At 42.6% G+C, this 57160-nt stretch overlaps 3 protein-coding genes across 3 annotated transcripts; all 3 read right to left on the reverse strand.

Annotated features, from left to right (window-relative positions):
- Nucleotides 1-12253: 12253 nt before the first annotated feature.
- On the reverse strand, nucleotides 12254-18148 carry LOC308287416 (cytochrome c oxidase subunit 6C-1). Its single transcript, XM_080728575.1, has 4 exons — nucleotides 18091-18148; nucleotides 15184-15300; nucleotides 14210-14342; nucleotides 12254-12375 (listed from the first exon to the last, which is right to left on the reverse strand). Exons 2-3 carry the CDS (start codon nucleotides 15292-15294, stop codon nucleotides 14217-14219), a joined length of 237 nt encoding a protein of 78 aa, XP_080584701.1. The 5' UTR covers nucleotides 15295-15300; nucleotides 18091-18148; the 3' UTR covers nucleotides 12254-12375; nucleotides 14210-14216.
- Nucleotides 18149-19580: 1432 nt separating this feature from the next.
- Nucleotides 19581-31514, reverse strand: LOC308286404 (cytochrome P450 2J6-like). The gene is made up of 9 exons (XM_080727401.1): nucleotides 31237-31514; nucleotides 29305-29470; nucleotides 27956-28105; nucleotides 27527-27687; nucleotides 25323-25499; nucleotides 25017-25158; nucleotides 23233-23420; nucleotides 21320-21461; nucleotides 19581-20070 (listed from the first exon to the last, which is right to left on the reverse strand). Exons 1-9 carry the CDS (start codon nucleotides 31450-31452, stop codon nucleotides 19886-19888), a joined length of 1527 nt encoding a protein of 508 aa, XP_080583527.1. The 5' UTR covers nucleotides 31453-31514; the 3' UTR covers nucleotides 19581-19885.
- Nucleotides 31515-33007: 1493 nt separating this feature from the next.
- LOC308287304 (cytochrome P450 2J6-like) lies at nucleotides 33008-52988 on the reverse strand (the record flags this gene model as incomplete). Its single annotated transcript, XM_080728426.1, has 9 exons — nucleotides 52771-52988; nucleotides 47396-47561; nucleotides 44854-45003; nucleotides 43997-44157; nucleotides 42938-43114; nucleotides 35515-35656; nucleotides 34602-34789; nucleotides 33736-33877; nucleotides 33008-33192 (listed from the first exon to the last, which is right to left on the reverse strand). The coding sequence occupies exons 1-9, from the start codon at nucleotides 52984-52986 to the stop codon at nucleotides 33008-33010; spliced, it is 1527 nt and encodes a 508-aa protein (XP_080584552.1). The 5' UTR covers nucleotides 52987-52988.
- Between the last annotated feature and the right edge of the window lie 4172 nt (nucleotides 52989-57160).

Here is a 57160-nt window from a genome sequence, read left to right on the forward strand (position 1 = left end):
TCTATCCACGTCTACCCCACTATCCACGTCAAAGATAAATGCACAAAAAAGGAGTCACATCATCCGTTCATTAGCTCAGTCAGTAGAGCATGGATGCAACAAACCCATGGCTTGGGTTCGATTCCCCTGAGAGGAATAATATTCGAGGCGACAGATATCGGCGCATGCGTACTTCAAAGTGCACGGAGAACAGGATACCTTGGATGCTCCTCCGTGGCTACCCCGTGGATACTCTCTGCATTCAAACGTCTGAGAAATGGTGAAAAAGTTCGATTGAATGCGAAGAGAGCAGTCGAAGCTGGTGGGATATCGCTGAAGACTTTCCTGTGTGTGCTTGTTAGACCTAGATAATTATCTTTGTCGTGTGGACCTAGATATTTTTCTATGTGGATATCTGAAAAAACGGGATATATGAAATATCCAGCTCTGTGTGGACCTAGATATTTTTCTATGTGGATATCTGAAAAACCAGGATATCTGAAATATCCAGCTCTGTGTAGCCATGGCCTAAAAGTGCACATCAGGGCAGGCCTCCTCTGAGAGAGTAGACAGAAGTGGTATCATCTTATCAACATTAGTGAGAGACAATGTTTCACAAACTACAAATAAATGGCTTAAACCTGTATGATGAATCATTAAACCAAATCCTTTACTATTAAATTGTTATTACATTTGGGAACATACTAGGCATTTATACTAGTTAAATACAGTTCAACAACAAAACCTGCCAACCAGATGCAGTCTCATTCATCATCACAATATCATTGTAATAAATCCATGGTTTTACTCCACTCACTACAGTACAGGCGAAGTGTTTGGATACAGCTGAGAAACGGGTAACACTTCCATAGTAATGCGAGCTCCACCAATCAGACGTCACTGCTGCACATTAGGATTGAAAACCCCTGGTCTAAGGCACATAAAACAGTTAAAATGCCAAGCAATTTATTCAAAGCATTATCTGACACCTTCTCTATGTACACTAAATGACCTGTGTGTTTTCCAAGTCAGAACCCTAGCATCCTTATTCTCGGGCACATCATACTCGGACGACATTCAACAGAAATGTATCATTATTTGTCGAGAATAGCTCACAATGTTGTGGGCTTGTAGATTAGCTATCTTCACTATTTGACCAACGTACAACAAAGCAGGGTTTAAGTGGTTAGAAAGTTGATCTGTCATAATAAAGACAACAATAAAAAGAACCAACAAGATGTTTTCTTGGCTTTTACTCTGAACAAGATAACACACTGCCTCTCCTGTTTGCAAGTGCCCTCTGACTGCTGTGACACGGAAAACACAAATGGAAATGGGGCACAAAAAGTTACACAAATATATTATAATTATTATAACAAAGATTGAAAAGGAAATGCACAGAATTTTGAGTTTTAGGGAAGTTTGGAAAATGCACTTGAACAACATAAATGCATACAAAACAGTTGCAGTTTATCTCTGTGTCTGACTGAACTCAAACTGTCCAAGTGGAAGTTTCATTTGTGACAAATGTCATGACGTTCCTGAGGTTGGTACGAATTAACAGATGGACAAACATACAAACAGATCCATCTGCACTGTCATCTACGATTACAGTGAATGAGAAAACATTCACACACTCAGATTACGTCTTTGAACAAAGCATTTCATCTTAATAATAATGGGTCCCTCCTTAACACTGATCACTATGAAATGACCCAATTTCTGTCTACTCACTGTGGACTATGGACAGTTCAAAAGCCTGCTTAACATCATCAATCCAATAGAAATGACAGCCTCTCCAAATATCAGCCACTGTTCTTCCATCAAAAACAAGAATACATTTGAAAACGTGTTTGAATCTGTCCAGAACCCTCCTCTTAGATTACGTGTATTGTTTTATTATGTGCATGATAAATGATTAAACCAATGTTTTGCTAGTAACAGAGGGTTTGAAACTTGTGTGCGTCATCAGGTGTTGCTTCAGAGCACACATGCCACTAAAGACTTTATCACATGCAGTGCAACTAAAGAGTTTTCCACCTGTATCTTTCTCCCCAACATGTGTTGTTGTTTAAGATTACTTTTCTTTAAGTCACTTGCATGAGTCATCATGCGAAGTTTCAGATTACCCATGTAACCAAAGCCTCTACCACACTCTGTGCACCTCCTCATGGATGGAGTTTGCTTTGATGATTTCAGGTCCTGGAACGGCTTTGAGTTCAGTTTGTTTGAAGCAGACTGGCCTTCCCTGGTCTCCTCCCAGTCATCACTGTCATCAGTGATGTCAGATTCAGAACAGTGTGAAGAGAAAGAGCTGGTCACTAGTTGGTTGTGATGATGCTCCACATTCCTCTACATCAGCTTGTTTTCCATGTGTTCAGTTGAGGTGCTGGCTACAGGCTCCGTGTCTCTGTTTTCATTGCCATCATCTTCACGTTGCACTGCTAGTGATATCAACGTTGACCCAGCAGCCTCCTGCTGTTCCTCTTTAAAGTTTTTTGAACCTGTATGAGTACTCATGTGTTGCTTCCGAGAACCCATTACATATATATATGGTAATACATTACCACAGTCAGAAAAGTCAGTGAGTCGTTCTCTATGAGAGCTCAAGTGTTCTTTCAGGCGGCTCCTGTCATCAAACACTTGTCCACATAGGTAGCAGCTGAATGGTTTTTCTCCCGTATGAAACCTCATGTGTGATTTCAGCTCAGGTACGTAATCAAAGAGTTCTCCACAGTCTGTGCACCCGATGGGGTTTTTAGCTGCATGACAAACCAGGTGAGATTTCAGGTGACTCCTGTAACGGAAGAATGTTCGGCACTCGGTACAGGCGAATGGTTTGTTACCTGTATGAACTGCACTCGTCGAGGTTTTTGAACCCGTGTGAGTGTTCATGTGTTGCTTCAGACCACGCCTTCCAAAAAAGGCTCTGCCACACTCGGCGCACGTGGAGCGGTTGTAGCCCGCGTGAGCCCTCATGTGCGTTTTCAAGTTACCCATGAAAACAAATTCTTTACCACACTCTGTACAGATAAAGCATTTCGCACCCGTATGAGAGCTCATGTGTTCTTTCAGGAGGCTCCTGTCATCAAAGAATCTGCTACACTTGTAGCAGGCGAAGGGTTTGTGACCTGTATGGACCCTCATGTGTGATTTCAGACAAGGTATGTGACCATGGGGTTTGCCACATTCTGTACACCTGTGTGAAGGACGGTGTGAAGAGAGGAGCTGGTCACTAGAAGGGGCGGCCATAGCTGAATGGTTAGGGAGCCTGCCTGGGGAACCAGTTCCCCTGGTTGTCCCTGGTTCGATTCCCGGCCAGGATAGCAATGTCGATGTGTGTCCCTGAGCAAGACTCTTAACCCCTAATTGCTCACCCGTTCCTTGTGGGCTGCGAAGCTGCTGGGTTGGGCTGCAAATACTGAATTTCCCTCGCGGGAGGAGTAGGTAACTATTATTATTATTATTATTAGTTGGTTGTGATGATGGCACAATGTATTCTATATAGGCTTGTGTTTCCATATGTTCAGTTGAGGTGCTGGCTAGAGGCTCTGTGTCTCTGTTTTCATTGTCATCATCTTCACTTTTCACTGCTGGTAATGTCAACATTGACCCAGCAGGCTCCTCTGGACTATGAATTAATTCCTCCTGCTGTTCCTCTTTAATCTGTAGAGGTTTTGGTTTCACCTGGACCAGACTGGAGCACCTTTCTTGCTGTTCCTCTTTAATCTGTAGAGGTTCTGGTTTCTCCTGGACCAGACTGGGACTCATCTCTTGCTGTTCCTCTTTAATCTGTAGAGGTTCTGGTTTCTCCTGGACCAGACTGGGACTCATCTCTTGCTGTTCCTCTTTAATCTGTAGAGGTTCTGGTTTCACCAGGACCAGACTGGAGCTCCTCTCTTGCTGTTCAGGGGAAACCTCCTCTTTACACACAGGAAGGAGTGAGAGACCTAGGAGGAGAGGGGAGGTAACTTCAGCAAAGAGTAACTCAATGTGTTTCATCAGATTGATTCCCCTACATATTGGTTTGTTGGTAAGGTTTTATATAGTCGACTTTTACACATTCACACTTGTAGCCCGCTTATAAAAAAAAAGGCATGTGGACAAAGTATGAAATGTGTTGTGTAACCGCGCTGACTGGTTTTGTTTAGCTCCTCCTGCTTGCCTTGTGCATGAAAGCTAGCTTGAAAATGGCAGTATTGCGTGGGAGGATTTTGTCAAGATTAACCATAAAATAGGGGTGCAGGAAAAAATTGATTAGAACTCGAATAGTGTTTCTAACATGGTAAGATTCAGAATCGATTCTCATTTTCAAAAAATGGTTTTTTTTTTTTTTTTTTTACAATAATTTATTAGATATTATGTTGTGTTTGTACAAGTTAAAAGAATGTGTGCAAGCATGAATAAATCAGACATGTTGTCTTGGATTTACCTTTGTTTGTTTACATTATTGCAATAAGTTGATAAAACCTTTACAATTATATAAGCTACGTAAATTTACTCTGCTTTCATGCCAGCAGACTGGAGTAGATCCTGATGTCCTTATCCTATGAATTGAATAGAGAATCGTTTTGAATCGAGAATTGTTTTTAAATCGGAAAATAATCGTTTCTGAATTCGAATCGTTTGGATTTGAAAGAATCGGAAAAAAATCGTGAATCGTGACCCCAAGAACCGATCCTGAATCGAATTGTGGGATACGCAAAGATTCGCAGCCCTACCATAAAACACAACACAAAGTATGCATATCACTCGTCGTCAACATCAGTGATGTCAAATCACATTCATGTGAGAGACCCAGTCCAAAAGCAGATTTCACAGTGAAATGAAACCTTGCCGTTGTGATGAACGGATACAAAAGATCACTGACTTGACAGCCAGGTGAAAGCCAAAGATATTATGCCAAGGTGCTATTAGTGTTGTGGAGGGTAAAGGCTTCTGTGAGTTGATGGCATTTGGATGTACTGTGTGTGTGTCTCACTCACAGCCTGCCTCTGTCTCAGTGTTCTTGTCCTCCAGGGTGAAGATGGGAGCCATGCAGCCATCAGTCCTCCAGGGGGCAGCAGAGCTCAGGGAGGAATGCATGTGGCACTGAGGGGACATGCTGTGACTGGACACACAGCCATCACTGTTGGACATCTGACTGACACACACACACACACACACACACACACACACACACACACACACACACACACACACACACACACACACACACACACACACACACACACACACACACACACTATGATACACTGTAATATACAGGGGTCTTCAACAGGGGGTCCGGGACCCCTAGGGGGTCCTCAGAGTTACTTCATGGGGTCCTCCAAATCTTCCAATCCTTTTAATATTAACAACTTGAACCCTAATGTCCATATTCTGAGAACTGTAGCCAAAAATAGCAGATATGCAAGCTTCGCGAGGCGTTGCTAGCTTGTAGATCGGCTATTTTTGGCAAAGAGGTTTTGTGTAGAGGGGAAAAAGAGTAGACTAAGTACAGAGTAAAAGGTCAAGTTTATTAGATAATGACGGCTCAAGTGGTTAAATATCTGAAAACACTAATTGACATGAATCCAAAATACACTGATGATCGTGCTGTCAAACGATGCAACGATATGGAATCTATGAACAGGTTGTGGGGGTCCCTGCTTTATCTCTCTCCCAAGGGGTCCTTGGCCTGAAAACGTTGAAGACCCCTGCTGTAATAGATTATAATAGTGGTTATAACACAATATAATCTATCATCATGTATTACAACTATATCCTGGTGGTCTAAATGAAATGTCAGTTAGTGATCAGTCATTATGAAGTGTTTGGCCCTGTTTAAGAGGATCGCTCCGCTGGTCAATAGAAAAACACTAAAGACTCTCGGAGGTGCACTTAGTCTGCCCTCATTGATATGGAATCCTCGTTTGTTATCAAGATTTGAGATGCGCCAAATCCCCAAAAGTTAAAGCTCCAATCAGCCCAGAACAAAATGATTAGGGTCCTGCTTGGTCTTTCTTCACAGGCCCACCTCACTGCTAATCACCACAAATGTGTGGGGTGGCTCACAGTAGCTGACAGAGTACAGCATCTTGCAATGGGCCTCAGGTGTACAAGATACACTACACCACCAAGATACCCATGTACCTGACAAACTACTATAAAAATGTCAAGGATGTCCACAACTACAACACCAGAGGCAGCTCCACTAATCACGTTCAGCCTTCTTTGGCTCTAAAAAAGGCTCAAATTCGTTCTCATGCTATACCACCAACATGACGGCAGTGACATCAAAGAAACAGAGGAATTCAAATACCTTGGATCATACGTAGACAGTGGCAAAAAGGACTTCCTGACAAGGAAAGGACAGGTCTGGAGTGCTTGCAATAAACTACATCATATGGCAGTCAGACATCTCAAGAGCTACCAAGATCAACCTGTTCAAAGCCTGTGTGGAAAGTATCCTGCTGTATTCACATGGACAATGAATAAGGAGTTTCGGGATCGTCTTGACGGAACATTGTCTTGACTGAATGAACTTGGTGTGGCAACAGAGACCATTGGAAGCAGCTTGTGTAGCAGATATCGAGGGCACTCGAATGATGATGATGATGTGGAACGCACTCCCGCAAGCCCTAAAGGAGACTAAATCCCTAACCTCCTTCAAAATCCGTCTGAAAAGTCACCTACAACTACAAGCGGCTGCTACTCAAAACTGGTGTGAGCATACTCACCTCCCCTTTTCCACTGTAACTATCTGCTTCTTCGGTTTATTTTTATTTTTCCTTTATTCTTTTTAGCTGCTTTTATAATTCATGTTATGATCCTATGCAAAGTACTGTGTTCTATCCGTCTGTCTTTCAATGTTATATGAGAAACATAAAGTGGTTCCTGTTTAAATAAGCCGTAAAGCTTACTAGGGTCTCCTTTTAGTTGACCAGGCTTGTACCAGTGATTCGTACTGTCATGAAACTGTACTTTTTCCTATTGCAAACTGCTAATAAACTTAAGGCTAAATAAATAAATATTCTTAAATAAAGGCTATTTAAGAATATGTTGACACAAAGCGACATCGCTCAGTTTACACAATGCTATAACCCACTCCCAACTACATTGTCCCCATTTTCAAATGTTTTTATTACATTTACACTTGCTTTGTCAATGTAAATGTATGGGTTCTCATGCCAATAAAGCACCTTTAAATGTAATGGAATTTTCAATTTGCCATCCTCCATCAGCTACTATTGTAAATCAGAACTTCAGAGTCTGTTACTGATCACAAACAGCAATCCAACCCCCCCCCCCCCCTCCTCTCTCTCGTGCGCGCGCGCGTGTGCACACACACACACACACACACACACACACGGTTTATGAGGTGACATTCATAATCATAATACATGGAGATAATACAAATAGGGTTTAAAATAAAAGCCTTACCTTGGACGCTCTGTTTGTACACAGCAAGCCTTGGTCAAACTGTTTATCTACTTTGTCTTGATGATGATTGTGAGTCTCGACCAGTAGTAACTAAACAATAAAACAATACCTGATGATAGCAACGGAAAAGGACGAGACAGAGACTACAAATCAACAAAAACAATCACGCTATGGTCGCAACACGCTTGTTTTTTAGTTTGAGAGACAAACAAATTCGCGTTCCCACACGAACATTTAGGAGAGTGCACAGATGTCCGTGCGCCCCATTTAATATGTCCGTGTGGGAACGCGGACATGAATTCATGTGCTTGGAGTTCCGCACACAAACAAGTCTGTGTTTTTGTTTTTGTTTTTATTTATTTCCTTTTTTAAGGCCTGCTGGAGTGAATGCCCTGTCCTTAAAAAAAAAGAAACGCACCAAAAGAGACCTAAACTATCAGCTGCTCGAATGCAGACCACAAATTATGGGAGCTTCTTGTTAAGAAATAAATAATAGATAAGTTAACACAACATTGGTCTTTCTACTGGTTTGGTTTTGATGAAAAGAGACCATTATGGAAACAGAAGCTTGTTTTCTTCATAGATTCATCTCTGGAGTGAATTGCATGAATTCCTGAACCTTCGTGTTATTTGTTATAGTTCCTTCTTGTTATTTGTTATAGTTTTACATTTACATTACTGTTAACATTTGGTTGAAACCATGCATTGGGGCTATATGTGTTTTAGGGTTAATTTAATACACTCACAAGGATTATATATTTACAGTAATGCATCCATGGTTTCACTCTACCCTGAACAGATTTTTTAATACGTGAGAAGGCTGTGTTTTTTCGATAACTATTTTTTGGAGGCCATTCCGACATTGACTTCTAATTGTCTGAGGGGCAGCACTTCCATAGAGGTTAGGGTTAGGTATAGTGTGTGCCAGCGGCTACGTCATTGTAGTCCTTAGCGGCCATTTCTTGGGACAAAACACAGGTGTTTCAATTGTTTGATTGCATAGAACTAACGCTATAGTCTAATCAGAACACCTGTGTAAGGCTGTGTTGTCCCAAGAAATGTCCGCTCTTAGAACTACATTTGGCACACCCTATAGGGTTAGTGTCGGAATTGGGAGGATGTAGGAATGGCAGCATGTCGGAATGGGGGATGCACCCCTTTTTAAAAACATTTTTAAATAATTATTTGGGAAAATGGAAAAGAATGTATACAATAAAGAATTCTTAAAAATAAATGAAAAGGGTTATGGAAGAAATACGACCTGTTAGGAGGGTAGTATGAGTCTCGAAAAATAATGAGTGTTTTTAATGAATCTATCATAGTTAAAATGGAGTTTGAAGTTACAATGGGTGTGTATGGGGAGGGGCCCTGGAGATGGGGTCCAGTGGTACATCAAATATCTAAATACTGAATGAAGCAAATTAAAAACTGTTCAGGGTGTTCATAAAAGCAGTTCCCACAGCCCTCCTCTGAGACACTGAGACAGAAGTGGTATCATCTTATCAACATTTGTGAAGATATGCAATGTTTCACAAACTGTACAAATATGGGCCTGAATGATGAATCATTAAATCAAAGTTTTTTTTACGAAAAGAAAGTAGGCTATTACATTTGGGAACATACAACATTTATAATAGTGAAATACATTTCAACAGCAAAAATACATCCAAATGAAAAGTAAAGGAGAACTAAGTACTGCAGTGAGGTTGTATGCCTCTGCCAACCAGTTGCAGTTTCATTCTAGCCAACAATCCACCCATATTAAAACAACTTGTATACTGCAGTTAGTTGGCTGCATTAGTATATAGTCTGGCTACTTTGACCAGGCTAGTTTCATTCATTCATTTCATTTCTTTTTGGTGTGTGTGTGTGTGTGTGTGTGTGTGTGTGTGTGTGTGTGTGTGTGTGTGTGTGTGTCCGTGTGTCCTCTCCTTCTGTGTGTACAGCTAATCTCCGGCGCCGTTGCCATGATGGCAGCGAAACTGGGCACGTACACTCCCTGGGTGCCAGAGCCAAACCTCTGCCCCATATTTTTCACATCGGCCTGTTATAGCGCCACCAGGAGGCGAATTTGTGCAAAACATATTTTTGGATAGTACCACCACTACACATATTGTCCAAGAATCACGCAAATCGATACACAGTATGATGTATCTCTGATTGTCATTAAACAAAATGAGTATTTACGATTTTTCATATTCCATCCCGATTGGCTAAGATTGCCTTCCAAAGTTTGCAGAACTGCACAGTTTTGAACAAAATGCCTCAAACCCTGAACACAGTGTGCGATTTCCGTAAGATTTTGCACGCATATTCCCACTAGGCCGAACAAATGCCACTTAAAATTGGTAAAATCAGCCTCATGGTGGCGCTACACCAGCCTGATATGTGTTTTTTTCTATAACTCACTGTAAAACATTTTATGCATTGCACACTCCCTACAGGATAAAGATAAACCTTTGCCCTGCATTTCTCAAATTTGCATTATATAGTGCCACCAGGAGACTGACTTTAGGTAAACCCATTTTTTTATGACTCCTTCAGATTTTATCCAAATTTCACACAACTTGCTACACATGATCTCTATAGTCATGTGATCAAGACGGATATCTTTGCTTTTTCATATTCCATCCTGATTGGCTAAGATTGCCTTCCAAAGTTGAAGGATTGGTCCGTTTTGAACAAAATGCCTCAAATCATAAAGAACAAATGCCAGTGCCACCCTTTTCACATTGGCCTGTTATAGCGCCACCAGTAGGTCAACTTTTGCAAAACACATTTTTGGAACAAAATGGCTACCTGGTGGAGTGGAGACCTGTGCTCGGAAGAGCACTGCTTCTAGTTTATTTTATTTTTAAATGGCAGAAATGGCACATCTGAAGATCAGCTATTCTCAAATAGTCGTTGTAGGCCTATATAGGGTTAAAGGTGTTAAACTGATTTTGATGCTATAGATCAGTGATTCTCAACCGGTGGTCTGGGGACCACCAATGGTCCTTGAGGGGGTTCCAGGTGGTCCCCAGCTAAATGATGCAGAATCGGTAACCAAATGGACCCTTATAGATATATAGAACCCATTTACCAGAAGTTTACACAATTGGAGATTGTAGAATAATTGTTAATTTGATCAATGTTTTGCACCTTCATCCTATCCAACGACAACAAAACATTCTAAGTTTTGGGTCTGGGACCTCAAATGCAGAATAAATAATAGTCTATGAAAAAGGTTGAAAACCATTGCTTTATGTATACTAGCCCTTACCCGTTCAAAGATATGAGCTCCAAAATGATGTGCAGTTATGTGTGGGTTATGGGATGTGCACTGTGCACACAGTATATGAGGGATGGAAAGTAACTTTAACTGGTGCTTGCATGATTTAGGAGCATCAATGTAAGAAACCCGTTTCCTTTAATGGCTACAGAGATACTGTCCCCCCCCCCCCCCCCAGCCCGCCCGCCCACCCGCCTGCACACACACCCGCCCGCCTGCCTGCACACACACACACACACACTCCCCCCGTGTGTGTGTGTGTGTGTGTTTGTGTGTGATTGTGCATGGCCTGAACAACAGCGCCCCTCCCTTAACATGTGTGGTCACAAAAGGTACTGTAGGCTAAATAGATATAGATACACCATAAAAATGCAAATATACAGCATACGATTTGCGAAAGTGACAAACGGGCTTCACAGTTATGTCAGGTGTGTTCATATGCTTATGGTGATGCGATTTCAGATCAATTGCTCCAGCCACTGATGAGAAACGCGGTTTCAGACAGACACTCAGACAGACAGACATTCCGAAAATTATATGTTAGATATTAACACATTTTCTTTAGTCCCTGGAACCAAATATTTTGAGATGGGGATCTGCAGCCAAATATACATGATTTTGGGGGTCCTTGATGTGGAAAAAGCTTGATAACCACTGATGTATAGCAACATACTTTTTTTTTCTCCAGAAAACTGTTACGATTTAAAATACATTTTATTTTGTAGAATTGGCCTATATCAATGGTTCTCAAACTTGTCTTGTCAAGGACCCCCAAAATGTATTTGGCCGCGGACCCCCATCTCAAAATACTTGGTTCCAGGGGCCCCCAGAACTTGGCCAGAAGCAAATATTTTGCGTTAAAAATGTTCACTCTGAATTCGGGTCATGCCTTAGTCTTAGATGCAGAATATATGCGTGATTCCTAAACCCACCAGGCTTGAGTTAAGACCCGCCTCGTGGAAACGCGAGGACTTCCAGGAGTGGCTGAAATCCCTGCCTGACACATGGAGGGTGGATAAAGTCAGAGGCATGAAGACTTGTACTTGCTTCTGTCTGGCCCACACCAACCCCAGTAATTATGGTGGTATAAGAGCAGCAACAACACTAGTATATTGTCGTTGGCGGGTGGAAATCTCGTATCGCCAAATTTGTATGTTCTTTCGCAAATCATACAAAAATCGCACAAAAGTAGTGAAAACAGCAGATCTACAAGCACACAGGGCCTCGCGGTGCGAGGCGTTGTGTGACTGTAGATCGGCTGTTTTCACTAGTTAAAATATTGTTTTAAATGCAAAACGGTTTTGGACATACAAGATTTTCACCCGACGACGACGATATCTGAACTGTCGCTGGAGTAGCAGGAACGCCACCGTCGCCCCCTGCAATGTTGTGGCCCTCGGCTTGGTACCCTAGACATAATTCGGCCCTTGGGGAAAACTAATTGAGGAACCCTGATGTATAATATTAGCACAAAGTAACAATTAGCCATTACTGACAGTTATCAGAAAATGAGACTACATATTCTTGAATAGGTTAGTTTAACAATCAGAAAATGAATCAAATCAAATGAAGACAATGTCATAACAATAATAGTTTATTTAGAGGAACATATCAGCATAGCGATGTTCACATCTGATCAGTAAATTAACATCCATGGGACAAGAAGAACTTCAGACCGGGAATGCACAAAGGGGGAGAAGCTGGAACGACAAAAGAACATTAACAATTAATGTTTGCATCGTCTACTGGTTCTGGGGATGGGGATGTTATGAATATAACAAACAAATGATTATGCCATTGGAATAAATAATAAAGTATAATTTTAAGACATGTATTGTGATTGTGTAGTGATTTTAACACATGGCCCATTTCAGGAAATTAAGCAACAGACTGAAATTAAAAGAGGACTTCACCACTATCTAATGTATATCCTATTAACTTATTGTGAATGTGACATGAAAATCTTACAAAAAAAAGAAAAGAAAAAAAAGAATAGGCATGGATTTGATGGGTGCAAGCCAAACATCCACATGGAAAATGCACTGTGCCAGTCGAGCGGTTAATGTGTTATAAATACATTGTAATGTAACATGTGTTATAAATACATTGTAATGTAACATGTGTTATAAATACATTGTAATGTAACATGTGTTATAAATACATTGTAATGTAACATGTGTTATAAATACATTGTAATGTAACATGTGTTATAAATACATTGTAATGTAACATGTGTTATAAATACATTGTAATGTAACATGTGTTATAAATACATTGTAATGTAACATGTGTTATAAATACATTGTAATGTAACATGTGCACGTGGCTGAAATACCCGGTCTTGATATCACAACTTAGTTCACATTTGGGGTTGGGTGTAGGTGACAATCAACTGAGCACCCACAGACAGAAACGTAAATCAGCACCCATGGTTGACAATGTCCTGTGTGCCGATGACTGATTCCGCTTAATTTAGCTTTGAAAAGTGCACACCTGCTTTTATTTAAGGGTTTATGTGTTTTTGCATGTGTGTGGCAGTATATAGTGACTGGCAGATTTCTGCAATGCCATGATGACAAATTCACAGCAAAACGGTGGCATGGCAAACTAATTCATTGCATTTCTCTGTTCAGACACAGCCAACAAAAAGTGTAGTGTCAAATCTGTGAAAGTGTCATGGCATGTCCTGCCCAACAAAAAACTATGTATTCTCCCCTGAAAAAGAAAGTACCGCCAAATGTTCATATAATGACTGAGCTGTAACTTATGAGACTGGATGTCAGCAATGTTGGATGTCATAACAGTGATTTGGCATAAGTTGCGTTTTCCTGTTTTTAATTACTTAAGCCTCATATACTTCCAAAACATTACCATTGCTCTCATGTGTCTGCCTTGGTGGAACACTTTGCAAACCAAATTGATGTTAACAAGTACATTTTAACCCATTTAGGCCTAGAATTATTGAATGCTTTAACTATTGAAAAATAGCAGATATACAAGCTCACAGCGCGGCACTCGGTGCCGCGCTGTGAGCTTGTATATCTGCTATTTTTGAAAAAGTCGTGAAAATGTGTGCAAATCTTTGAATATATGTATTTTCAAAGCGAACGTTTGTAACTCAAATTTTGCTTCTGGGGGGTCCCTGGAACAAAACATTTTGAGATGGGGGTCCGTGGCCAAATAAATATCATTTTGGGGGTCCTTCACATGAAAAAGTTTGAGAACCACTGACATAGCAGTCTCTCAAGAACAAACTAACTGAGTTCCAGTTTAAGTGAAAAGGACCTTTTCTTTGACGATGGCTCGCCAGATTGCTGACATAGAAACATAGGTTTTTCAAAAAATCTTAGAAGGATTCAAGAGACACTTATAGAATCGGGTCAAAATTCTAATTTTCACGATTAAAAAAAATAGCAGATCTACAAGCTCGCAGCGCTGTGAGCTTGTATATCTGCTATTTTTCAACAGTTAAAGCATAAAATAATGATACACAATAATGTGTACCTAATAAAACCAAAACCCTGCAGTACTTACAGTGTGTTTACTCTCCTGAGGGCCGGACACTTTCAAAGACTCCCGCTTCCCTCATGGCGTTGAACTCCTTGACGGCATCGTACTGCTTGTAGAAGTCGGCGTACGCCTGCTTCCTGGGCTCTGTCACTCCGTACTGTGAGGACAATCAGACAATCAATCAATCAATCAATCAGACAGACAAATCTTTTCTTCATGTACAGGGTTGGGATCCCGAATCGTTTCCATCACATGAACCGTTTCCGGAACTGGTCAGAGCTAGTGGTATGTGGACTAGGGATAGGACGATTATGAAAATGTCATATCACGATTATTCTGATTAAAGATATCGCAATTTACGATATTATCGCGATAATCAAAATATCCCCAACATCCATTATACTGGGGCGGAAGATTTGCCAAGAAATTGTAGGTCTACAAGCTCACAGCGCGTCACAATGCGACACGTTGTGACCTTGTAGATCTGCTATTTTTTGGCAAAGAGATTTGGTGGAGTAAAAAAAAAAGAAAACAAGACTGTTTCAAGTACGTATATTATAAGTACGTTTTACCAATAGAGGGTTTAAATGGTACCGGATATGCAGCTCGGCAAATAAAAGGTGAATTGATCCCAGTGCATGACGGAGGACGATATCACAATATCACGTTATCACGATAAACGATTATATCGCTTATCGTCCCATCCCTAATGTGGACTTCATGTCTGCTATACGATTCAAGACCGGTGGGACTTTTTACTTCTTAAATAATTAATTAAACATTGGCCAAATTGTCAAATATTAGACGCATGCTCACAACGCCTCGCAAAACACGAGGCGTTGTGAGCAGGTAGATCTGCTATTTGCCAGTTAAAATATGATTCTTTTGGGGTCCCCAGTTAAGATGTGTACCAGACCCGAGTGGTACAAGCAAGTCAGAAAAAAAATGTACGTTCATAAATGTTGCCAATAAAGTATTTGTGATTTGAAATGTCTCACCTTGAAGGCAATTGCAGCGATGATGGACAGGGTGAAAGCGATGGGCAGATGGAACCGCAGGCGCTTTCCCAGCAGGTTCCTCATGTGAGCGGGTTTGGGCAGAAGAGACATGGCGAACTACCAGAAGAGAAAGACAAAGGTTAAACATGTTCTTTGACCGTCTTGGTTAGTGTGACAGGGAGGCTCTCTCCATTCCGACATGTCGCCACTCCGAAATTGACTTCTTATTGTCGGAGTGGCGACACTCCCATGGGCCTAAGGTTTAGGGTTAGGTTAGAGATAGGGTTAGTGTCGGAATGGAGACATGTCGGAAAGGAGACATGTTGGAGTGGAGAGATGCACTCAGTGTGACATAGGGGTGGGCGATATGGAAACAAAATACAATATCACGATATTTTTCCAAGCTGTATCACAATACACAATCTTATCACGATTCTTTTTTATGTTGTTTTTTATGGTTATTTTTCAAATTACTTAACAGTACAACCACCTACAGTACGAGGTAACAACAACTAAAACCATAACCATTTAGACCAGTGGTCCTCAATGTGGGGTCCAGGGACTCTCTGGGTTCCTTTTGGGAGGTCTAAATTGACCCTTACAAGTACAGTATGTAACTCTGACAGTATAAAAATGAAACCAAATGGATCCGTAACAAGGGGAGACCTTGACGTTTTAAAAGTTTGAGAACTACTGGTTTAGACAAAAATGCAGGTTTAAATGAATTCTGCTACGAATCTCTGTATTAACAAGTCAACAGGATTTGTTATAAGATTGTATCACGATATATACGATATCTCTGAAAAGGCATATGGTGGAGACATTGTATCGTCTCAACAATATTTATCACCATATCGTCCACCCCTAGTGTGACAGGCAAGTATCAATCCCTTATGGATCCTGTTCTATTTTACCCACATAAAGTATACCAAGTCGGAGTGCCCCAGGGCTCTAAACTTGGTCTGCTCCTTTTTTTCCCTCCACACCAAATCTCTGTGCTGAAAAAAGCCCATCTACAGTACAAGCTCTCAAAGCTTACTAGTACTAGTTCCAATGTCAGAAATATCACGATCCCTAGGGAAAATACCAACTCAAATTGTCTAGCTCAGAGGTTCTCAAACCTTTTCATGTCAAAGACCCTCAAAAGAATATGCATTTGACCCAAAGAAGAACCCCATCTGAAAATATTGTGCCAGGGACCACTACCCAAGATCTGTGGCGTTAACATGTTTCAAAAAAATCTACAAGCTCGGATTGCGCTGTGATATCCGATGTATATTGTTGAGCTAGAGTGGTTAAAGTATTTTTTATGATATATTAACTCCTTTGGAACCCTGGGGGTCCCTGGACCCCACTTGAGAACCATCATTGGCCTAGCTGATATTCATCGAAGTAAAGGGTAACAGGAAGTCAAACTACAACAGTATTTTCCAGATGACATTGAAGGATTTCACAATTATGCAGTCATAACTTAGTAGTTACTTTGTAGTGTTAATGTTTGCAATAAAATTGCATAGCAGGATTCTCAAAAAGGTCCCACCATAACAAACCCAGTCCTACCTACACCACAGTGCATTATTATGCATTATTATTGCCAGACGTACGATAATTATCGTATTTGTACGATAATTTGACCCTCTGTACGATGTACGATCAATAATTCCAAAAATGCCCAAATGTACGATAATTTCGGCATATCATCAAAAAGAGCGTGAATTCACTATTTTCCCTGGCTGCTGATCTGGGATCTGGTTTGGCTTCTCAAATAAGCCAGGAAATCAGTCAATCTGACCCTAGATCTGTACTTGGAGGCATTAAAAATACTGGTTGCATCTTTCCAGACCAGTTTCAGGCTTTTATTTGTGTAAGCTCCAAGAAGTTGCCTGCCTCCACACAGCATATCTGATGCGTTTTTGTCACGCAGGAGTATAAAACGAGGTCGTTTCTTACACTAAAGACGCATTTTTTTGGTGAAATTACGTTTTTACGCGAGTGATTTCTCTTTTTTGGCCGTGTACGATAGTTTCATGTCAAATACGATAATTCTGAGCCTCCGGTACGATAATTCAACATTTCCCATCTGGTAACACTGGTTCTGATTGAGTCTCTTTTCCATTACACCTAACACTGTTGTTAAAGAGTGCATTTGCGTTTAATGGACAGATGTCTTATAAATGGTGACATTGGGACATCAGCAGCACAACTATAGTGTGTGCCAGCGGCTACGTCATTGTAGTCCTTAGCGGCCATTTCTTGGGACAAAACACAGGTGTTTCAATTGTTTGATTGCATAGAACTAATGCTATAGTCTAATCAGAACACCTGTGTAAGGCTGTGTTGTCCCAAGAAATGGCCGTTCTTAGAACTACATCTGGCACACCCTATAGCTTACTTTTGATCTGACTCAATATAACCGATCTGTCTGACATAAGAAAACAAATAAATAAATACGTCGAGGTTTCTTCTTGCACATTAAATCAAGAGAGTGTGCAAATCACATGGAACCAATACTGTACGTCTTGTTGAGATGTACTTGAATCTGTAAGGACAGGCCAGCTTATGACCCTCTTAACCTATCACCTTATCACCAATACCACCCTTACCTAACATTCATAATCATAGCTATTTAGCTACGCTATGTGTCCATGTGTTGATAATTAACACAAACTGGCAGTTACACATGTTAACATGTTATCAGTCATTACATGTGAAACTCATCCTCAGCGAGCTTGTGTTTGTTGGCTAAAATTAGCTTGAAAACACACAGCTAGCGTCGGATTACATGAGTAACGCAGCTTGCTGTGTTAATGTGGAGACAAACGATATTCTTAGAGTTCAATAACAACACTTAGAACATATATGAATGAACAATACAACTATAAATGGACTAATTCTATGAATACTCACGAGTTTAACTGACGACCTTGCGAGCACTGTGTGGACGCCGGAAGGAAATAAAATAATGACTCTGGTGCCGCAGAGCATGCGCAGAAGGACAGAATGCTCTGCATCCCATAGCCCAGGGGTCTTCAACGTTTATAGGCCAAGGATATTGTATAAATGTGTGATGCAGATTTTCATCAAGTTCATAGATATATTCATAGACTTGCACTGTCTGTCATCACTCTATATGTTTCATTCTGTAGTCTGCTTGGCTTGCTCTTTTTTTTTTTTTTTTACCTCAACACCAAACCTATTTGCCGAAAATAGCCAATCTACAAGCTCTCAACGCCAGAGCTTAGATCTGCTATTTTCGGCTAAAGTTCTCCTCAGAATAGGGATGTGAGAGTTCAAGTTGTCAGTTTAAAAGAATGATCCTATCACAAAGATTTGGCGGCCCCAGTAACTCTGAGGACCCCTAGGGTCCCGGACTCCCTGTTGAAGACCCCTGCCATAGCCTGAAAGCCAGGACAAGTAGCCTAGGCCCACTCATATTTTTCACTTCAGTAAAAGTATCAATATTGCAACGTAGACATAGCCTGTTAGTTACAAGTACAAGTCCAGAATTAAAAATGTACTTAAAATTACAAAAGTGTTAATTGGCATCAAAATGTAATTAGAGTAGGCCCACCAAAAATAAAAGTAGGCTACTCATATAGATGCAGAATGTCCAAATGCATCTCATTGTGACCTTGCAGATCGAATAAGTCATAAGTAGTCTGCCTAGGTTTTATTTTACCCTCAAAGAAATGTCTACGTGCAGAACTGTCTGAGAACCAACAGGCCAATCACAGCATCGTCCCCCCGGGCTATGGGACTTAAAAGGTTCACCGCGGGACGCGTATTTGGAATTGACACATGCCTCCAGACGGAGCCGCTCGATTGTCCACGACACTGCAAGCGGCGCGCAGGCCAGCGGACCTTGGTCCTGCTCTTCGCCCCCGAGCGCCGCAGGCGCGAGTGGCCGCGAAGAGCGGGCCAGGGCCGCGCGGCCGGCGGAGCGCCGCGCGAGTTACGAAGCCGTGGTGAATGCAATCGTTATATTTATGCCCAGGCCGTAAGGCCTGGGCAAGCCCACGATAAACGCCCTGTCCAAGCGACTACAATTGAGCGCTCCCTAGCTCCGCTTCAGCCAATCAAAAGCTTCGGTGGGCGGGGTTTCCCTGGAGGCCTGGTGTCAATTCCAAATACGCCTTCGGGACACAAGAGAACTGTTGGTTATGACCATAGGGTTATGACCCAACCTGAATATACCGGTAGATGTCACTATCGGTCAGTTTATTATCAGTGGCGGACAAAGCAGCCGATACAATACTCAAGTAGGCCTATTCAAAAGTACAATGAAAATTATCTTGTTAATCGCACTGCTGTACTGACATTCAGAACATTCCCATTAACTGATAAATAATAATCATCATTAGAAGAAATGTTCAAGCTCACAACTCTATTTCACTTGAAATAGTTTATTAGACACAGACCCATTTCTCATATTAAACTTCATAAATGCCCTTCATCATACAACTGTGCAACACAGACGTTGTGAAAAATTCACATCTACAAGCTCACTTGCTATTTTCCCTGCTTTTATTAATATCATTATTATTTTAACCATAATATTAAATACTGAACTGTTTTGGACATAACATTTCCACCTGACACAGCAAGTTACACAATTGAAATTGCAGTTCATGTTTGACATTGACAATCTAGGAAATGCATTTTTTTAAGGCTTATTGTTGCTTTGGATTTCCACTACATGGAATCACTGGTGGTGACGTAGGCTGGCACAGATGTTGTAGTGGATGGGGGCCAGGGTGAGCCCAAAGTGGCATTCCAGCGTGGGCTTCACCCCGGCAGGCATGGAGAACCTGAACCTCTGCATGAGGGAGGAGAAGAACAGGAACAGCTCCATCCTGGCCAGGTTCTCTCCCAGACACACCCGCTTACCTGCAAAACAACAAGGGTCAACGTATGACGTGAGAACACGTTTCCTTTAGTATAGTGAAGGTTAGTGCCTTAACACAGTGGTCCTTTTCAGGCCGTGACCCCCCAAATAATCATATTTGAACTGGGAATCCCCCACCATGACGAGCACTAAGAGTTGAGGCATTTCATTTTGTATACCACGGTTCTATTGTGAAAATAGCAGATCTACATGCTCACAACGCCTCGCGTTGAGAGCATGTAAATCGGCTATTTTCACAATTTGTGTCTCTAATATTTGATAATTTGGCCAATGTTTCATTTGACATTTTAGAGGCATTAAAAAGTCCTTAAATTGTAACTTTAGGAATGTGCAGATATACACTTAAACTTTATAATGGTTTGTTTACTGTTGATTGAGAAAACAATGTTGCACATTAAGCTAATCATCTGGGGCCCCCTAAAATAATTTGGGGACCCCCCTGGGAGTCCCAACCCACAGGTTGAGAACCACTGCCTTAACACAAGGTCTCCTCCAAATGTTCCCCTGCTACACTTGGTACTTTCACCTCTTTTGAACTGCTCAGTTTTATCATACAAGGTTCCTGTTCTCTGCATTGTAATTTATAGGCCCCCAAAGTAGAACTCCCGGTTCCTAGATGAATTCTCTGAGCTTCTGTCCTTGATAACCCCCAAATATGATAAATTATAAATTCTTGGTGATATGAACATACATGTATGCTATCCATCCCATCCAATGATTAAGGATTTTATCAACCTGACTGAATCTTTCAACTTCATCCAATCCATAAACGAACCCACACATGACAAGGGACTTTCCCTAGGAGTATCTCCTTCCATCCGACTCCGAAGCATCACAAACTTCGCTTCATCAGATCATAAAGCCATTGTCTTTGAAATCCTAATGCCCCCCTCCAGCTCCACCGCTCAACTCCCAGCTTGTCTGGCGCGCGTCATTGAGGCTACAACAGCCGCCAAATTCTCAGAATTATTTCAGTCCTCCTCAACACCCCCAACAGTTAACTTCTCTCCCCGAGACGGCGGGGGTGGGGAGAAAGGGCATCCATTTGAATAGAGAAATATCAGCGCCCATGTGCACAACATGTAGATCGTCTATTTTCATTTTTAAAATGATGAATACAAAAGGAACGTTTTGGACACCCGACAAAAAGGTAACTGATGTTCCTCCTTAATAATGTAATAATAACAACAACATAATGATGATGAGTATTTAACTGATGTTCCTCCTTACCAGCAGAGAAGGGGAGGAAGGCTGCTGGTCTCACAAAGCTGCCATCCTCACTCAGGAAGTGTCCAGGATTGAAGGTGAAGGGTGTCGCCCATTCATGAGGGTCAAACAGCACTGAGGTCAGATTGGGGATTATTGTCACTCCCTGTTCATTGGACAGGGATTACATTAAAAGTCATTAGAAAGTACAAGAGCTTGTAGATCGGCTATTTTTGGCAAATACATTTGGTAGAGAGTGAGAAAAAAAAAGTCTATCAAGTACGTTATTTACGTTTTACCAATATAAGATATTTAAGACAAGTGGTACCAGATATGCAGCTTGGCAAATTAAAGGTGCATTGATCCCAGTGCATGACGGAGGACAATTTCACGATAAATTAAATCTCCACGATAATCTCCAGATTTGAATGGGAAACACACATAAAAAGGTAACTTGAGTGCATGTTTCCCGTTCAAATCTGCTGACAATACAACCAAATGCTTCTATGGAACACTGTGTTGCCACATTCCGCGTGAGAAATATGAAACAAGGTCTATGAAAACAAGTCTAAAAGAGTTGGCTTGTAGGCACAGGTGAGCACTTTATAAACCTATATGGGCCATTTGAAAATAGCCCAATTAATCCATGGACAAATATATTCATTTGGGGGGGTCCTTGACATGAAAATGTTTGAGAACCACTGATTTAAACAACAACAAAAAAACGCAAGCTGCAATACCAATACTGTATATAGAAGCAACTTTACAGAAAACAAGCCCAAATACTAACCTCACCTGGGACTACAGCTGTGCACAGAAGTGTTTTTTTTTTGTTTTGTGAAAGGGCCTTTCTGTGTGGAGTTTGCATGTTCTCCCCGTGTCCCCTAGGGTAGATACCATCACAAAACATGCAGTAATCCTGGTCTCTATACTGCCTCCCCCTGGCCAGCCGGGGCGCCTGATGGAGGGGAAAGGAACTGGTCGGAATAACGTGTTCCTTCCATCCAAACCGGGGTAATCCCCCACATCAGGTGAAAAGAAGCAACTTGGACTCCTCATGCATAGAAGGAAGCATGAGGTCAGTCCGTTGTCTCCCCAGGCGCAGCAGAGGGAGAGCAGAGCCCAGGATTACATAGGCAATTGGCACTGGGTGAAAAAATGGGTTACAAAATCGTGGGATAAAACAAAGAAAAAAAATAAAAAATCGCACCCGTGCGAAGTGAGCGGTGCAAACTAATTTCTATGCAAATCAGTGTTGATAGGCATGCATGGCAATATTCTTTTTGTTGTATATGATGTCAGTCTAGAGGTCCTGCTCAGACTATATACGTCTTTATTGTCATTTCTCATCAGTTAGTTGACCAAGCTACGGATTGTAGCTTGTAAGAGTGTCATAGTGTAATGATAAGTGACCTTATTGACCTCCAGAGAGGCCTCCAGAGAGGCGAGAAGAGGCCAGAAGATGAATATTTTAGTTTTTCAAAGTCTGTTCATTTGTATGTTAAACTTGTATTAGCTGCCTATCATTTATAACCTGTAAGATTTTCCACAGTCTGTCTAAAAGTGTGGTTATTTTATGGCTTATAAGTGATATTCATCTAATATAATTTTGAAATTCAAGGTTAGCACCGCTCAATAATTTTTTATGACGTATTTTACGCGGCCTAAACGCGTTATGACGTATTTTACGCGGCCTAAATGCGTTATGACGTATTTTACGCGGCCTAAACGTGTTCTAAATCAGGGTGAACCAATCGAGTGCCTCTGTGACTATGACATCATGGACAGATCAACAGAATCGAAGTGTTTCATTGGTCTAGCGAACTCATGTCATCATCATTTGTGACATCATAGTTTTGGTAAATAAGCGGTCTATAGGAGCGGTTAGCACCGCTCAAAAATAAGTGAATTTATTGCATGGTTTAGAATAAAGAGACCTTGGGGACGGTGTAGCCTCCCAACTGGACGTCCCTGGTGGTCATATGAGGTAAACTGAGGGGAACTATGTTGGCCATCCTCTGGATCTCATGGATGACGGCGCTGGTGTAGGGTAGAGCAGTCTGGTCTGCCATGCAGGGCAGTCTGGACCATCCAATCACTCTGTCTATCTCCTCCTGGACCTTCTCTGTGCAACAGGGAGTGATGGGGTGAGAATGACCTCATTCTGTTTGGCTCAATTAACACATTTCTAAATGATGACTTTTATCACATTTTGTTTACATGTCTGCAACATCAATTACTGGCACTGCTTTGGTGCACCTACTGCACATTACATTGTTAAGGCCAAGGTTGAAGAGCTATCACCTCAACTTTTAGGTGATAAGCTATCAACTAAAAATGTGATGGCCATCATGGACTCTCGGTGAATCACCGCGCATCTGGGCCTCTGAAACCAGGGGGCACACTGATTGGTCAAGATCGACCAATCAGTGAACGGGTTGATGGGGAGATGTCTGAAAGTAAAAACAGAGGAGAGATGTCTAGGTCCGAGTTGAGGGCTCTTCATAGCGGCTAATGACGTAATGTTGTAGTTTTCTGACTTTAAAAGACTACACCGCGGTGATGGCTTATCACAGCAGACTGTAGGGGAGAACGGGGTAAGATGAACCACTTTTTGCTTATGTTGACCTGGAAGCAAGAAAAAGTGAGATGGCAGTAAATTCAAAACATCTAGATATATTTCAGGATGTCTGCTATCATTTGAAATTATAAGTAAGTGTCTATGACAAAGGACCATAAAAAAAGTGGTCAACTTGACCCAAGTGAGGGGTAAGTTGATCCATGTAAAGGGGTAAGTTGACCCACGAGATACAAAGAATGTATTTACTTATCAGAAATATTTTAATAACACATTTCCCTTTTGCAAATAGTCTTATTTCCTTTCTTACGGTTTTTAAACCGTGAGAAAAATTATTAAAACCAATTAAATAATGTTTGTTATTTAGAACCTTTTAATATTTGCAATTATTAATATAATATTAAAAACTTCTCTTAAATGAGTGTATTCATCAAAATGAAAGATGATTCAGCATAATTTGAGTAGCAAAGACCTAATAAAAAATATGAATGGTGATTCACATAGTTCAACTTACCCCAAGGCATATGGTTCATCTTACCCCAGAGCCACCATTTTGACAAAACCTGGCTAGCTTAATGCTTAAGGCTCATCTTTAGCTAAATGATTCACATAGTTTTATACATTGGGCTATCACCAACATGCATGCTATATAAGTTTAGACCTGGGTACATTTGATTTAACATAAAAATCATTATACCATAAACGTCAAAAATTTACTTCGACCAGTAAAAAACACTTTTTGGGGTAGAAATATGCTTTCCACTTTGCCCATGTGTCTGTAAACTCCACAGCCAGGTGGAAATGATTTTTGTGTTCTTATTTTAAGGTCAAATGACAACTCATGTGTATAGTTTTAAAAATAAAGGGGGTGGTTCATCTTACCCAGCGGTTCATCTTACCCCGTTCTCCCCTACTATGATACCCCCTTAACCTGCTTCTGGCTCTGATGTTTCAGCTTCTTTCCCTCAGGGCGTCTTACTGGTTTTAACCACTTTACCATCATATACATCACATACATCGGCTATCTGAACAAAGCAGACCTATACTTGATCTATGCTATGCATCATGTTGCGATATGTTGTATACTATATGAGGCCACTGGCATAAATGACTAATATTAAGGAAGGACACCCATGATCTTACCCTGAATCTCAGGGTACTTGGCCATGTAGAGGAGGGTCCAGCGAAGGGTGGAGGATGTGGTTTCTGTGCCAGCCGCAAACAGATTTAAGCAACAAATCACCAGGTTTTCCTCATCAAAGGTTGAGTCCACATCCCCTTTACTCTAAGTAAATATATAAACAATATCAGGACAAAATCACGGTTCACATTGATGGGACATTGAAGTTCTTCTCAGAAATGGACATGGTTGTTCATTATAGGATAATATACTCTTGGGTCAACACATTAGGTTCAGGTCAATGTGACATGATGTCAGGTGTCAGTCACCTTGGTAATCTCGGTCAGGTAGCAGTCGATGTAGTCTCTGGGATTCATGGGATCGCAGCTCTTTTTGTGCTCTTGAATCTCTTCTCTTATCAAGTCCTTCACTTCATTCCAGATGTGCATTATGGTGTTATGTGGCCCTGGTAAATGCCTCATCAGCGTAGGAAAGGAGTTGTACAGCTGCAAAATGATTATGGAGAATGAAATGTAATATTGAAGCGTCATTGGACCAGGCCAGGGATTTTGTCATTTTAGGGGCAAGGCCACTTGGAAATTTTTTGAGGGCACAAAGGCCAAATGCCAGGGCAGGAAGGCCATCAAATAAAACAAGATTTTAGTCCATTGAAATAATTTAATTTATGCGTCAATTGGTATTTACAATCTGATCCATGGGCAGCCCTGCACCAATAAAAGATACTGGATTGGTTTAAAAATGGACACTGTGTCTACATGACAAGAAAGAGATACTGGTGTCTACATGACAAGAACGAGACACTGTGTCTACATGTTGACAAGACAGAGATAGAAAATGGTACAGTCAGCTGGGGCATTAAAGGACAACTTTAGTTTTTTACAACAAGGGTTCATATTTTACATTGTAATTAAAGAATGAGTGTTAAAATGATTTCATTTACTTCTTTCTATTGTTTTAGAGATTCTTATTTCAGTGGTTGGGGGCATGCGTACAAGTTGCTAAATATGTCATTTTACACAGAATAAGCCAATTCCCAAGATACAACGCAACCTTTCATCGTTGGATGTGACTTATGGGGGCTAGAAGTGTTACTGTAAATAGCAATAAAGAAACTGCTGGCTTATTGTGTCTAAAAAGACATATTTAGCCACTTGTACGCATGCCCCCATGCGTACGCATGCCCCACATTTTAGCACGGTAAACACGATAAAACAATAGAACAAAGCAAATGAAAACATTTTAACACTCACTTTTTCTTTTCTCTAATTACAATCTACAATATGAACCCTTGTTGTAAAAAACTAAAGTTGTCCTTTAAGGCCACTGTGGCCTCAGGGCATGCCATTGGTTTGAGGGGCACAAGGCCAAACTGAGGGGCAACGATGGCCATGGCCTTCGTCCCTGAAATTCCTGCCCTGCATTGGACATTGATAATAGCGAATTTAAGCAACGCTACGGCGACGGCAGATGACAACGGCAACCGGAAATGATCAGCGCTCGATAGATCAGCCTGCCGCCGTAGCAGCCGTCTGTACTACGCCAGAAGGTCCCTTTCCACGTTGTGCCTTAAACGTCAGCTCCATAGACACGTCGCCATGAGAACCAAAGCGTTCAGTGAAAGAGGTGGGACCCCGTCGCCGACGGCTCTTTGCTTAATGATTTGGACCGCATCGGCGATTGCGTCATAGCAGCCGTAGTCCCGCCTCACGTCGCGGTAGTAGAAACGGGCTCCTTAAATTCCCCAATACATTTACACCACAGCAACCTAGAGGAGAGCATGGTTGAGTCGTTTCAGCACCCTCTGGTGGACAACTTTTAAGACATTGTGACAGAGTATACTGTACTGTACATACATACTGTACTGTACATACCGTACATGCATAGCCTACTGTACATGCATACAGTCAATCATGACAATAATATCGCATAATGATGAATTACGGTATAGTAATTGTAGCAGTAGTGCATTGCCTACATCTCCCAGGATGCTTTGGGGCGGGGGTTACTTCCTGAAAGACTAGTAAACAGTACAGTTGCACGTTACTCCACTGTGTCCTGTGTCTATCTTTATACATGGTGTCAGAGAGTGAAAAAGGACTCAAAAATCACCGCGATTGGAACGCAAAACGGCGGACGTCAAGAAGATATTCGGGAGAACGTTCTATGCCGACGTTAAAAAAAAAGAAAAAAAAAGTGAATAAGGATGTATGTCCCATTGTGCATTTGAAAAGTTTATTGTGCATTTGAAAAAGTTTAAATAATCCATTGTGTGATATCAGTTCATGTGCAGTTGAAAAGTTTAAGATCATTCAGTTCATTTGAGAAGTTAAAGAAAATGTCTTTGCTGAGCTAAGAAGGGGAGGTGTAGCAGTAGTGCATTGCCTACATCTCCCAGGATGCTTTGGGGCGGGGGTTACTTCCTGAAAGACTAGTAAACAGTACAGTTGCACGTTACTCCACTGTGTCCTGTGTCTATCTTTATACAGTAATGAGCAGAATATGTGGAACATACCTGAGCCCAAATAGAGCCATGTAACTGAAGAGCACGGTCAAATTTCCCAATCAAATTCCTCAGCTTCTCATCGGTGTATTCAAAGCGATGTCCAAACACCAGGGAGCAGATAATGTTGGAGACAGCATTTTGGAAGGCAAAGTGGGGCTGAAAGGGCCTGCCTGAACAAAGCAAATGTATTGTATTGTTTTAAATGTGTCCAATGCATGGGTTTAAGTCAGGGGCGTCATTTGAGGAAACAGGGTATGGCAACCGCCATGCTCTATCGTTCATATTTAACCTCAAATTGAGGGGAACCCTCACCCTTTATGCATGTTGTACCCAACTCTTAATTGTTTAGCAGATTAATCTGATCCATCTACATGTGTATAATTTACATAAGCGTTTTATTGTATGCAACCATGATTGACAGGCGTATTCAGCGTTTACCTTGGTGCTCAGAGAAATGCTTGGCTAAATGTGTGAATTCATCCAGGACCGCTGGTTCCAGGGATTTCTTGCCGACTCCAAAGTATTTGAGAGTGGAAAGAGCAAAACGCCTCTGCTGTTTCCACAGATGTCCACTGCAGAACACTAAACCTGTGGACACACCTTTACATTTAAAAAGGTATTTGTTTCCAGTTTCCACTGCCATAATATCGTCCTTGTCGGGTGGAAACCTTGTATGTCTAAGACCGTTCGTTTTGTATTTATCATTTTAAAAATGAACTAAACTAGTGAAAACAGCAGATCTACAAGCACACAACGCCCATACAAGGCTGTCGCACTACTTTTGTGCGACAGCCTTGTATGATGAAGCAGGGCTTTACTTGGTGAAAAAACGTACAAACTTGAAACTTGGAGATACAAGGTTTCTGCCCGACAGTGACGATATGTAACAACCATGGCTGACACTTACATATTCAATTTGATTGTGGGACAGATATGAATTAAAATTTCCTTCATAAGTCCATAGAGTATTATTATGTTATTAATGGGTATATTCTCACATTGAATGATTGTACCAACAGTATAATGATTTAGTAACTATGCCCTGGTAATCGTTGATGGAGGTGTGACAAACCTTTTTCCAGGGCTGCAGAAGAAAAGTGTTATCTGTGTGGTCACAACCCCACCTACAGTAATGTTTACCCTCCACTTCTACAGGGCAGGTCACAGTCAACCTTATTTACAGAGAGTTTGTGTTTGGCCTTTTACTCAATCTTTTGTCAAGTAAATTTGGAATTCCTTAAGCTTAATTGTAGATCTGCTATTTTCAAAATATTTTTTAATACATTGTATATTATAAAACTTGTGAAATGGGACATTCTGCATATAGTGAGCACTTTCTTCTTTTGGTACTTTAAAGGGATATTCGACTTTCAAAAAAACTTTTGGTCATTTTATTCTCTACTCAGTCTTTTGTGAACACCCTGGACAGTTTTTCATTTGCTTGATTCAATATTTAGATATTTGATATTCATTTTTTCAGACACTCCCCATCCAGGGCCCATTCCTATACAAACCCATTGTAACTTCAAACAAAAGACTGAGTAGAGTATAAAATGATCAAAAGCTTTTTTTTTTCTTTTTTCTTTAGTGGAATATCAATTTAAGTACATTTTGATTCCAATTATTTTGCACTTTTACTAAGTAAATTCGGAATTCCAGACTTTTACTTGTAACAAACAGAGTATTTCCCACATTGCAGTATTGAAACTCTTTCAAGTTAAACATATTTTTCAAACATCTTTTTAGTATTTTGTTCCAGGCCTGGGTTAGAGTGTCTGTTCTCTCACCTTTATGGTTGCATATGTCCTTTCCCTCCAGAGGCAGGAATGGCCGGTCTGCCACGCAGTCCGCCTGGGTTACCAGAGCCTCTTTGACCGCCTTGAAGCCATTCAACACCACTGTCCAGCTCTGGCCCAATCTCATGCTGTACACATCACCATACTTCTCTGACAGCTGGGAGGAGTGTTGCAAACGTTATTCAAAAATGTAATTTCTCACAACCAAAGGGGAATACCACTCATTTTCAACATTGAACCACCATATACCTTAGAGCTGTTGATATGGTTCAATGTTGAAAATGAGTGGTATTCCCCTTTAAGACATTCTAAAACAAGCAAGAGTCATTATTTTGCAAAAAGCTGTCAAAGAATAATTTCTTTGCATTTTCTATTCCATTTATAGGCAATAATAACAACAATCAATTTTTTTTTTTTTTTACAATACACCCACCAGTTATTAAAATATAAGCCTCTACCAAACTGTAGACATGTAAGTTATTAAGGTGCATTTAATAGGGTAAAAATATAACTGATAACTATACAAATGAAACCTTTCCAGTTGATTACTTACATTAAAACAAAGCATTGTTGTATTGCAAGTTTTCTGAAATTATATTTTTAAATATGCAAATTAGGCATTATATGCACAAAAATGCCCAATTTGCATGTATTTTGGGGACATAAATCTGAAGATTGGATAACGGCATATTCAAAACTATTGTTTCATTTTCTTGACATATTAGTGACAAAACAAATTACAGATGATGAACTTAGAGAATATGGTGAACTTTGATAATTAGGGTTGAATAGGTGACCAGGTGCACCTATATTGTTGATTAGACACTACTTTTTTACCACTAAAGGCCCATTCCCACTGGGCCAGATAACAGATGAAAAAAATCTCTTTCTCCAGATATTTTTCCATTCAAGTGGATGGTAGATACAGATAAAAAAAAAATGTAACCGATAAAACAAATATCTGTGACAGATATATTTTATCTGGAAAAATATCTGGAGAAAGATTTCTTTTATCTGTTATCTGGTCCAGTGGGAATGGGCCTTAACAGACATCTTTACTATTTGGTAGAGCATATTTTTTTTAAACAAGTATAAAATCTTACTTATAGAACTATTTCAGCATATATTATAATGACAAAACATTTAATGTATCATAATAACAACAATGAATTAGTAGAAGTTGTTTTTAATACTTTAGTTTTACTTTCAATACCTTTACCATCAACTGACAAATTTATCGTTTGGTAAAGCATGCTTTCAAAAATCTTTTTTTTACCATTATTCGATTTATTTTTATTTCATTTTGTTACACATACATACCGTATGTAACAAAATGCAATAAAACAGTAACAGTAACAGTTCAGTAACATCTCTGAGATGATAATATGTAAACAATAATCATCCTAGCTTTGAAATTCCTGCAGGAGAGAGCCCAGCTGATTTCCTTGTCAGATTTCCTCTGTGTCACATGACTTGGAAAACATGGTGTGTGATGTCACTGCACCCTCAGGTGGATATTATTGGCCATCAAACACCTCAACCAAATGGTAGAGATGGCTGAATGAGGTTGAGTTAATTTCAGCATTGTTTTCAATGAGAAATAGTGACTTCAAATGTGCTCTACTGTTTGGTTGAGAGAACTGTTAAACTAAGGGTTAATCCAGAGCAATTTACAGATGCATAAAAAAGAATCACCTTGGAATCTAGGCTCATATGTAAATCAACAACCTATCAGTGCAAACAGTATGATTTCAACCAAAAACCTTACACACTAAATGACTCAAATGAAGCTGGTGGTTAGTCTACACAACATGCTGGTAGGCCTAAGCACATGAAATGACCACTGGATACTTCATGAGTAGCTTGTTATTATGACTAAATTGTAAATTGTACACAGCTGACATGAATTCTCAGTCACTTTACCTCAGTCAGACTCATGTGGGCCCTGCTAAAGTCAACAGTGAATATGTTCCCAACGAGAGGCAACATCCTGGGCCCCGGAGGGAAGCTACCGGTCCGGCGGTTCTTGAAAAAGTCTCCTAATATCAAGAAGAAGATGAAGAAGACGAGCAGAAGCAGAATGTCTGCCCAGTGCCACATGGACCACACAGATACAGTAGAGTTTGAATCCATCTTCATAGTATGTATAGGCAGGCTCCTGTTCTATAGTAAAAACATTCCTCTGCCCTGTTTTGCCTTCTGTCAACTGATCCGCATTAGGCAATCAACAACCAATCAAACACTACTGAAGCTGGACTTTGGCCTTTTATTTTATTTGTGGTAAATACCGACAATCATACTTTAAACACTGTTAATCAGTTGCCCCATCTACCACAGTCCTCTGTCTGTCCTTGTTTTGCCTTCTGTTGCTCTTTGACAAGTGAATCAGTGATTGACAGTGATTGGCTGCAGGTGCGAGACATAGACAGGTAGACTCCTCCTCCGGCTCTGGGGCGTAAAAGGGGGGAAACACTGCCCTCTGCTGATTTTTTCACTGCACGGAATCTGTTCCTATAAGAGATTATGACTGACAAAACAGTAACAGATCATATAGACCTACTTTAGGCCTACATGCTAAATTATTGTCCACAAAAGCCAGACTAATGTCAGTAAGATAAAATACATTAACATTAGACATTAGAACAATCCAAAGTGTATTATTCATGCTAAATTATTATTTTATTATTATTTATTATAATTGAAAAGTTGACTATTCTATACTTCTATTGATCTGTTTAGCAGTCTATGATAATGTGTCGTCCAATGCATTCCCTATGGAAGATTCATGGTTTCATGCCTCAAGCGAGCCTCTTGGCTTAAATCAAGCTTGATTTAAGGGGTACCATTAACTTTAAAGGAATAATAATAATAATAATGATCATAATAATCAGCTTTAAGTATAGCATGTTAGGGGTCAAACTAGGGTTTTTTCATGATTTGTTTTGCACAAAAACAATCCTTGGGCTAAAAACGTCCATAGCCACTTTTCCAGGTAATTGTGGGGCTGTTTCTAGCCCAAGAAGTGTTTTTCGTGCAAAACAAATGCTTGCTCATAATCATGAAAAAACCCTAGTTCTCTATTTTGACTAATTTGAATTCTTTTCAAATATACTTTCTACTTTTACTCAAGTGACATTCCGAATACAGGCCTTTTACTTGTAACAGAGTATATTTACATGATGGTTTTGCTACTTTTATTTCAGTCAATAGTCCTTCTTCCCCCGCTGCTCATCAACCATTCCAATTCAAACAAGTCACTACAGTATATAAAAATATAAAGCGCTATGTCTTTATCAACCTATATGGTATAGACATCAAAGGGGGCTTGAGCCCCTGCCCTTTTACCCGTCTGTAAAAAGTGCCCTCTCCAGACCATGAATGCAGTTTTTACTATGGTGAAAGAAATGCAAATGTCCTCTTTCCATGCCATATAAGGCAGCATTTAAGAGAATTGCCTTGTCAAAACTCTCCTGAACTTGAATGCAGCATCTTATGTTGAAAGAATTGCCCACTCTGTGTAGAAATCCATCCTGTACGCCACCTCTCCAGTATTGCCTTTATTATGCTTAGTTTAGTGTGGTATCAAGTACCGAAAATAGCCGACCTCTGCTATTTTCAATATTTTCACCAAAAGGCCCTTTTAGAAATGTCAGCCCCTGCCTCTCTAACATTCTCTGCACGTCCCTGCATGGAATCACTGGTGGTGACGTAGGCTGGCACAGATGTTGTAGTGGATGGGGGCCAGGGTGAGCCCAAAGTGGCATTCCAGCGTGGGCTTCACCCCGGCAGGCATGGAGAACCTGAACCTCTGCATGAGGGAGGAGAAGAACAGAAACAGCTCCATCCTGGCCAGGTTCTCTCCCAGACACACCCGCTTACCTGCAAAACAACAAGGGTCAACGTATATGACGTGAGAACACGTTTCCTTTAGTATTGTGAAGGTTAGTGCCAGAGCTAGAGCCAGAAAACAAAAACAATAAGCAAATTAGAGAATTAAGGGCAGTCCACACTGTCTCCGACCACCGTTCTTTTAGTCGGAAAGACGTGCAGCTTTCCAAACTCAAATTCGGGGTAATGATTTTCAGACGGTGTGAGTGACGTCATTTTGTAGTTGAACCGGAACTTTCCGACGAAATGTTTGGTGGTCGGAGAACGTAAGACTACTGACAGTAAGACAGTAAGCCTCACATTAATCGTCATTAATCGTGAATCGTCACATTACTGTTTATTTTTTCTTCAAAAAGTAAAGCCCTGCTTCACCATACAAGACCGTCGCACAAAGCACACAACGCACAAAATGATCAATACAAAACGAACGTTTTGGACATGGTTTCCAGAATAGTTAACTGATGTTCCTCCTAAATAATGTGATAATAACAACAACATAATGATGATGAGTGTTTAACTGATGTTCCTCCTTACCAGCAGAGAAGGGGAGGAAGGCTGCTGGTCTCACAAAGCTGCCGTCCTCACTCAGGAAGTGTCCAGGGTTGAAGGTGAAGGGCGTGGCCCATTCATGAGGGTCAAACAGCACTGAGGTCAGATTGGGGATTATTGTCACTCCCTGTTCATTGGACAGGGATTACATTAAAAGGCATTAGAAAGTACAAGAGCTTGTAGACCGGCTATTTTTGGCAAAGACATGGTAGAGAGTGAAAACAAAAAAAGACTATCAAGTACATTATTTACATTTTACCAATATAAGATATTTAAGACAAGTGGTACCAGATATGCAGCTTGGCAAATTAAAGATGAATTGATCCCAGTGCATGACGGAGGACAATTTTCACGATAAATTAAATATCCACGAAACGATTATTGAAGCAACTACAGAAAAACAAGCCCAAAGTCGCTTAAAATAAGCAGACTGGCAACACTGAACCACCTATACTGGAAACCTAACCTGGGACTACAGTTGTGCACAGAAGTGATTTTTTCTTTTTTGGTGAAAGGGCCTTTCTGTGTGGAGTTTGCATGTTCTCCCCGTGACCCCTATAGGGTAGCTACCCTAACAAAAACATGCAGTAATCCTGGTCTCTCTACTGCCTCCCCCTGGCCAGCCGGGGCGCCTGATGGAGAGGAAAGGAACTGAAACCGGAGAAATCCCCCCTGTGCAGGTGAAAAGAAACAACTTGGACTACTCATGCATAGAAGGAAGCCTGAGGTCAGTCCGTTGTCTCCCCAGAAACAGCAGAGGGAGAGCAGAGCCCAGGATTACATAGGCAATTGGAACTGGGTGAAAAAATGGGTTACAAAATTAATGTATTGCATGGTTTAGAGAAAGAGACCTTGGGGACGGTGTAGCCTCCCAACTGGACGTCCCTGGTGGTCATATGAGGTAAACTGAGGGGAACTATGTTGGCCATCCTCTGGATCTCATGGATGACGGCGCTGGTGTAGGGTAGAGCAGTCTGGTCTGCCATGCAGGGCAGTCTGGACCATCCAATCACCCTGTCTATCTCCTCCTGGACCTTCTCTGTGCAACAGGGAGTGATGGGGTGAGAATTACCTCATTCTGTTTAGGTAAATTAACACATTTCAAAATGATGACTTTTAGCACATTCCGTTTACATTTGAGTAATGTTGCTTCATGTACAGCCAAAGACTGGAATGCGTGGTGCTTTCGGCAAGCCCCAGGGCACCGTGGCCCGTGTGCGCATTGGTGATCATGTCTGTGCGTACTAAGGCCTTGAACAAGGAGCATATCATCGAGGCTCTCCGCAGAGCCAAGTTCGAGTTCCCCGGACGCCAGATGATCCACATCTCCAAGAAGTATGGCTTCACAATGATTTACTGTCCTAAATCTTGTCAGAAGCCCTGTTTAGCTTAAGGGCCATTTACACCTAGCACTATTGGCCAGCTCCATATATGGAGATGTCTTGGCCATTATATGGAGCTAGTGTGACATAAGGTGTGACGCATGGACGGACGGACAGACAGACATGATCTGCAGGTTCATACAAAATGCGACCTACGGTCGTAATGAGAGGGGAAATCACATAAAACATGATGGGAAGAGTTCACACTATAACAAAGATAATGGTGAACAATACATTTATAGTTATTATCATAGTTATATACCTCTACATCTGACCTCATGGAGTGATATGCATAAAGCTGACCGGTTGCGATACGCTGTATAAACTACTATATGAGGCCACTGACATAAACTACTAAAATGAAGGACACCCATGATCTTACCCTGAATCTCAGGGTACTTGGCCATGTAGAGGAGGCTCCAGCGAAGGGTGGAGGATGTGGTTTCTGTGCCAGCCGCAAACAGATTAAAGCAACAAATCACCAGGTTCTCCTCGTCAAACGTTGAGTCCACATCCCCTTTACTCTGATAAAGTAAATATATAATATTTAATAATACAATATCAAGAGAAATCACAGTTCTCATTGATGGGACATTGAAGTTCTTCTCAGAAATGCACATGGTTTACTGTCAATATTCCAGGATGACCTCCCACTTGGGTAATGACGCCCCCTGGCGATCATTCAGAGAAACTACTTCAGCTCCCATACTAACGTAGGTAGGAAGGGCCTGTCACTCAAACCGGAGTGACCCGCCTCCAGGCTATATAAGCCCCCGGAGGCGGAAGTAACATCCTCTTTTCACTCTCTGCGATATCACATTCAGATAAGTTGAAACTCAGCCTTTGTATTATTATTATTCGCGCATTAGCCTAAAGCGGTGGCATTGGAGTCGCCCACCGGCGAGTGTTGAATTAACCCGTACTTAAGAATACTTATTCTTGTCCCGTCCTAAAACGACGGTTATTTCCTTCTATAACAAAGGATTATTACTGCTTGTTCAGGCCTCCGCCGAAGCAAGCGTGGCATAGCATTAGCCGTTAGCTTGTTAGCTCGTCTGCTATTTGTTAACGTTAGCTACACTGCTTACCGCTTGTTCAGGCCCTGCCCGAATCAAGCGTGGCCTAGCCTTAGCCGTTAGCTTGTTAGCTCGTCTGCTTCTTGTTAACTCTATCTACAGTGCTTCGCCATGGATCCTCTGGCCTTCCTGCCGAGGCAATGTCCAGGCTGTCCAGGACTCATCGACGGACAGGATCTTCACCATCTCTGTGTCGGCTGCATGGGCGTTGCACACGCCTTCTCTGCACTGAGTCCTCAGGGGAGAGCAGGACCCTTCTGTGACTTCTGCGTGGCCTACGACCACGATGTACTGGTACACCGGTTCTACCTAGCCAGGGCAGGCCTCGGGGCCTGCGCTCCACCAGGTGGGTCCACTGCTCTCAACCCCACAGCCCAGTCTTTCCTTCCCCAGGCGGCCCGCACCGTTGGTCAAGGTGCGGCGCTGCCTTCCGGAGATCCGTTTGGCAAACAGCGCGCCATTCCAAGTCAAGATGGCGCCGTGCTACATGAGACACCGCCTGCCGCGCAACCGACCGCAGCTAGCTCCACTGTCACTGGAGCTGGCGGGTCTGGTGAAGTCGCCGCTAAGAAGGCGACCAAGAAGGCTAACATCCCTCCGGTAGCCTTTTCCCCTTCGGGCGCGGTGCCCAAAAAGAAACGCTCGGATGTGACCGTCGGGGACGTTCCCCTCAACGTTAGCATCACCAAAACAGTCCAGACTTTCAGGCGAGAGTCGGACCTGAGCTCCTGTCAGAGCGAGGGTTCTGGTTCTGAATACTCTGGATACACGGCCGAGGAGGAGGAGGACTCCGTCGAGGACGATGGTTCTCGACTCACGGTCACAGTGAAAGGTAAGGCCCCTGCGGCTCCAGCACGTCAACTGGACGCCGCAGGGAGCTCCCAGTCCTCCTCAGGCACCACTGCCCCTCCACCCGCCAGTCAAGCGGGTGAAGCGGGAGCAGAGGACGTCGATTCTGCAGCAGAAATGCTGGATCATCTCACGGTCTACATGAGAGCTCTTGCCAGAGTTGGAGAGGAGTTGCCACCTCCTCTCCCCTCTGAAGAGGCCGAGGATGATGACGAAATGCCCGGGCAGGAGCCTTCGGTTCCCGCCCCGTATGTCCTCTCCAGGCTGCCGCTGGTGAAAGGTTTCACCAAGGCCCTCCATTCCTCATGGAAGACACACAAAGACCCCAGGAAGCTGCCTTTTTCTGTGTTGGATTTGGTTGGCGGTGCGGAGGCAGGCATGTCCACCTGCCCTAACCTGGACCACCTGTTGGCACAATCCTTTCTGGGTTCCGTCAGACCCCAGTACAAGGATGTAGGCACGGCTAAAAACGGGCCGTTTGTCGGTCCCGTCGGCACCAACCCGCCGGGGTTCACTGTCCTGGAGGACAAGCTGCAGTCGGACAGGGCTCGTAACGCCTACCGGTCCGCTGCTCTGGCTGCTAAGGACCTTAATCTTATCCAGCTCTTGCTAGCTTCCACCAAAGACCTGGTCAAAGGTCTGCCCACGGGGGAGCACACTGCGGAGCTAAACACCCTATTCGACATCATGCTGAAGGTCAATTGGCATGCGGTCAAGTGGATGGGCAGGTCCATGGATTATAACCTCCAAGCTGAGAGAGCCCGCTGGCTCGACTATGTCGACCTCGAGCCTAAGAGGGACGTGGGCGAGAAGCCTGTGGGTCCTCGCGGGGAGATGTATAAATCCCTCATCAACATGGAGAACAGTCCCACCACCCTCATGGGCGGCGGTTTGGAGCTGCTGCAGGGCAGAGTCACGTTCTTTAAGGCTGCTAAGGACATTGTCGAGTCCACCACAGTGCCACAGGAAGAACCGCAGCAAGCTAGGAGGGCGTCCCGCTCCTCCCGCGTCAAGGAAAGGGGCCGCTCTGCTTCTTTTAAGAAGCACTCGTCTTCCTCCAGGGGAGCCTCTGCAGCCAGGGCGCCTGACAGGCCCCGCAGCAAGGTTGTGGTTCCCGAGCGCGCTCAGCCGCGCCGCCCGTCCAAGGATGGCAGGCAGCAGTCTTCCTACCGCGGTGGCCGCGGTAGGGGACAGCGCAAATGACACTCGGAAGAGGGGGATTGTGCTGGGGCGGGGGTCCGAGGTGTCTCTCGGTCCCCCTCCCCCCAAACGAGGGCGTTTTTCGGTACCCCGTGTCGGGGAAATGAAAATGTTGAATTTGATGCCTCCTGTGTCGGCAATAAATATGTTGAAAGAGCAAAGTCTGTCTCTGTCCAACTCTCTCGCACTAGCACAGACGACCCCATCGTGCATGCCTCCTGTAGTAATGATGAAGTCCTGTCAGGACTCGATAATCAATCACAGGTTTTATCTGCAACCAGTAATGTTATTGTCAAACAATTATGTGGTTCCTCAAGCGCGCGAGTGGGATATCCCTCGCGTCGACAATATGACTCCTTTATGCATGCCTCCTGTAAGAATGATGGAGTCCCGTCAGGACTCTTTAATCAGTCACAGGTTTTATCAGCAACCAGTAATGTTAACGTCAAACAATTATGTGGTTCCTCATGCGCGCGAGTGGATTTTCCCTCGCGTGAGCGATGCTATGAATTTAACCTTGAGTCAGAAATTCTGTCGGCCTACTATGAGCCCGGGTCAAGGGACAAGCATAAAGGCCTTAGAGCAGGTATTAAACGTAAAAGTTCCTCTCCTGTCAGGGGAGAATGCTTTAGTTGTGGGCGAGTCTGTTTATCAGTCGAATCGCTTTGCTCTTCCTGTTGCTCTATCGAGCGAAAACCGAACGCTTCCGGTTTCACCGGATACGGATTCGCTAGCTCCCCGCTTCCGGTCCGGCCGCAAAAAAGCTCCGCTAGTCAAGCGGTACAATCAGAAGGTGTTCCCGCCTTGCGGCCTATTGAACCCCTGCGCTCCGCATCCGGGTGTTCCGGATACGGATACGCAGGTTCCCCACTTCCGGTCCCGCCGCAAAATAGCTCCGCTAGTCAAGCGGTACAACCAGAAGGTGTTTCCGCCATGCGGCCTATTGAACCCTTGCGCTCCGCATCCGGTCGTTCCGGATACGGATACGCAGGTTCCCCACTTCCGGTCCGGCCGCCAAAAAGCTCCGCCGTCACGGAAGCACAGTGGTGGGGTTTCTCTCGCTCAAAACACGCTAGCACGCTGCGCGCGCCAGTGGAAGTTATGCAACCCGAGCCATTGGGTATTTCGAACGATAACCAGAGGTTACAGGTTACAGTTCGCAGACATACCCCCGCTTTCGAGCAGGGTTATTCATACCAGGGCGCGTGGTTTAAAAGCAAATCTTTTGAGAGAAGAGATCAGCTCCTTGCTAAGCAAGGGTGCTATAGTGGAGCTGGACAGGACCCAATCCCGCATGGGATTTTGGAGCCGTTATTTCCTGGTGCCCAAAAAGGGGGGGGCTACGTCCCATCCTGGACCTAAAGGCACTAAACGTGTACCTGAAGAAATACGTTTTCAGGATGCTAACTGTACCCACCATGTTACGGTCGGTCAGGCAAGGGGATTTCCACTGTTCAGTGGATCTGAAGGATGCTTATCAGCACGTCCAGATTTATCCCCCACACAGGAAATTCCTACGGTTCGCCTTCGAGGGTCGCCTGTACGAGTACACAGTACTCCCTTTCGGTCTGTCACTGAGCCCGAGGGTTTTCGTGAAAGTGACCGAAGCAGCCATCGCCCCGCTGAGACAGCAGGGCGTCAGGTTGGCGACGTACATCGACGATTGGATGATTTCAGCGAGCTCCGCCCACGAAGTGGCGCGTCACACACAAGTGGTTTTGGCTCACCTGAATGCCTTAGGTTTCATAGTCAACCACGGCAAGAGCATGCTGACTCCAGCAAGTCGTCTTACATTCATTGGGGTCCTTCTGGACTCATCCGACATGTCGGCCCGTCTCTCAGAGGAGAGGGTGGACAGGTTTCGGGAATGTCTCGACTCCTTTCAAGTGGGCCAGGAGGTCACTTACAGGAGTTGCATGGTACTGACGGGAATGATGGCTTCCGCAGTACATCTGTTGCGTTGGGGCAGGTTTCATATGAGACCTTTTCAAAGATGGATGTTATCCCTCGGGATCCCGCCCTCCTTGAAGTACAAGAAGGTTACGGTTTCCCCTTCCTGCGCGATCGCCCTGTCTCCGTGGCTGGTGGAGGGGTTCCTCACCAGCGGAGTCTCGATTGGCGAGGTGGTTTCCCGCAAGTCGATCACGACAGACGCCAGTCTCAGTGGATGGGGAGCCACTTTCGAGGGGCGCACAGCGCAGGGGCTTTGGCCTCTGGAGATGAGGGGTCGTCACATCAACTATTTGGAGTTGATGGCTATACTCCTGGCGCTCAAGCATTTCGAGCCTTGGATTTTGCATTGTCACGTCCTGGTCAGGACAGACAATACGACGGCCATGTTTTATGTCAACAAACAGGGGGGCCTGTCGTCGTTGCCACTGGACCGTCTGGCTCGAGAATTGACGGTTTGGTGCTTGTCGCGCCTCAAGTCGATCAGGGCCTTACACGTCCCAGGTCTCCTCAACAGCGGAGCAGATCTCCTGTCCAGGGGAGGTTCTCGCTACGAGGATTGGTCTCTCCACCCCAGGGTGGCGAACCAGATTTTTCGCAAGTTCGGTCAGCCAGTGGCGGACCTGTTTGCGTCAGCGGAGAATACGAAGTGTCCGTTGTTCTTCGCAGTGAAGGGCAGTCCTCCCTTGGGGTTGGACGCCTTAGCGCACACGTGGCCGAGAGGTCTACTGTACGCGTTTCCCCCCTTCGACTTAATCCGACCCACTCTGGAGAGAGTCAGGAGGTTCGGTCTGGAGATGCTCCTGGTGGCTCCCTACAAGGGCACGTGGAGGTCGGCGATCGCCCCTCTCCTTTGCGAACCGGGTTGGCAGCTGCCTCAGTGCAGGGATCTGTTGAGTCAGGCCAGGGGGGAGATCTTCCACCAAGACCTGCAGGTCCTAGACCTGTGGGTTTGGCACGTGAAAGGTTAAACCTGCTGGCGGCTGGTTTTTCTTCTGAAGTGGTGGCTACCATTCAGAGTGCTAAGGCGCCTTCTACGAGGGCGTCTTATGATGGAAGGTGGAATGCCTTTGAGGACTGGTGTGAGTCGCGTGTTCCACCGGTGGTGGCCCATGTGGCGTCAGCCCAGGAAATTCTGGAATTTATGCAGGACCGCTTGAGAAGTGGTCTTGCATTTTCTACCCTTAGGGGGTATTTGGCGGCTATTAATGCCTGTCACCTGGGGGTGGCGGGCAAGGCACCTTCTAAAGTCCCGGAGGTCATCAAGTTCATGCAAGGAGTTGAACGTTTGAGGCCGGTGACTAGGTCTTTGTTCCCAGTTTGGGATCTGCAGGTGGTTCTAGGGGGCCTATGTCGGGCTCCCTTTGAGCCGCTTGTAGGGATGCCTTTGAAACTTTTGAGTTTCAAGACGGCTCTTTTGCTGGCTTTGGCCACGGCTAAAAGAGTTGGTGACCTGCAAGCTCTCTCGGTGTCTGCGGAGTGCATGCAGTTTATGAACAATGATCTCAAGGTGTTGCTCAAGCCTCATCTTAAGTTTGTTCCTAAGAACATGGTGGTTCCTAAGGAGCCTGTTGTTCTTCTGGCTTTTCATCCTCCTCCGTTTGTCTCGGTGGAGGATGAACGGCTGAATTGCCTTTGTCCTGTCAGGGCATTGAAGGCCTACTGTGACAGGACTGCTGGTTCTAGAGCTTCTTCTCAGCTCTTCGTGGAAATGGGCAATGTTCTTGTCAGAAAGCCGGTGTCTAGACCCACTCTTTCGAGGTGGATCGTGGATGCTATTAGGCTGGCTTACTCTAGTGCGGGTGTGGAAGTGCCGGCGGCACTTAAAGCCCATAGCACTAGAGGTGTGGCTACTTCGTGGGCACTGGCAAAGGGAGTCTCCGTTCAGGAGATTTGTGTTTCGGCGAATTGGTCTTCGCCTTCTACCTTTGCAGCCTACTATCACCTGGATATCGAATCCTCTTCGCTAGCGCATTCGGTTCTGGGTGCAGTTGCCTCCTCTACGTCATAGAGGAGTCGGATCTTCCCCTCCCACAGGTGGGCATGTAGCCACCTGGGGTATTTTGGGGGGACCCTGTGTTTTCCTTATATAGTGTGTCTTACTTATAAGGCGGACTTGTCCTTTTCATTTAGTTGAATGAGGCGGACTTCGGTCTGTCAGGGTCTCTCCTTATTTTCTCATGCCTTCACACCCAGGTCCGGTGGGCCTGGGACCTTCTGGGTGATGGGTCACGCCCGTTTGGGCTGTGCTCACCCATATGAGGGGTGTGTGGGGGTATGAGAGTAGGTTGTGGCTTAGAGGGGAGTTTAAGAATCCCAAGTGGGAGGTCATCCTGGAATATTGACAGTAAACGGTAGGTTCCGTACGGAACCATTGTTTCTTAGATATGGAAGGATGACCTCCCACGTAATGCCCCTCTGTTTCACTGAATGTGGCAGAGAGTGGTATTAAGAGGATGTTACTTCCGCCTCCGGGGGCTTATATAGCCTGGAGGCGGGTCACTCCGGTTTGAGTGACAGGCCCTTCCTACCTACGTTAGTACGGGAGCTGAAGTAGTTTCTCTGAATGATCGCCAGGGGGCGTCATTACCCAAGTGGGAGGTCATCCTTCCATATCTAAGTAAACAATGGTTCCGTACGGAACCTACCGTTCTTCATTATAGGATAATATAGTCCTGGCTCAACACATTAGGTTCAGGTCAATGTGACATGATGTCAGGTGTCAGTCACCTTGGTAATCTCGGTCAGGTAGCAGTCGATGTAGTCTCTGGGATTCATGGGATCGCAGCTCTTTTTGTGCTCTTGAATCTCTTCTCTTATCAAGTCCTTCACTTCATTCCAGATGTGCAGTATGGTGTTATGTGGCCCTGGTAAATGCCTCATCAGCGTAGGAAAGGAGTTGTACAGCTGCATAATTATTATGGAGAATGAAATGTAATATTTAAGCGTCATTGGACCAGGCCAGGGATTTTGTCATTTTAGGGGCAAGGCCACTTTTTCGAGGGCACAAAGGCCAAATGCCAGGGCAGGAAGGCCATCAAATAAGGACTGAAAGATTTCAGTCCATGAGATAATTTTATTTAAAGGAGTAGTTCACCCCCAAAATGACTTTTTTTCTATTGATTATTCTCGCCATGGAGACTTGAGTTCAATAATATTTGTTCTTATTTGTCACATTCCTAAGACAAAAAAATATATAGATTTTTGTCAATTTACCCCCATTGATCAATGGGGGTACATTATTGTTATCAAATTATTGTCTCAGGAATGCAACAAAAACTCAAGTCTTCATAGCATGAGTAATCAATATAAAAAAAAGTAATTTTGGGGGTGAACTACTCCTTTAAGGGTCAAGGATGATTTTCGATGTAATACCGTATGTATGACTATCGGCAGTGAAATTGGTATTTACAATCTGATCCATGCGCAGCCCTGCACAAATCAAAGATACTGGATTTGGTTTAAAAATGGACACTGGTGTCTACATGACAAGAACGAGACACATGTTCTGTCTACATGTTGACAAGACAGAGATAGAAAATGGTACAGTCAGCTGGGGCATTAAGGCCACTGTGGCCTCAGGTCATGCCATTATTTGGAGGGGCACAAGTCCAAACTGAGGGGCAACTTTTGAAACATTGTGACATACATTGTACTTAACTGTACATACATACTGTACATACCTGCACACATACATAGCCTACTGTACATGCATACAGGCAATCATGACAATAATATTGCATGATGATGAATTACGGTATAGTATTGAGCAGAGTATGTGGAACATACCTGAGCCCAAATAGAGCCATGTAACTGAAGAGCACGGTCAAACTTCCCAATCAAATTATTCAGCTTCTCATCGGTGTATTCAAAGCGATGTCCAAACACCAGGGAGCAGATAATGTTGGAGACAACATTTTGGAAGGCAAAGTGGGGCTGAAAGGGCCTGCCTGAACAAAGCAAATATATTGTATTGTTTTAAATGTGTCCATTGTATGGGTTTAAGTCAGGGTATGGCAACTGTCACGCTCTAGTGTTCACATTTAACCTCAAATTCAGTTATTTTATGCATAATGGGCCCGATTCATCAATCTGGTCGTAAATATAGTGCAAATAAAGTGACTAAATCTGGCTTATACATTATTTCTGTCTTACCTTCAAAATCCCAGACAAAAAAATATTGTTGAATCTGACCCCTAACTTGGGAATTGTCCTAAAGGTATAAATATGGGTGTAATTTGGCCGTAAAGTGCTTGATAAATCGGGCCCATTGTCCCAAACTCTGAATTGTTTTAGCAGATGAATCAGATTTCCTTGCAATCGATGCCTGTCCACCTACCAGTGTATAATTTACATAAGCGTTTTATTGTTTGAAACCATTGATTTATTGTATAAACAGGCCAACATTTTCATACTCATACTCTTTTCGGCCCCAAACAAATAGTGAAAGTAGTAATTCTACAGGCTCTCAATGCATCGCCAAGCGACACGTTGTAGCCTGTAGATCAACTATTTTCACACATTTTAGAAACAGGGCTTAACCTATTTTTGCCACCCCCCATTTCTTTTTGAAATTACGCCTTTAAGTGTTCCTTTAAGAATGAAGCAGTGTGTTGATTGACACGTGACGTGTATTCAGTGTTTACCTTGGTGCTCAGAGAAGTGCTTGGCTAAATGTGTGAATTCATCCAGGACCGCTGGTTCCAGGGATTTCTTGCCGACTCCAAAGTATTTGAGAGTGGAAAGAGCAAAACGCCTCTGCTGTTTCCACAAATGTCCACTGCAGAACAATAAACCTGTGTGAGACATCCTCTTTAGCTGCACAAAACCATAGCAAAAGTACAAACAAACCTGGACATTTAAAAAAGGTATTTTCCATTGCCATAATATGTAATAAACATGGCTGACACTTATATACTTAATATTGTGATTGTTATGAATTTTAATTTCCTTCATAAGACCATACAGTATTATTATCTTACTATAAATGCGAGAAATCTCTGTGAGTATACGTATGTATGTATGTGCCCCGCGTATCTCGAGAACCGTTCGTCCCACCGGCTTCAGATTCGGCACGCGCGTTCCCCGCCGTGGCACGGAGTGCAGTGCCGGGCCTCGGCCCGATGCACGGTTTTCCCGAACCGGCGCGAAACGTTCGGAATCTCCGTATGCGGAGATGATTGTTGACATCGGGCTGTTTCTGAGGAAACCGGCGCGAGCGCTGACTCATTGTGACATCACATCATAAAAGGCTCTGACATCACGTACACCACATGAGTCAACAATATGGGCATAAAAGGGACACAGACAGACGGGTATGCGCTGATGTCCGCTAGGCAATAACCGAACAACGGGTAAGATGGGTATTGCCTATATCTCTATATATGGGCATAAATGGACACATGCAAACAGATAAATGGGGTTTGCGTTACAGAGTGGGGCATTCATTCCCTATTTACATAATTCCCGAGTAGGCCGGTCCCCGACTCCCCGACTAGACGATTGGCCACCCGTAGGGCAGAGATCTCCATATATGGGCATAAAAGGGACACAGACAGACAGAGGGCAGAGATCTCCATATTTGGGCATAAAAGGGACACAGACAGACACATACAGAGATCTCCATATATGGGCATAAAATGGACGCAGACAGACAGATATCTCCACGTACACCACATGAGTCAACAATATGGGCATAAAAGGGACACAGACAGACGGGTATGCGCTGATGTCCGCTAGGCAATAATCGAACAACGGGTATGATGGGTATTGCCTATATCTCTATATATGGGCATAAATGGACACATGCAAACAGATGAATGGGGGTTTGCGTTAAAGAGTGGGGCATTCATTCCCGATTCATTCCCGAGTAGGCCGGTCCCCGACTAGAAGATTGGCCACCCGAAGGGCAGAGATCTCCATATATGGGCATAAAAGGGACACAGACAGACACATACAGAGATCTCCATATATGGGCATAAAATGGACGCAGACAGACAGATATCTCCATATATGGGCATGATATCTTCATATATATTGGCATAAATGGACACAGGCAAACAGATGGTCAAAACGGGTCCTACGACAACAGGTATAATGGGGTTTGCATTAAAGGGTGGGGCATTCGTTCCCTATTTACATCGTTCCTGAGTAGGCCGGCACCCGACTAGACGCTTGGCCGCCCGAAGGGCAGAGATCGCTATGTATGGGCATTAAAGGGACTACAGACAGACAGATACAGAGATCTCCAAATATGGGCATAAATGGACACAGGCAAACAGATGGACAAAACAGGTCGTATGACAACAGGTATAATGGGGTTTGCATTAAAGGGTGGGGCATTCATTCCCTATTTACTGTACATCGTTCCCGAGTAGGCCAGTCCTCGAATAGACGCTCGGCCGCCCGTCAGGCAGATACAGGGATCTCCATATATGAGTCACAGTCAACCTTATTTACAGAGAGTATGTTTGGCCTTTCTCACAAGTAATATCTGTATTAGGAATTGGATTTAGAGACATTTACCGTTATACATTGTATACATTTGAAAACTTGTGAAATGGGACATTCTGCATAGTGAGCATTTTCTACTTTTGGTAGGCTACTTTAAGTACATTTTTATTCCAATTCTTTTGCACTTTTACAAAGTAAATTCGGAATTCCAGACTTTTAATTGTAACAGAATGTTCAACATTGCAGTATTGAAACTTTTACTGAAGTAAAATCATCGGTTCGAAGTGGAGTGGTGAATTTCAGCAGCTATACCCTGCGTGTGTGTGTGTGTGTGTGTGTGTGTGTGTGTGTGTGTGTGTGTGTGTGTGTGTGTGTGTGTGTGTGTGTGTGTGTGTGTGTGTGTGTGTGTGTGTGTGTGTGTGTGTGTGTGTGTGTGTGTGTGTGTGTGTGTGCGCATGCACATGTGTCTAGGCTGCGCAACAGTGGTCTTCTCAATTTGTTCCTGTTTTTAGAGTTTAAAAATCCGGCCAGGCACAGTTGCACTAATGAAACATAACTCTCGGCCACAGACCCTAGGCTGCGCAGCAGTGCCCTTCTGGTCACCCAGCGGTATTGCAGCAGTTCATGCTCACGGGGACAGGGAGACACACAAAGCTAAAGGTTGGGAGCGCTGTTCACCGCTCCAAAAAAGTGAGTACTTTTTCCAGCACTGGGTTAGAGTGTCTGTTCTCTCACCTTTATGGTTGCATATGTCCTCCCCCTCCAGAGGCAGGAATGGCCGATCTGCCACGCAGTCCGCCTGGGTTACCAGAGCCTCTTTGACCGCCTTGAAGCCATTCAACACCACTGTCCAGCTCTGGCCCAATCTCATGCTGTACACATCACCATACTTCTCTGACAGCTGGGAGGGGTTTTGGCAAAAGTGATTCAACAATTTAATTTGTCACTACCAAAATGTTTGCCAGGTTGAAAGCCATGCAGCTTAAAGGGGAAACCCACTCATTTTGAACCACCAATTCAATGTATTCTCTATGCAAACCAGCTTTTAAAATTTCCAAGCTGGAAAAAAAGCTTGGAATTTTTTAAGGCTGGTTTGCATAGAGAATACATTGAATTACCAAGCAAACCATTAGCTTGGCTTCTCTCAGTGTGAATGCAGCATTAGAGCTGTAGATATGGTTCAATGTTGAAAATGAGTGGTATTCCCCTTTAAGAGACGGTCTAAAACAAGCATGAGACATTATTTTGCAATTTACAATTCAGCAGATGCTCTTGGAATCTAGGCTCATATGTAAATCAACAACCTATCAGTGTAAAACAGTATAATTTCAACCAAAAACCTTTCACACTATATGGATGCCAGTAGTCTGGTAGGAAGATAGGCCTCCCGCGCACCAGAGAGATATATTTTTCTAACCTACCTTTTTAGAATCCTTAAGGTGTCTAGTTAATGAATTTTGATGTTCCCAGATCCAATTATTGTCCCATATATGTTTTTTTTAACCATATGTTGTGTTCGTCCTGGATTTTTGGCTGTGAAAACGAATAACTTTAAATCAACATAGCTCCTGAACCATACATCCGACAGAAACCATTCACCCCATTTTATGTTCGTCCTTGCAAGATGAATTGATTGATATGAAGATTTGCCATGGTTCCATCATGTTTAGTGCATTAAAACCCAAATAAACACAAAAAAAGTTAAAATTCGCCTAAACTGGATCACAACAACTCCTCCCCCATGCACCCAAATGATATATTTTTTCTAACATTTGCATTTTTACAATCTTCAAGATGTGTAGTAAACAAATGTTGATGTTCCCCACATGAAATATTGACACATGTATGTTTATTCTGGCATAGTGTTTGTTATAGTGAATCTTTGCAAATGTAAAAAAGAGAATGTAAATTCTACATAAGGTCTTAACTATACATTATTCTGAGACAAATGTCCAATTTGTCTGTTTCATTTCGGCATGAGGCATTAAGGGAGATGGCTAGTGACATAATATGTACATTTATGGATCATCAATACTCAAATAAATGCTAAAATGCAAACAATTCAATAGGCGGATTTACATAAGGTCTTAACTATACATTTTTCTGAGACAAATGTCCAATTTGTCTGTTTCATTTTTGCATGAGGCATTGAGGGAGATGGCTAGTGATGGATCATCAATACTCAAACTAAAATGCAGACAATTCAATAGGCGGAATTGGGCCAGAGGACATAGGCATTTTCTTTCTTCAAATTGTTAATATGAATGCTTTGCTTTAGGTGCTTGATACACACATCCCATCCTCAATTCAAAATAGTGCCAGGTTTTAATTTTGCCTACAGTCTTGGATATCTGCAAACAATATCAAATATACGTGACATCTTAATTAAATGATATGCATACGTGGCGGAGAGAGTCGCAGACCCAGCCTTGAAGCCTCAAAGGTCTAGTATCTCCCTTGTTCCATAGATATAGCTCTTTGGAGCAATGGTTAAGATATTGGACTTAAGCGTGGGAGGCCCAGGTTTGAAGCCCGGGTGGGGCGGCACAATGGTGCCGTGTCCCGGATCGGTCTTCCCCATAGGAGGAGGTCTAAAGGGGGGTCATTGTGGCGGAGAGAGTCGCAGCCCCAGCCTTGAAGCCTCAAAAGTCTAGTATCTCCCTTGTTCCATAGGGATATCCCTTTGGAGCGATGGTTAAGATATTGGACTTCGCGTGCGAGGCCCGGGTTCGAACCCAGGGTTACACATAGACAAATTACCCTATCTTGTTCTATTTTGGCATGACATGTCATGCCAAAATACCATTTCATACCAAGATTTGATTCTAGACAACCTCAGGTTTCCAATGAAGCCAACCTTGCCATGCAGGTAAATGCCTAATGATTCAAAGATAGACAACATTTTGGTAAGGGATAAACGGCCATCACCAATTTCCAAATGGACAATCGAGCTTTCACCTCGATTTATGTGAACGGAAATGTGTGAAAGCCTTCCCTGTACTGACATGCCAAATTTAGGACAATCCCATGCAGTGTTGGGTAAGAACCATGCCGTTTTTTAATCCAGTAAAATATGTAAAAATGTATATCTGTTTTAGACCACATACATTAACTACTGTAGTGTCTTTATAGGGGCAACATAGCTGAATAGTTGGGGAGCCCGCCTGGGGAACCAGAGCCCCTGGTTGTCCCAGGTTCGATTCCAGGCAAGGGTAGCAATGTCGATGTGTGTGGAGGAAAATATCTATCTATCTATCTATCTATATAGACAACTGCACTGCCTCTCACCTCAACACAATTAAAAGCACATTTCTAAAGCACATTTAACATGACCAGGTCACCCAAAGTGCTGTACAATTAAAAACAATAATAGAAAAGACATAACAATGCAATATAAATAGCATAGAATATCAAAATAAACAAAAGCAAAACATTAGCATCAGTAAAGGAAGATCATGGACTGCCAGTCTCAGCTAAAGATCAGGCAGGTCTTTAATACAGACTGCAGCTCTGATGTGTAGGGGCAAGCTATTACAGAGCCTGAGGGGCCCCAGGCTGTCCTGCATAGACCACAGTAGTGTATCTTTTGACCGCTGTACTACATCTATAGACCACTGTACTACATCTATAGACCACTGTAATACATTTGTAGACCACTGTTGTGATCTGTAGACCATTCTAGTGCAACTGTGTGTTGTATTCTGTTTACCACATTAGTGCATCTGTAGACTACTCAAATGCATCTGTTGACCAATGTAGTGTCTGTAGATGTAGTACAGTGGTCAACAGATGCACTACTGTGGTCTATGCAGGACAGCCTAGGGCCCCAGGCCCTGTAGCAGCTTGCCCTACAGGCCACGGTATTTCATCTGTACGTGACTTTAGCACATCTGCAGACCAATATTGTGATATATAGACCACTCTATTGAATCTATAAACCACTTTAGCTCAACTGCAGACCACTATCTGTTGATCACATTAGTGCATCTGTAGACTACTCGAGTGCATCTGTAAACCACTTGAATGCATCTGTAGACCAATGTAGTGTCTATAGATGTAGTACAGTGGTCAACAGATGCACTACTGTGATCTATGCAGGACAGCCTCGGGCCCCAAGGCTCTGTAACAGCTTGCCCCTACACATCAGAGCTGCCCAGTCGACTGATATTTTATCTTTATTAAAGACCTCCCTGGCAGTCCATGATTTTCCTTTACATGCTAATGTTTTGCTTTTGGTATTCATTGGTATTTTATGCTAGGCTAATGTCTATTTATACTGCATTGTTATGTTTTTTTTTTTACTGTACAGCATATGGATGACCTGGTCAATGTGGTCATGTTAAATGTGCTTTTAATTGAGTTGAGATGCAGTGCAGTGGTCTATATAGATAGATAGATAGATACCTATTTTCTTCCACACAGATCAACATTGCTACCCTTGCCTGGAATCGAACCTGGGACAACCATTCAGCTATGCCGCCCCTGTAAAGAAAGTACAGTAGTTAATGTATGTGTTCATAAACAGATTTACAATAGGCATAAATTACATATTTGTACGGAATACAAAAAACTGCATGGTTCTTACCCAACACAGCATTAGATTGTCCTAAATTTGGCATGTATGTACAGGGGAGGCCTTCACACGTTTCCATTCACATGAATCTACGCGAAAGCTCAAGGGTCCTTTTGAAAATTGGTGATGGCCGTTTATCCCTTGCCAAAATGTTGTCTATCTTTGAATCATTAGGCATTACCCCCCCTGCCAGACAAGGTAGCATGACAAGGTTGGTTCCATTGGAAACCTGAGGTTGTCTAGAATCAAATCTTGGCATGAAATGGTATTTTGGCATGACATGTCATGCCAAAATAAAACAAAATAGGGTAATTTGTCTATGCATATCATTAATTAAGACATGTATATTTTAAATGTTTGCAGATATCCAAGACTGTAGGCAAAATTAAAACCTAGCACTATATTTTGAATTGGCGATGGGATATGTGTATCAAGCACCTAAAGCATTCATATTTATAACATTTTTTTTTTTTATGAAAAAATAAACAAACTCCTTCATTTGTATTGGTAAATGTCCTCTGTCCCAATTCCGCCTATTGAATTGTCTGCATTTTAGGATTTATTTGAGTATTGATGATCCATAAATGTACATATTATGTCACTAGCCATCTCCCTCAATGCCTCATGCCAAAATGAAACAGACCACTTGGACATTTGTCTCAGAAAAATGTATAGTTAAGACCTTATGTAAATCCGCCTATTGAATTGTCTGCATTTTAGCATTTATTTGAGCATTGATGATCCATACATGTACATATTATGTCACTAGCCATCTCCCTTAATGCCTCATGCCAAAATGAAACGGACAAATTGGACATTTGTCTCAGAATAATGTATAGTTAAGACCTTATGTAGATTTTACATTCTCTTTTTTGCATTTGCAAAGATTCACTATAGCAAACACTATGCCAGAATAAACATACATGTGTCAATATTTCAAGTGGGGAACATCAACATTTGTTTACTACACATCTTGAAGATTGTAAAAATGCAAATGTTAGAAAAAATATATCATTTGGGTGCATGGGGGAGGAGTTGTTGTGATCCAGTTTAGGCGAATTTTGACTTTTTGTTGTGTTTATCTGGGTTTTAATGCACTAAACATGATGGAACCATGGCAAATCTTCATATCAATCAATTCATCTTGCAAAGACGAACATAACATGGGGTGAATGGTTTCTGTCGGATGTATGGTTCAGGAGCTATGTTGATTTAAAGTCATTCGTTTTCACAGCCAAAAATCCAGGACGGACACAACATATGGTTAAAAAAAACATATATGGGACAATAATTGGATCTGGGAACATCAAAATTCATTAACTAGACACCTTAAAGATTCTAAAAAGGTAGGTTAGAAAAATATATCTCTCGGGTGCGCGGGAGGCCTATCTTCCTACCAGACTACAGGTTCAAATGAAGCTGGTGGTTAGTCTACACAACATGCTGGTAAGCACATGCAATGACCAGTGGATACTTCAAGTAGCTTGTTATTATGACTAAATTGTACACAGCTGACATGAATTCTCAGTCACTATACCTCAGTCAGACTCATGTGGGCCCTGCTAAAGTCAACAGTGAATATGTTCCCAACGAAAGGCAACATCCTGGGCCCCGGAGGGAAGCTACCGGTCCGGCGGTTCTTGAAAAAGTCTCCTAATATCAAGAAGACGATGAAGAAAACGAGCAGAGGCAGAATGTCTGCCCTGTGCCACATGGACCACACAGATACAGCAGAGTTTGAATCCATCTTCATAGAATGTATAGGCTCCTCTGCCCTGTTTTGCCTTCTGTCAACTGATCCGCCTTAGGTAATCAACAACCATTCAAACATACACTAAGCTGGACTTTGGCCTTTTATTTTATTTGTGGTAAATACATACTTTAAACACTGTTAATCAGTTGCCCCATCTACCACAGTCCTCTGTCTGTCTCTCTTTCATGGCCTTGCCTTCTGTTGCTCTTTGACAAGTGGACTCAGTGATTGACAGTGACTGCACGAGACATAGACGGGAGAGTGTTTTTTGCAGGACGTTCAGTCCGAGTGTATCAAAAAGGCAACTGGGTTAAGGCAGTGAGTAGCATGTTAGGGGTCAAACTAGGGTTTTTTCATGATTCTGAATCCATTGCAGCATTTGTTTTGCACAAAAACACTCATTGGGCTAAAAACGTGGGGCTGTTTCTAGCCCAAGGAGTGTTTTTCGTGCAAAACAAATGCTTGCTCAGAATCATGAAAAAAAAAACCTAGTTCTCTATTTTTACTAATTTGAATACTTTTCAAATATACTTTCTACTTTTACTCAAGTGACATTCCGAATACAGGCCCTTTTACTTGTAACAGAGTATATTTACATGATGGTATTGCTACTTTTATTTCAGTCAGTAGGCTGCTTCTTCCCCCGCTGCTCATCAACCACTACAGTCACTACAGTATATAATAATATAAAGCGCTATATTTATCAACCTATATGGTATAGACATCAAAGGGGGCTTGAGCCCCTGCCCTTTTACTTGTCTGTAAAAAGTGCCCTCTCCAGACCATGCACGCCGTTTTCACTATGGTGAAAGAAATGAAAATGCAGCATTCAAGAGAATTGCGCCTTGTCCAAACTCTCCTGAATGTATTACGATCTCCTGAGATCTTATGTTGAAAGAATTGCCCTCTCTGAGTAAAAATCCATGCCGTTACACCACATCTCCGGTATTGATTTGATTATGCTTAGTTCAGAGTGGTATCAAGCACCGAACATAATTTTCGATATTTTCACCAAAAGGCCCTTTTAGAGATTTCAGCCCCTGCCTATATAACATTCTCTGCACGTCCCTGCCTGCACCATTATCCAGGGGCGTCAATTGGGTATGGCAGGGGTATGCAGCTTTTTATGCAGAATTTCTCTTTGTCTATCTGTGCTGGGTATTATGTTGTTAAATTACAGTAAAATAACTACAAATGCAAAATTTTACAAAATGGTCACTTTAACAAGGTAGCCTTTTATAATTATATTCTCCACACTTTTATTCTCCTCATCTTGACAAAATGGTATATTCTCAGGTTCCGTATAGGTCAGCTGCACAGGTGCAATGCATTATCGTTAATTGTGGCATGTTTACTAACATGTTTAGCTGCACTTGAACAACTGTTCCAGGCTGCCATATCCAGCCCAAGAAATCATAGAAACGGGGGGGAAAATAAAATGTACTTCTTAAAACAAATGTATCATGCTTGTTGCTAAGGTACATGACTGGTGTCTTGCACGCGCGCCTTTGCGCACGTGCAAGACCAGTCATGTTGCCATACCTTAGCTTTTTCTTAACTGACGACACTGCCATTATCCCCCCCTAAAAGGAAAAGAAAACAGAGACAGAAATCCAAGATCAACACTTTTATTAGGAAGGTGTGATGCCTCCTACATGCTGAGCAGCTGAGACACAAGCAGCTTATTTGTTGCAGTGGTCCCAGTTAGCTGAGACAGCAGCTTATTTGTTGCAGGGGTCCCAGTTAGCTGAGACAGCAGCTTATTTGTTGCAGGGGTCCCAGTTAGCTGAGACAGCAGCTTATTTGTTGCAGTGGTCCCAGTTGCAGCAGGTGACCCTCAGGCCCTCGGTGATGCCCAGCTTCAGACACTCCATCATCTTGTAGCAGGACTTGTGGAAGGTGTTCTCTGAAAGACAGAGAGACAGAGGTTCATCAGTGCCCATTCCAGTGGTGGAAAAAGTACTAAAATGTTTTAAAGTAAAAGTATCAACACTGCAATCTAGAAACACTCGGTTACAAGTAAATAGTCTATTTAAAAACGACTTGAGTAAAAGCGCAAAACTATTAGTGTCAAAATATACTTAAAGTACCATTTACTCATTATGCAGATGTCCAATTTCACAAGTTCACTTTGTATATGAATCTTTTGAAAATAGCAGATCTACAAGCTCACAATGCAGCGCATTGCGACACATTGTGATCTTGTATCGCCGAAGTATATATAAGTGCCAAGGCTAAAGTGGTTAATGCATGTTTCGTAATGATATTTTTTTTTCTTTTTTCGTAATGATAATCTACAAAGTAATAACTAGTAACTAACGTTTTCAAATAATCGTAGTGGAGTAAAAATACAATATTTGCCTCTGAGATGTCGTGGAGTAGAAGTAAAAGTATTGAGAATTGGAAATGCTCCATTCAAGTAAAAATATCTAATTTATTTTATATATTGTACCTCTTGGCTCTTGCCGATTCACACGTGAGCTTGTAAATCTGCTGTTTTAGCTAGTTTCGAACACAATGTATACTGACATGTAAGTGGCTAAGTCTGACTGGGTTTTATACATTTTGTGACTTTTCCCCATTTCCGGGAAAGGCACATAGGAGGTCTCAGCCTGATAGCAAAATAATAATAAACCCCACACATTCACACACGCTTGCAAGGACTAGAGAGCCTAATTTTAAAACGATTGTGCGGCAGATGTCAAGTCATTTGTGGGTCAGTGTTCACATGATGGGAGCCTCTGTCAGCAGAGGGACTCACCATAAGGGGCAGGGTAGGTGATCTATAATGGACTCACCATAAGGGGCAGGGTAGGTGATCTATGGCAGGGGTTCCCAAACGTTTTTTGTCTCAGGGCACCCCATAAATATTGTTTTAATCTGAGGCACCCCTACATTATAATTTTCACTCCTAGCACCTTATATTTATAGCATATCGTCGTTGCCGGGTGGAAACCTTGTATGGCCAAAACCGTTTGTTTTGTATTTATCATCTATAAAATGGACTAAACTAGTGAAAACAGCAGATCTACAAGCACACAACGCCTCGCGATGCGAGGCGTTGTGTGCTTGTAGATCGGCTGTTTTGTGCGACAGAGGTCTCTGCTTGACAGTGACGATATTTTAGTGATTATGTTGTGAGGAAAACATTGAGATAATAGCCATTTTGGTTAGAACTGACTGAAAATAACTTTGCACTTCAAGTTTAAAATGATAATAAATATTTTTTAAGTGTCCAAATAAATTCCAAATATTATCAAATTATCTCGCGGCACCCCTGGACTGCCGTCACGGCACCCCAGGGTGCCCCGTCACCCACTTTGAAAACCCCTGATCTATGGACTCACCATAAGGGGCAGGGTAGGTGATCTTGGCGCAGGCATCCATGTCGGGGGAGCAGGTCTCCACCGTCTCAACACAATCTGCGTCGGGTGCCTCGCGGACACAGTTGGCACACTGAAGGGCCTCACCTGGGGAGGGAGAGAGAGAGAGAAATAAATTAAGTGTTTGTATTTCTGTTCACACGTGACTTATTCAAGATCACAACAAGTTCATATGATGTATTATGAAAAGACCTTCTAGAGAGCATACATGGGCAACTGGTGGCCCTCACCTTCACTTAATGCGGCCCACAAGTTAATATTGAAATAGTGATGTTCTGTATTATTGACATGACCCGCTTTAATTAGGCCTACTTTAGTCTATATTTGTAGCTTAATGACTAGTGTTGAAATTGTATTGTATTTGTCCAGTGTAGTTGTATTTAAGTTCATGAGTTAACATAAGTATAACTAAATGCATTTTAAATTAAATAAAAATGATTCCAATTCAAAAATCTACAAGCTCAAAACGCGTTGACGCGTTTTGAGCTTGTAGATCATCTATTTTTGCTACTTTTGTGTGACACGGAAATGTCATTTAGTCTACAAAAAAAGTTAAAATAAGGAGAAACAAGGTTTCTGCCCAATTGTATGCATTGTGGCCCTCTGGAGTGAGTGTGGAAATATAGTTAAATAAAAAAATAAAAAAAAATAATATAAATAAAGTTGCCCACCCCTGTTCTAGAGCAGTAACTTTTACATTTCAAGTTTTCCCCTCAACTCTCTGACAGTATACAAATGGAACCAAATGGACCCGTTACAGACTTGTATGGGTCAATTTATACCCCCTTAAA

This window comes from Nannobrachium achirus, assembly GCF_963921795.1.
Source record: "Nannobrachium achirus genome assembly, chromosome: 6".
Taxonomy (NCBI): domain Eukaryota; kingdom Metazoa; phylum Chordata; class Actinopteri; order Myctophiformes; family Myctophidae; genus Nannobrachium; species Nannobrachium achirus.

Bases quoted from the DNA above. Each gene is read 5' to 3' on its own strand.
- LOC308287416 (XM_080728575.1), bottom strand. From the start codon at position 15,294: ATGTCTCTTCTGCCCAAACCCGCTCACATGAGGAACCTGCTGGGAAAG. The intron at 14,343-15,183 runs GTGAGACATTTC...TTGTCCTCACAG, and splicing joins TCGCTGCAATTGCCTTCAAG to TACGGAGTGACAGAGCCCAG.
- LOC308286404 (XM_080727401.1), bottom strand. From the start codon at position 31,452: ATGAAGATGGATTCAAACTCTACTGTATCTGTGTGGTCCATGTGGCAC. The intron at 25,500-27,526 runs GTATGTTCCACA...ATCATTTTGCAG, and splicing joins ATGGCTCTATTTGGGCTCAG to CTGTACAACTCCTTTCCTAC. The intron at 20,071-21,319 runs GTAAGGAGGAAC...GTTGTTTTGCAG, and splicing joins CTTCCTCCCCTTCTCTGCTG to GTAAGCGGGTGTGTCTGGGA.